This window comes from Chiloscyllium punctatum, chromosome 7, assembly GCF_047496795.1.
Source record: "Chiloscyllium punctatum isolate Juve2018m chromosome 7, sChiPun1.3, whole genome shotgun sequence".
NCBI lineage: Eukaryota > Metazoa > Chordata > Chondrichthyes > Orectolobiformes > Hemiscylliidae > Chiloscyllium > Chiloscyllium punctatum.
In genome coordinates, this window is record NC_092745.1 from 69,220,081 (window position 1) to 69,283,376 (window position 63,296).

The window sequence follows — 63,296 nt, forward strand, 5'->3', positions numbered from 1 at the left end:
AGTGGGGTGAAGGGAAGGGAAGGGACAGGACTCTCAGCAAGCCCACCCTCCTGCAAACAGCACCCCCACCTCTCCTGATACCATGTCCCCTAATATAATCTGCACAAGCGACCTTCATGTTTAATTGAATTGTCCACTTTTGTGAGACCTTATTGAACATTGAGAAAGTGAGGACTGCAGATACTGGAGATCAGATTCGAAGAGTGTGATGCTCAAAAAGCACAGCAGATCAGGCAGCATCCGAGGAGCAGGAGTATCGATGTTTCGGGCATAAGCCCTTCATCAGGAATGTGCAGTGGGGGAAGGGGCTGAGAGATAAATAGGAGAGGGGGTGGGGCTGGGGGGGGCAGATAGCTGGGCGGGCAATAGGTAGATGCAGTTGGGGGGGTGATGGTAATAGGTTGGTGGGGAGGATGGAGCAGATAGGTGGGAAGGAAGATGAACTAGTAGGATAGATCAAAAGGGTGGTGCTGAGTTGGAAGGTTGGATCTAGGATGAGGTGGAAAGGGGAGGTGATGAGGAAACTGGTGAAATCAACATTTAATGCTTATTGAACATGTCAAGCCTCCGACCAGAAAAAGTAAATTACTTCAAAATTAAAGCAAGGGAACAGGACTGTAAACTCAACTGGGCTATTTCCCACAGGAGCTTCCTGCTACCTCACTTCATTGAATCCCATCAGCCTAAGTCTCCAATCATGCACCTATTTATGTAGGTTTCCCTTAACTACACCTATTTTATTCAACTCAGCTACTCCTGATATTAGCAAGTGCTACATTCAAACCACTCTCTGGCTCCGATTCTAATACGACAAAAGAAATGTACGTAAAATATAACCAAGAGTTTGGCTTTGCTGGTGTGTCTTTGATGTTTTCATAAGTGTTTTTCTTCCTGGGACTGGAGTGTATTGGGTGATTACGTCAATCTTACAATATTTGCCAGCAGCAGTGTTTCATTTATTGCAGCCTCCCAACCCATAATTATAGGAGCATCCTGCTTGGAAGCAAAGCAATTGGGAAATAAAGGGGTGGTGGAGATGTAAATAAGGGACTTTTACTTAACTGTATTATGGTGCAAGTTGACCGTAAACGATGTTGCAATCTATTTTCTTGCACCGGTGATAGATTATATTTTGGTGAAAGAGAGATTGGGGTCAGCAGCCAAGGACAGTCTCCTAAATAAAACTGTCTCATTTCCCTTATTTCACAGTTAAGTCAGAAAGTATGTTGGCTCTGGCATAATTGTTATTAATTCACTTTTTTCTGTTTTTATGGATATTGATAATCTTTTAGTTTTTGTACCTATTTAAAAATAAATCTTAATTTCTAATCATGAATGCTGTAATAGAAGAGAACAATAGCAACATTAAATGCTGATAACACTCTAGCCTCCAAATAATAATCAATGAGCTATGTGAGTGGCATGGTGTCTCAGTGGCTCAGTGGTGAGCACTGCTGACTCACAACACCAGGGACCTGTGCTTGATTCCAGCCTCGAGTGTCTATCTGTGTGGAGCTTACACATTCTTCCTGTGTCTGTGTGGATTTCTTCTGGGTGCTCCAGTTTCCTCCCACAGTCCAAAGATATGCATGTTAGATAGATTGGCCATGCTAAATTACCTGTAGTGTCCAGAGACTTGCAGGTTAATTTGGTTAGCCATGGGAAGCGCATGGTTACAGGAATAGGGTAGTGAGTGGGTCTGGGTGTGATGCTCTTTGGAGGTCTGGTATACATTGATAGGCCGAATGGCCTGCTTCCACACAATAGGGATTTAATAATAAAATAATCCAGAGAAAGGGATTCAATTTGCTAAGGATCTTAATACAAACAGACTTACTTGATGTTGTGTTCTTGTGAGTTTGCATTTACTGAAGGTTGTGGTCCAAAACAGGATATTGCTATGAACCTTATCAGGGATGACAATCCATTTCACTTCTCACACTATATACAAAGTATTTGTTTGCAAAAATATTTAACCTTCCATCATCCTGCTAGATGCATATCTTAACTCATTAAATATTATGCAAATATCTATTAATAATTCAAATTTAAGAATTCATAGGACATTTAGCATTCATACATCCCATTCTACAAAACAAAACATTGTGTAGCACTTTATAAGAACAATTCCAATGTCTTCTTACTCCTCGTTTGATAATATTGCATTCCCAGAAAACAGAAACTTGCTGGACTGCATTTAAGACAAGCTTAACAAATTTCACTATCTCTCGATGCACTTTTTCATGTCAATTCATCAGACAGGCTATCCATTCTATAGTAGGCAAAATTAGTAGCACTACAGCAAATATAAATGCAATTCCTCCTCTTCTAATATTTAGATCCAACATCAAAATAGCTTTGTATTTAATTAGGCTTCAAAGTTAATGATCCACACATATGAAAAATGAATAATCTGATATTTAATAAATGATTATATTATCAGGTAGGGATATTCCACGCACAGAAACGTCATCATTAAAATACTAAGCTGTTGGTCGTACAACCTTGTCAGTTTCCTGCAGTCCTCTTATTGGTTAAACAACTGGCACCATTCCAACGTGCTTGTGTATAAAAGACACTGAGCCCAGCTGAAGCAGTCAGTGTGTACATGTAAGATTACTTTACCCAGGAGAAATTTAGCAAAGGATACTTAACAGCACCCAGAAAAAAATTAAAATGTGCCGAGGACTATCATCACTACCAAGCTGCTGCTTAGAGAGGTATGTTTCTTAAGCGATTTCTGTACAAATAAGATCTTGAATAGTGGAGAGGTATTGAGGTAAGCATTTACTTTGACTTAAATAATGCGTTCAATAGTTCAAAACTTGCTGATGGATGTGAATACTTCAGGATTTATATTTTGCTGGGTTAGTTTTTTTTGCAAGTGAAGGTGAATTATAGATCAGGGTTTTTTAACATGATTGTGATATAAAGATATTGAGCAGCATTGAGTCTACTACAGATTTTGATTCAAAATCATTCAGAGATTGAACATAGGCTGTCAAAGTTGAAAAGAAACATATTGTAAAACCTACTGTGCATTGAATTAACTGTGACAAATGTTCCTTTAATTGTCTTGGGCAATGGGAAAGTAACAATAGAAAGTAATGCTAAAATTCAATCCACTTTCATCAATCGAGAACTTGGGATCCATAAAAATGTTGAAAACCACACCAAACAATTGTTTGACTGAAACTTAAATTGGTTTTTCAGGCTGTAATTCCAACACAGCTTTGTGAAGATCACTGAAGACATCATTTCATATCATTGTAAAAAGAGTTTGCACTTCCTCCCAAGATCTTCTGAATTAAAGTCAGAAATGACCAGAGATGCCTGTGAGCATTTGAAACTGAAATGACCATCTGCTCTGGAGAAAAGACAGATTAATATAAAACATTATTCTGTCTCATTAATGCTGATAGAGCTATTATACATTTCCTGTGCTTTGTCATAAATCAAAATTGACACCTAGAGATGAACTCCTTTAAATATCAAAACCACTCTTGGATCCCCTGTCAGCAGCAACATGCTAACTATACTTTGCACCTTGCTCCTGTTGTAGTATAGCCAGAATGTACTGCAGTCCATCTGTGCTGGCAATTATATCAGAGAGTCACTACCTCAGTGAATCCAACTTAAAGCAATTAGCTAGTTAATAAAGAAAAGAAAACAGATGTCTTCAAAGAGCAAATTAAATGGATCATAAAGAGGAAATGACATCCTTCAGATAGTAAAAATAACAATAATGAGTTAGACATTGGCAAACTAATTATTTTAAAATGATGTAACCTATTTGTGCTAGTCACAACTGACTGGAAAGATTTTTCTTTCTGAGACAAGGAATATTTTCTATTTCCAGGGCAAAGGGGATTAAAACTCGGTTAGGAGTCTTTCTACAGGTGTCAGAGAAATCTTACAGTTCTGTTCAAGCAAAGAAGGAGAAAGCAGATTCCAGGTGAGTGCATTCTCACTGATCTAGAAGCAGAATAATTGACTATCATGACTACTTTGCCTCTACTGTGTCAAAAGCAGAATTAAGAAAGCTGTTTTATTGTTTCTCCAAACAGGCCCTCTTCAGAAGAAGCAAAGAAATGGAGACATTCACTGGATAAGATGCTTTCTCATAAATGTAAGTAGGTGTCTGTTTTTGTGCTGCCATAATAGGGGCTCAGAGGTTTTGCTTTGTTATTGTATTAAACTGACAACAGTTGGTATAAATCAATTAAAACGACAATATTCAAGTGCCCAAGGAGAGCTTTTTTGTTCTTCTAAATTATAGATGTAGCTTTATTTCATGAGTTTTAAGAATCTGAGCACAGACTTCAAATTTGCAAAGTAATTCGCCTCCAAAGTAAATGGCAAACTGAAGGTTGTAACAAAGAACAGTGTATCACAGTACCCCATTATATGGCTCAGTGGTTAGCACTGCTGCTCACAGCAGCTGAGACCTGGGTTCGATTCTAATCTTGGGTGATTCATTTTCCCCGTGTCTGTGTGGGTTTTCTCTTGGTGCTCCGGTTTCCTCCCACAATCCAAAGATGTGCCAATTAGGTGAATTGGCCATGCTAAATTGTCCATAGTGTACAGAGATGTGTAGGTTAGGCGCATTAGTCGGGGGAAATATAGGCTCGGGGAACAGGTCTGGGTGGGTTACTCTTCAGAGGGTCGGTGTGGACTTGTTGGGCTGAAGGGCCTGTTTCCATACTGAAATTCTGTAAATGTGGGAAATTCTTCCCTGATACAAAAGGGAGATTCAGTTCTTATCTGTGATCTCAAGTCAGTTATTCAACTATCTCCCACATTCCCTATACAGCAATAGCAACTCCTGCAGGAGCTTGTCCAGCTCATTTTGAATCTACAATCACTGAACATGTTGGCAACATATCCCAAAATTCAGTAGTCCTCTAAGGATGGAAACACCTCTTGCAAATTCGCCATAACACAGCAGGGTGCATATAATTCAGACTGCAGTAAACCATTGTCTAAGAAAGATGGTATGTGATGTGAATAGGAAGTGTAGAAATGACAGGAAATTGAATCCAACAACTAACTCTCTGAATCATAAATTTGCAACATTGTTGTAAGAAACCTGATGGGTTAGAGGTATCCACAGATCACTCATCAGAGCTTTTTGCATCGAGAAAGTTCCAAGCTTGGTGCTGCAGCTGATTCACCAGCCTGAGAAACTACAAATCTATCGACAACTTCCAAACAACCCTCTCGTGTTTTGTTTAATCTAGGCAAGTCCAAAGTGCTGTTGGAAGCATTCGGTGTTGATTCCATGCTTTCTGGCAAAATACTTGATGGAGGCTTTGGTCTCTGAACATGCCTGGCCAAAAAGCAATACATGAGGCAGTAGCTAACAATAAGAACTCTACAGAATCTTTAATCGCCATCATGAGAAATCTCTCTCAGATCATTATCACACACCAACAGGCCTTCTTTTCTCATGCTAAGGTTTAAATATTAAACACAAAATCTGTCATGAACTTTTGCAAGTTTTGAAAGCATATCTGTTTCACCTTTAAATTCAATAGAACCACTAAAATTATTCAGCAACTATAGATTTCTCCCCTTCCTTTGTCAGATGGTCTATCTGCCTTCAGAGCATTTCTCCGTTCCGAATATAGTGAGGAGAACATTGAGTTCTGGCTGGCCTGTGAGGACTACAGAAAAACCAAGTCTCCTGCAAAACGAGCTTCTAAAGCAAAGAAGATTTATTTGGAATTTATAGAGACAGATGCTCCAAAAGAGGTCAGTCCTGTCCTATGTAAATGTGAACCATATGGTTTAAAACATCTTGAAGGAAAGATCTAGTATGTTAGCAAGAGCAAACTTATGATTAAAGAGCCATTGTTGATTTTGTTTTTCTGCCTCTAACTCCTGAATAGGTTAATATTGATTATGAAACAAAAGACTTCACTAAGAGGAACCTTCAGAAACCCAGCCGCTCCAGCTTTGATGTGGCCCAGAAGAAGATTTATAACCTGATGGAGAAAGATTCCTATGCCAGGTTCCTGAGATCAGATGTATACCTAAACCTGATTAAACAAACAGGGAGAACCTCCAACCTGGCAGAAGTCAATAGGCAGTCCCAGACGTGAAATTGAAGGGAGTGCCTCTTGGAAAGATCTTAACAGAGTAACTGATGAAAGCTAAGGCCACAAATGGAAGGCATACGGCCAAGCGCGGATGGAAATTAGAGAGATATGACATTGTCAGACAGCACAGTTTAGATACAAAGGATTTTCCAAAGAATTGGACAGACACAGATGTATCTATGATATTTGTGAATGCATTGCATAAGAAAGTGAAGATGTGCACTGCAGTGAGAAGTGATGGGACATTATATTTTCACAGAAGTGTTTTTATGTTTATTGTATAAATTATTTATTGTATTCTATAATATTAATTAGACATTGTATGAAATACAGTTTGGAAAGTATCTGTGAGAGAAAAATTAGTACTGATGTTCCTTTAGAAAACTGGTGCTTGCTTTCTGTAGCAGTGTCAAGCTTTTCAAGTTGAAATATGTGAGACTAAAACAGCAAACAATTCCTCTAAGTTTGGAACAATTCTTTTATGCTCAATACTGCACTCCATAAAGCACGTGTTGCCGCACAAGACATGTTAACCAAATAATTTTAAAGGAAATATTTGAATATTTTTACAAGAGCCAAATTCAAAATGAACAATAAAGCATTAAAGTCAGAAGCATGTTAATACACATCATGAAGTTGTAAAAGAGTTAGGTTGAGGTTTTGATAGTGATTACTAATAGGCTGAATGTTACTGAATTCTCAAAATCTCAACATTGCCACATGTTCTCTTAACAACATTTACAATGTTGGTTAATTGCAATTACAATTTCCAACCAGACACTGGTCTGTTCTAATGCAGTTCAGACTCCAAACTGGCACAGAATATTTATAACTGTGTCACACTAAAGTTTTGTTGCTAATTTATTGTCTCACACTGTTTTGTACATAAATTATTTATATTCAATCTTCTCCACGTGGAATTACTAAGAGGAGGTGCAATAAAAAACTGTTGCACTATTAAAAGCCTTGTAGGTTTTTTCTTTTGATACGGGTAGTGGGTGCTGGGACAATGAAAGAGATTGTGCTCATAAAATGTCCAACACGCCAAATGTATAATGGTCAGCCTTGGCGCAGTTAGTAACAAACCTGAGTAAGAAGGCTGTGGTTCAAGCACCACTCAGTGACATCTTGTTTCATTCATTACATGGGGGCATCATTGACAGCACAGTATTCATTGGTCATCCCTAGTTGTCCTCAAGAAGATTTTGGTAAGTCACCTTCTTCATTTGCTGCACTCAATACAATGCAGATACACTTACGGCGCTGTTATGTAAGAATTGTCCCAGTGCAGATGGAGGCCATTGATCTGTTGTGTCTATGCCAGCTCTCCAAATGAGCATCTCCAGTGCCATTCTCCTCCTCCTCCACATAACCCTACAAATTTAGCTTTTTCAAATAACTATCCAATTACCTTTCGAATGCCTCAATTCAACCTGTCTCTAACACCCACTCAGTCAATGTGCTCCATGCTTTAACCACTCACTATATGAAAATGTTTTTCCTCACAGTACTTTTGCTTATGTAAGCCTTATCAATTCTTCCCAGGACTACATCAAACAATTTCAGAGATTATCCTTAAGAAATCTTTGCTGGTTCTTCTTAATTAACCTGGATTTGACCATGTAGCTATTAATTTTGTCCAGAATTATTATATTTGCAAGTTTCACAATCAATTTAACTAAACTGACTGGTTGGAATTGCTGGGCTTATCTATACACCATTTTCTTGATCAAGGTCATAAAGTTTGCAATTCTCTGATCCTCCAGCACCATCCTATTTCTCAGGATCACTGGAAAATTATTACCTGTGCTCCTGTAATTTCCATTTGCACTTCTTTTAATATCCTTGCGTGCATCTCACCGGATGCCCTGTCAGATTTAAGTACAGGTAGCCCATCCTCCTTATCAATGTTAAATCTTTCTGGTGACTAAATTAGCACCTTTTTCACTAGGAAAGGAATTCAGGAGTTTTGTCCAGTGACAGGCAAGGAACAATGACACAGTTTCAAGTCAAGATAATGTGCAAACTGAAGGGGAACCTGTAGGTTTCCATAACCTGCTGTTCTAATTCTTCTAGCTGTCTAGAGATGTGTCTGGTTCTGGAGCATAGGGTCTTCAGCTCCACACTTGGAATGTGGTCAGAATCCATGGCTTTTGTGGGTACTGTACCTGCAGCCTTTTCTTGATAGGAGTTGGTTAGACACTGGCATCTGAAATGCTCAGTATCTCCTAAGGATGCCGAAATAGACCATATATTTGACTTAAGTACATGCACTGTCTATAAGATTATACCTTAAATTCTTACCTGATTGTCCTATTAGGATAATATTAAATGTCCCAAACACCATGCGCAGAAGGCCAGTGGAGTTCTCTCAGTGTCACAACCAATATTTGTCCCCTCAATTCTCACCCCCAAAATAGATTTAGTTGCTTAACCAATGTTGTTCAGTGTTGTTCATGGCAAACTGCTGTGTTCAAACTGACTGCCAGACTTGTCTTGGAAAGTAACAATGGTTATACTTTCAAAAATAAATTTAAAGAGCTTTGGGACATCCTGAACTCTGTATGCCAATACTCCCTGTTATTTATTTCTGGTGGATCATGTTTCTTTTTTGTGTCCGATGTAATTCTGGGAAATGTCTTTACTAAAATAGCCTTTCTAAAAACAGCTCAAAAGCACAAGTATTCATTTCTAACGGCTGATCACAATTATATGAGTCACACTACTTTGGAAATAGAGAGGCACCAATTAATGCAGATTACCGAGAGTTAACATTGCCGAGTTTACATTAGAGATATCTTCAGCATAGGACAACTACATGCTTCACCCAGCTGACTCTCTCTTCCCTCTGCACATGTTGGTGCATTCCATTCACATACCTGCTCACCATGGAGCTCCCAATCTCCATCTTCATTAGTTAGCATGCTGTATACATTTCCTGTGGAGCTCTCACACTGGCCAACCCAGTGCTAACACAGTTTAGAGTCACCTCAGTCTCTCTGCGGTTGAATTGTTTGAGGTGACGGGCATAGTTGCAACACTCATGCCCCTCTTGGTGGACTCAGTAGCATGTAGCCCTTTCATGTAGAATCATTTGCATTCATACCTTGCCTCCACTAATTTGCTGGTCTTTGCCTTTCCAACACTGAGAAATAGTGCCATTCATCAAATGCTTTACATCCCTCAAATAAGTGGCATTCTGACTCCTATTGACCTCATGGAACCAACATCCCTCCACAACTGAACAGTATTCATATCTTTTCTCAAACTCCACAGTGAGTATACTCACTTCATCCCCAGAGGGCAGCATTCCAGCAGTAAACATCCATACCCAGGTGATTGTTTGCGAAACCTACTCTTAAACCAACTCATTGACATTGTACTGGCAACAACAGTATCTCCTAACTAGAACAGAATAACAGCGATAAAAAAAGCAACACCTATAATTATGTGTGAAACCTCTCATTTTTCCTTTCCTATTTTGCAACTCCTTTGTTCTCTTCACCTCTGTCGCCTTAACCAGAATTTTAAGAATACACCTTCACTAATAATTAATCTGTTTTTGCTAACTAGTGATTTATATAGCAAATTTGAAGTATAAATTTACAAGTATTTTATAGTTAACAGCAAACAAAGGGGATAAAGGAATCAGACATGGCTCAGTGGTAGCACTCTCACTTTTTAAGTTGGAGGAATTTAGGTTGATATGGCAACACAATACTGAGGGAGTGCTGCAGTGTTACTGGTGCAGTCCATCATATGGAAGCCTAGGCACCACCTGACCTGTTCTGGTAAAAGATCGCATTGCAATTTTAAAAAAAGCAGTAGTGTTCCTCCTGATTTTCTATATTTATCTCTCAAACAACTTACCTTGTAATTGTTATATTGCTGCTCGTGAGATTTTTTTCTGTGTCCAAATTGGTTGACGTGTTTCCCACATTATCATAGAATCCCTACGGTGTGAAGGCAAGCCATTCAGCCGACTGAATCCTATCGTTAGGAAAATGCCTTCCTTAGATGTGAAGCACTTTAATGTACCTTGGGGTAACTGCAACTTTGTTCTTCTTTTAATATAAACTGCAGTGAAGTGGTTGCTTTGAAATGCAATAATCACTTATAAAATTTGGCTCCTCCTGTCAGAGAAGCATCAAGTCCCATAGACCAGCAAACTTCAGACTGGATCCTGAACTGATTAAGTTCCTAATTGGGGAATTGTAGCATTGCAATTGGGTTCTGGACAGCGGGGGGATGAATTAAAGTGTTTGATGGTTATCTAGTGACCCCTGCTGGAAACAATGCATGGATATAGGGGACAATAGAATTGGACATGGTTTCTATGGAGGAATTCTCTTAGTTCAAAAAAGAAAATTGTCCACTTGGAAGGAACATTATAGGTTATGTATACCTGTGGAATTAATGCTCAAAGTGTCTCCTGGATTAGAGAGGAAAGAATTGATAGAACTATCACAGTGTTCTAAGAACATTAACAAAGAAGAGTACAATAATGGTACTGCTAACATGTTACCATGTGATAAATTCCTGAACCACATGAAACAGGAAGTCAGGGGAGCCTCCAATAGCAAGCTAGGGGCTTGGGTATGGTCAGTCAGCCATTCAGGGTAATTACAATCAGGGGATCTGTACCGTGACAGTCCAGGGAGTGGGCTACAGTCAGTCTGCGGTTCCACTGCAACCAGTTCAGGGCGTTGAAAGGAAAACACAGTTGGAGAGCTATACAGACATCAGTTGGGGACTCTGATCACACATCGCTCAGGCCTGTCTATTTAAGTCACTGAAGAGGATGCATCATGATCAGTGCTGGGGTCCAACCACTGAAAGAGATTAATCAGGGGTCAGTGCAGTGGGAGGGAAGCAGGGGATCTGAATTCTGGGGATAGTAGGCAGCAGGCTGGGATGCAGAAGGGATAAGAACTGGGAATGTGCCAGTGACACGTACCAAAGTGGAGAAATCAGACAAGTGGATGACACAGAGGGTTGGTGCATGGTTAACCTGGCAGGTTTGGGGCAATCACATTAACAGAAAAACTTGCTAGTCTGCACAGAGAACAAATGTTTCAAGAAGCTCAAGAAAATGACAGTGAGTAAATGATACACAGGGATAAATGGATCATTAGTGCCCTCTACTGATTTCGCACTGAAATATTGATAAACAATTTTTATTAGATAAAATTGGAGGAACTATTACACTGTTTTTGCAGCTATATCCGTCAGGGTCTTTAACAAAAAAAAAACTGTCAATAAAACAATTAATGTTTTGGAAAAAATATTTAATGAAATGAATACGCAATATGGTTTCTAAAAGTAAAGTGTTGCAGATGCTGAATTTCTGAAGTAAAAATGGAACGTATTTTGGACGTACTGCTGCTGCCTCTCCTTCAGCCACTGCCCGGACACCCCCTGTGATGTTTGATTTTGAAGGTGCTCCCTACACGGGTGTTCTCCTGCTTCTCATCAAGGACCTGGGATGGAGATGCTAGAATCACCAGTCCAGTGTGTAACGGGCAGATTGCTGAGGATCACAGGCACCTAGCGCAGTGCTGTGGAGTCCGTGGACTGTGTTTATCTTGGTTGTGGGCACACCCAGTTTAATTATTTGAAAGAAAAAGTGTTACTGTTCTTTTGGTTGCACTTCAGCCACTGCCACCACCACCTCTCCCCCCACCAACCCCCACCCCCAACCCCTCCATCCCCGCTCCTTCTCTTTGGGGTACCTTGTGCGAAGGGAAAGGTAGCCAAGTCGTACGTTCTCCTTTTTGGCCTGCTCTTGGGCCTGGCTGAGGTAGCCATCAACAGTCCTGACAGTGAACAGTGGAGGGGTCGTCAATCCTGACTGCCCGCCTCTCTCCTATGGCTAAGTTCAAATCAGCATTCCTTGGAGAGGGAGCACCTGGTTCACCAGCATTGAGTGAGAAGTGGACACCACAAACTGCATTATTTACCTCTCCAACCCCATTTTAATTTAGTCACCACCCTCCCCTGTTGTTGTTATTGCACTGCCCCCTGGTGGCTAGTCCTTGTTAATCATTTGATCTGTCAAACTGGTGATTTGATGGTAGGTGAAGATTAAAAGATTAAAAACAAAAACAAAAACAAAAAGTGCCAGAGGAACTCAGCAAGAATGGCAGGGTCTATAGAGAGAGAAACAGTGTCAATGTTTTGAGTCCAATAGGACTCTTCTTCAGAACAAAATTCCCCAACAATTCTTGTGTTTCTTACAATATAGTTTTTGTTGTCTCCGAATCACATTAGGTGTGGTTTGTAAAAGCCAAGTGTTGCCTCATTCTGATCCAAGGACCACAAGCACACAGCAACAGGCCATTGCATCCTAGAATCTTAAACGGACATATGGAATAGGAGAAGATGTAGACCATTCAACCCCTCAAACCTGCTCCATCATTCAATGAAATCATTGCTGTCCTGTTCGTGTTTCACTGTCACAACCACCCCGATAACTGTTGCTTCCCCTGCCTACACGAGCAAGTACCACCAATTTTCTATAAGGATCCTAGCAGGACAGAAGGCCTTATTGGCAACGCCTCTACTCCAGAAAGGAGGGAGACAGAAAGCAGCAAGCAATAGTTTCCTGCAAGCCAGCTAGTCTGTTGTTGGGAAATGCTAGAATTGATTAGAAAAGAGGTAGCAACAGACCTTTTAGAGAATCATGGGTGAATGTTTTCCTGAAATCTTCTAAGTATCAATTCTGGTGAAAGGGACGGGCTTCTGGAGTGAAACCTAGTGAGTTTTCACACATTACTCCCCACAACTCACATCATCAGCTATAGACAAGGCCCTTATGGTATCCCTCTTGACCTAGCTTCCCTCTCATCAGTTCTCACCAATGTCGAGATGTCCTGAGGTTCCAGATGCTGGCACCATGTTTAAAGCCCAGCTGTGCCCTGGCCAAGTCAGTAATGTTATCAAAGCCTACTGACTGAGCTACAGCGCTTACCTCATCACAAAGGAATGAGATGAAGCCGTGTGATTTGGCTGGGAGGAGATCTTGGTAATGGCCTTGACATATCTGCATGTGGATAATGAGAGATCTCACACAGAATCACCAAGGCTCCTTGGAAGAAGCTAATTGCAGAACAAGTCAATGCAGCTGTCACCTTATCTACCACTGGGATACAAAGGCCATCCACTCTTTCATGTCACAGGGGCAGAGCTGAGTATGCTGGCCATCAGCAAGAAGGTGCTAGAAAAACTGAATGGCCTGAAGGTGGATGAATCACCTGGACCAAATGGACTATACCTCAGAGTTCTAAGCTGGATAGTGAGGACTGCAAATGTTGGAGATCAGAGACAAAAAGCGTGGCGCTGGAAAAACACAGCCGGTCAGACAGCATCTGAGGAGCAGGAGAGTCAATGTTTCGAGCATAAGCTCTTCATCAGAAATGTGGGGTGGGGAGCACGAGGGGGCTGAGAGATAAATGGGAGGGGGATGAGCCTGGAGAAAGGTAGCTAAGAATGCGATAGACAGATGAAGATAGGGTTGATGATGATAGGTCGGAGCGGGTAGGTGAGAAGGAAGATGGACAGGAAGGACAGTTCAAGAGGGTAGTGCCAAGTTGGAGGATTGAATCTAGGATAAGGTCAGGGGAGGGGAGAAAAGGAAACTGGTGAAAGTGACATTGAACCCGTGCAGTTGGAGGGTCCCAAGGCAGAAGATGAGGCGTTCTTCATCCAGGCATCAGGTGGCTAGAAATTGTCCTTGCCAGAATGGAAGGGGGAGTTGAAGTGGTCAGGCACTGAGCGATGGAGTTGTTTCGTGCGCGAGTCCTACAGATGTTCTCTGAAACATTCCGCAAGTTGGTGTCCTGTCTCCCCAATGTAGAGGAGACCACATCGAGAGCAATTGATACAGTAGTTGTGGTGTTTGGATGTACAGGAAAATCTCTGCTGGATGTGAAACGATCCTTTGGGCCTCGGTTGGAGGTGAGGGGGTAGATGTGGGCGCAAGTTTTACACCTGCTGTGATTGTAACGGAAGGTGCCAGGAATGGAGAGTGGGTTGGCAGGGGGGACCTAATTAGGGAGTCATGGAGGGAATGGCCTCTGTGGAATGCCGATAGGAGTGGGAGGAAAATACCTCTATCCTTGATGTGGTTGAAGGGGTGGGGTTCAACAGCAGAGATGCGCTGGAGGGCATTGTTGATCATGTGGAAGGGGAAATTGTGGTCCTTGAAATAAGAGGCTATCTGGGATGTCCTGGAGTGGAATTGGTCCTCCTGAGAGCAGATATGGCAGAGGCGGAGGAATTGAGAGTGCTAGTGGTGGTGGTGGTGGTGGTGGGGAGTGGGGGTGGTATGCAACATCTTTGTATGTTACTTTGGTATTGGACCTTATTTCAATTAACGCAACATCAGTTGTATCACAACAAGACAGTAGGTGATTGTATGAATACCAAGATCCTGTCCTCCCACTCCCACATCACAAGTAAGGCAGCATTACAAATGTTGCAGAATATTACTTCATGATGATAGCAGACCCATCCCCTCTGCAGCCTGTGAGATATAGCATTATCTCTGTGCTTTGTGACTCAGTGTTGAGACTTTTAACATTGCCTCTGATCACTCCCGCTTTACAGAGGCACCTATGATCAATTTGTAAAGACCACTGACGTGATTGAGGTTGCTCGTGGCCAGGATTTGTAAGCCACACATTTAGACACTCCATTCATTCCACATGCAGGATGCTGTGATTGCAAATTATTTCAATCTCATTAGCAGAGTAAGCAGTCAGCATACACATCACTCACAACTGACATTTTAGTACGGCATACTCCACCATACGGTGAACCAAGGACCTGTTGACAAGGAGGGCCATGGAATACCTGTACACTGACCCCAATCAAATAAAGGCAGCACCAAGCAAATGACATGCAAATCAGTAGCAGACTGTAAATGTTGTAGCATTACTGAGACTTTGTCCTCCTCTACCCGCATCCCTAATTCAACATCGCCGAGAATCTCGCTTCGGCTGATCTCACCATATTTTCCGTTTGCACAGTTTAAAAATTAGGGGACTTCCATTTTAGACCAAAATGAGGAGGAATTCTTTCTCTCAGGGTTTTTAGTCATTAAAATTTTCTTCCACGGATAGGATAGGGTCATTGAATATAGTCAGGGCTGAGTTCAACAGATATTTCACTAACAAGCGAATCAAGGGTTGCAGGCAGGAAAATGGAGTTTAGGCTATAATCAGATTAGGCACGATCTCACTGAATGGCAGGGCTGACTTGACACGTCAAGTTGCCTCCTCCTTTTCCTATTAAAAGTTAAAGTGAGTTGAATCCCATCCCCCATTTCAATATAAATTAGATATGTTCCTATTCCAGAGAATGAGAAACGAGCTCACCATGACTTTAATTTCCTTACTCCGGAATGTGAAGGTCATTGGCAACTTGCTATCCTCATTGAGTACAATTAAATCTGCATAGGCCGCAGATCGCAAATTAGCAATTGAACCATAGGACTGTGGTTATGATTTTTTTCACATTATCATCTTGCCATGTTTAAATAAAAATTAGAAGGCGAACCATAATTAACAGCTGCAGAGAACATGCCCTTGAGGCGCTTTTTAGTTGCTGCCCCAAGGGGTGTTAAGATGTTACATGACCAAATTTTAAAAAGGCTAACTTAATTTCAGGCTGAGAAAGGAAACAGTTTGTACATCAAGAAGTACTCATGCTGTTTTCATCAATTTTGATAGATTTCAAAAGCACTACAGACTATCTCATGCCACAGCCGGCAGCTTTGGGACACAATTTAGTCCAACACAAAGTAAGAGAACTCAGATTTGTTTTCAGTTCTTATTCATGGGATTCCGCATTGATTTCTATTAATTATGCCTCATGACTATGAATGCCATTGTGCACTTTTGTCAGATTACCTCAGGCTTTGAAGGAAGTAATAAGAAGCTTTAATGTGAAATAAGAAAAGAATACGTTCACATGAACATAATTACTTCAAGATCATAATTTTATCTTGTGCTCATATCATATTCATGAAAATCAAAGTTTGGTGCTTCATTTAATCACTTGATTACAATCCCAAACCCATTTATTCATGGACAAATTTGAATTCTATCTAATAGTCCATATGGCTTTGTATAAATAGTTTATTAAAACTTATAACTCACACCATCCAAGAAAAAAATGTTTGTCAGAATTTTTGAAAATGGCTTGTGAGCAGGACCAAAACCAAATTAGTGCATTGAGCACTTCATAATGCCATCAGTCTCTAATTTGTTAAGCCCCCCAATCTTTAACATAAGTTAAAATGTCAAAACCAATTTTATTATCCAGTTTCCTTCAACGTTGAGAACATTTCAAAAGAACTTAATGGGCTTAATAATGCTTTGAGAAATGCAAGTTCTTCTTTATCCCTTGTGACAATGCAGTGGACTTTCAGAATATAGTTTAAAATGGGAACAGTATATCAAGGATCACTTAAATTACCAGATATTGGCAACCTCAATCTTGAAATGAGGTCCCAGAAGTGAGCAGACCGATGGCATAACTGTGTGGAACTCAGGAGGGGCGGGGAGTGAGGTTTAAAGGAGCACTAAGAGTGGAGAGGTCCCAGAAGTGGACAGTTCAGTGATGGAGTTACAAGGGAGTCTGGAGCAGTGGCATTAAAAATAAATAAGTTGCAAGCGTGGAGAGGTCTCAGAGGCGGACAAACTGGTGACAACAGTGACTTTAAAAAAAGACTAATGAATGTGGACAGGTCCCAGAAACAAACAGGCCAGTAGTGGAGCTCCTTCAAACAAATTAAGTGTGATATCACCAAAAATTGGCAATTGATGCGTATTTCTCACTTGTTGTTTCTGACTGGATATTGAATTAGTTTAAGACTCCAAGTATAACTTATAAACTTCATGGATAATTAATATTTTAGAATTTCAAAACTAAATTCCTTTGCTTGATAGAATAACGGGCTCTAGCTGTTTCTCTAATCCATATTCTATTTTGTTATGACTGAGAAACTCTTGCTCATGATTTGCACTTCCTGCATTCTGTGAGAAATCCTAGATACTCCCTGGTAGTCTGGGTGGCCATGGGTGCAGGAGATGTTTCCAACAGTTTTACCATGAGATCCAGGATTTGGAAATTGAGTGGCAGCTGGAGGCACAGCTGTGCATTCATGACATTGAGAGGTTCGTGAATAATACATTTCAGGGCATAATCAGTCTGCATATTAAGGAGGTGCATGCAGAAGGAGAATGGGTAAACACCAGTCAGAAGGAGGGGACCAGACAGGCTACAAGCGAGTCCAATAACTCTTTTCTAAACCATTTCTAGACTATGGTAATGGTTCCTCAGTGGAGGTCAGCCAAAACCACAGCCATGGTACTATCGACCTGGAGAATAAAATAGATGAGCTGAGGACACAGATAGCCAGGTGGGAGTACAAAATAATTTCTATAATGTTTTGAAGAGGTGACAAAGTTGATTGATGGGGGGAAGGGATGTAGATGTCATATACATTGACTTCAGTAAGGCGTTTGATAAGGCAGGCTGATGGAGAAGGTGAAGTCGCATGGGGTCCAGGGTGTTCTAGCTAGATGGATAGAGAACTGGTTGGGCAGCAGGAGACAGATAGTAGTGGAAGGGAGCTTCTCAAAATGGAGACCTGTGACCAGTGGTGTCCCACAGGAATCTGTGCTGGGTTCACTGTTGTTTGTGATAAACATAAATGGTTGCTTCATTTGCAAGTTTGCAGATGACACTAAGATTGCTGGAGTAGCAGATAGTGAATGGCACTGTTAGAGAATACAGCGGAATATAAACAGATTGCAGACTTGGGCAGAGAAATAGCAGATGAAGTTCAATCCGGACAAACTCAAGGTGATGCATTTTGGAAGATGCAATTCCACAGCAAACTGAACAGTTAATGGAAAACTCCTGGGGAAAATTGATGTACAGAGAGATATGGGTATTCAGGTCCATTGTTCACTGAAGGTGGCAATGTAGGTCAGTACAGTGGTCAAGACATATGGCATGTTTTGCTTTCCTTCATCAGATTGGGTATTGAGTACAAGAGTTGGCAGGTCATGTCATAATTGTATAAGACTTTAGTTCAGCCACATTTGAAATACTGCATACAGTTCTGGTTGCCACATTAACAAAATGACATAGATGCTGCCTGGTTTGGAGGGTGCTAGCTATAGGGAGAGGTTGAGTAGATTAGGATTATTTTCATTGGAAAGAAGGCAGTTGAGGGGGGATCTGATTGAAGCCTACAAAATCATGAGAGGTGTAGACAGGATGGATAGTAAGAAACTTTTTCCCCAGAGCAGAGGACTCAATTACTAGGGGTCACAAGTTCAAAGAGAGGGGAAAAATTTAGGGAAGATATGAGTGGAAAGTTCTTAAATAGAGGGTGGTGGGTGCCTGGAATGCATTACCAGTGGAGGTGGTTGGGTTTGGAATGATAGCATCATTTAAGATGTGTCTAGACAGATACACTAATGGGCAGGGAGCAAAGGGATGCAGATCCTTAGAAACTAGATGGCAGATAAAGGATATGGATCAGTACAGGTTTGGAGGGCCAAAGGGCCTGTTCTCGTGCTGTAATGTTCTTTGTCCTTTATGACCGAGACTTGACTGAAAGATGGGCAGCTCAACATTCTTGTGTACAGAATACTCAGATGATATAGGGGTATGGAAGAGAAGGGAGGGAGCTTGCAATATTGATCAAGGAATAAATTATAGCAGTGAGGTGAGATGGTATATTAGAATGATAATGAAATGAAGCCACATGGACAAAAAATTTTAAAAGGGGACCAAGTGTGTATTATAGACACCTAAACATTAAGGGAAAAATTGGGGATTAAATATGTCATCAAATTTCACAGAAGTGCAAGATTAGTAAGGCAGTAATATTAGGGGATCTTTAAACACCCAAATTTTAACTGGAATAGTTTTAGAATGTGAGGTAGGGAGGAAGCAATGTTCTTAAACTACATCAGAGAGAATGTTTTTAGCCTGTACACAGAAAGCCTAACAAATGAGGGAGCAGTTCTGGATCTAATATTCAGAAAAGAGTCCAAGTAGGTGGAAAGCACATTGGTTGGGAAGTATTTTGGAGATAGTTACCATGACTTAAGTTAAATTTAAGATAGTTATGCAAAAGGATAAGGAATGGTCAAGAATAAAACCAAAATTAAATGGTGACCTCCCCCCACTGAAAGGTTAATTTTATTAAGGTATGGTTTGGCAGGGCTCAATTTCCATTTGCTCAAAAGGTGTTTCATAACATATCAAAACTAGTCAATTAGGTAAATAAAAATTCTTTCCAAAGGGAGTTTTTATTTTTAATTTACTCATGGGACATGCTGGCTGGCCCAGTATTTATTGCTTATGCCTAATCCCCTTCAGGTGATAGTGAGTTGCCTTTTTGAACTGTTACAGTCCATGTGCTACAGTCGACCCACAATGCTAAAGCAGGGGTAAGGACTGGAGATGTGCTTGATAAAATGATACGATTTGGCTCAAGTCAACTAGAAGTAGCTACTTGCAGATAAAATTGTGTCACAGCAGTAGGTGCAATTTAGGGAGGAGATAACAAAAGCAATGCCAATCAATTCCTGTAAAGGCACAGGGTGAGAACAAGATCGGAGAACTCGGGAGAGCAATGACCATGAAGATTAGCATTAATAATTTTAAAGAAGTGTAACTTCTGACAGACACAGAGGACTCAATATGGCACAGATGCTAAAGAAATATAAAATACTTAAGAACTGTATGAAACCCTGGAGTACTCATACAGTTCGAGTCACATTAGAGAGGATGCAGAGGAGGCTTACCAGGAAGTTGTCTGTGTTAGAGGATCTAAATTGTCTGGGAAATTACATAGGCAGAGGTTTGTTTTCCTTACAGCAGCAAAGGTTGAAAGGGGGATACTGCTAGAGGTGCATAAGATTATGGACTACATACAGAAAGCATGGAAAAGGAGGCAATGACCAATGGGCACAGATTTAAGGGAAGAGGTAAGCAAAGAGGAGAGTGGAGGAAGACATTTTTAACAGAGGGTGGTGGGAGTCTGGAATTTACTGTCTGAAATGATGATTCAGTCAGAAACTCTCAAAATATTTAGGCAGTATTTAGATATTCACTGGTATTGTCACTGCATCCAGGGCTTTGTGACAAGAGCTGGAAAATGAACTCAGTGGAATCAGGCTTTTATTGACCAGCAGCCTCTTTCTGGTCTGTAAATATCTGAGTTGACTTCCAATTGCTTTGTTCTCAGAGGAACAGAATTTGCATAAATGTTTTACTGCATTCACTAACCCAATTATTACAGTCATAGAGATGTACAGCATGGAAACAGATCCTTCCACCAACTCATCCATGCTGACCAGATATCATAAATTAATCTAGTGCCATTTGTCAGCATGTAGCCCATATCCTTCCAAACCCTTCAGATTCATTTATCCATCCATATGCCTTTTAAATGTTGTAATTGTAACAGTCTTCACCACTTCTTCTGGCAGCTCATTCCATACACGCACCACCTTTTGCATGAAAACGTTGCCCCCTAGGTCCCTTTTAAATCTTTCCCCTCTCACCCTAAACTTATATCCTGTAGTTCTGGACTCCCCCACCTCCGGGAAAAGTCCTTGTCTAACTATCCTATCCATGCCCCTCAATTTTGTAAACCTCTATAAAGGTCACTCCTCAGCCACTGACGCTCCAGGAAAAACAGCCCCAGCCTGTTCAGCCTCTCCATGTAGCTCAAATCCTTCAACACTGGCAACATCCTTGTAAATCTTTTCTGAACCCTTTCAAGTTTCACAAAATCCTTCTGATAGGAGGGAGACCAAAAGAGCACACAGTATTCCAAAACTGCCCAAACCAACGTCCTGTACAGACGCAGCATGACCTCCCAATTCCTACACTCCATGCTCTAACCAATAAAGGAAAGCATACTAAACGCCTTCTTCACTTATTTATTAACCCGAGACTTCACTTTCAAAGAACTACGAACCTGCACTCCAAGATCTCCTTGTTCAACAACACTTCCCAGAATCTTACCTTTAAGTGTACAAGTCCTGCCCTAATTTACCTTCCCAAAATACAGCACCTCATATTTATCTAAATTAAACTCCATCTGCCACTCATCAGCCCATTCGTCCATCTGATCAAGATCCTGTTGTCCTGAGGTAACCTTCTTCGCTGTCCACTACACCTCAATTTTGGTGTCATCTGCAAACTTACTAACTATACCTCCTATGTTTACACCTAAATCATTTATGCAAATGATGAAAAGCAGTGGACCAAGCACCGATCCTTATGGCATTCCACTGGTCACAGGCCTCCTGTCCGAAAGGCAACCATCCACCGCAACCCTGTCTTCTACCTTCAAGCCACTTCTGTATCCAAATGGCTAGTTCTTCCTGTATCCCATGTGATCTAATCGTGCTAACCAGACTACCATGAGCAGCCTTGTCAAAAGCCTCACTGAAGTCCATATAGATCACATCCACCACTCTGTTCTAATCAATCCTCTCATCTTCAAGAAACTCAATTCAGTGAGACATTATTTCCCTCACACAAAGTGTTGCTGACTATCCCTAAACAGTCCTTGCATTTCCAAATACATGTACGTCCTGTCCCTCAGGATTCCTTCCAACATCTTGCCCACCATCAATGTCAGACTCACTGGTCTATAGTTCCCTGGCTTGTCCTTACCACCCTTCTTAAAAAGTGGCACACGTTAGCCAACCTCCAGTCTTTTGGCACCTCACCTATTTTGGCACCTATTGATGATACAACTATCTCAGCAAGAGGCCCAGCAATCACTTTCCTACCTTCCCACAGTTCTAGGGTACACCCGATCAGGTCCTGGGGATTTATCCACCCTTGTGTGTGTGGTTGCCTTTTACATTTTTTTTAACTATTGCTCGTTATTGTCTGATCAACCTCTAGAGAGTGATGTTATGACCTCCCTCTGGAGCAGGTGGAACTTGAACATGGCCTCCTTGTTTGTATGTTTGTTCTTTACCACAAGTGCCTTCTTTTCTATTATTGCTGTACTATATACTTCCCAGCATACACAGAACACCAATCAATCATTTACTGCCTTATCTCCCTTTCTTTGTGAAACTTTTCATTGGGCCTATGGAATTCCTAAGTTTTCTTTTACTGACCCTTTTTTAAAAAAAAAGTACACAGAGTAACAGAAATTATTTTGGCTTCAGGACAGTGATTCGGAGATGGAGTGTGACAGACAGTACTGCAATGTCAGAGGTTAAGTTTGGAGGGCAATTGGAAGGGCTGCACTTTGGGAGAGGGACAAATGGGGGGAAATGAGAACCGGCTTGAGAGCAAGCAGGCAATTGGAAAATGAGTGCAAATACACTTATTTGATCAGCATGAGACTCTCAGACTAAGTGGGTGGAAATGAAGGCCACCAAGTATTTACAAGTGAGTAAACAAAAAAGACAGTTAATATATAACAAGGTTAGGTTGGCATCAGGAAGGGAAATGAAAAGCCAAGCATCAACACACTGACCTACATGGAATGGCTTCTGCCAATCCTTTCCCCACTATTAATTTGCTCTTCTGAAATAATGGGGTATTTAACTGGGATTGTACACGGAGTTTTTATTCCCAGCAAAGCAGTACAAGGGTATGTGTTCACTTATTTGCACAATATTGTTAGGTATTTGTTGTGTCACTTGATATTGCAAGTCACTTTTGAGATCTAAGGCAGCAGGGGACTCAGGTATATTGTGTCAAACTGTTCTGTCGACCAGAGCGCTCAGTCACAGAAAAATAAAAGAAATCCTGGAGACTCTGAACTTTGTTTTGAGACAAACTCCAGTCTTTCCAAAGTCTGGGGTAAACCTGCCAGATGCTGAGCTTTATTGTGCCAGGTAGGGAGCAAATGAAGCTTTTAAGAGATTAACACTGAGAAATGTACTAACTATTTATTATGCTGAGCAGAATGTATGAATTAAGATTAGACATTCATGGCAGAGACAACTTTGGAAAACGTATGGGGATTGTACACTAATTTTGTTTCACCACTGTTATAAAACATCCCAAGATGCTTCCTAGCATTAAACATGCTGTATAAACAAAAGTTACGATTTCGGAGTAAACGTTTGACCACAGTGCAGCAAAGTATGGCTCTAGTTCAGATTTTGCAAAAACAACAATGAAAGACAGGAGAAAGTATTGTGAAGACTTTCAGGATGTTACCAGAATTGAAAAACTTATTCCATAAGAGTAAGTTGTGAAGGCAATTGCTTATGCTTCCCACTCTCAAAAGAAATTCACAGAGAGCCTTAAAAAAAAGCCTTAAAAATTACAAAAGGAACTGATGGTGAAAAACTACTTTCATCTGTGGGACAGTTCCAAAAATAGACCATAAAAATAACTAGCAAATAAATAATTTGTGTACTGTAACTTTTTTCAGCAGAGTAAATGGAGAACTTGCTTGCCACAAGCAATGATAAAAGCAGATAATGGGGATGATAATAGTATTTGCAAGGTGGCTCGTTGCATAGAAAAAAGAAAAAAAACGTGGGTGGGTGGCACAGAGAAAAAGTGCAATCTTTAATATTTCCTGCTGAGATTTGAAAGTGAATAAGAATTAATTCAGTTCTCAGAATAAAGGACACAAATAGCAAATCATTTTCTGGAATATACATCCTTTCTTTTACCATGGGTGAGAGTGTTTCAAAGCAAGTTGATAGCATCTTAACAATGATATAGTTATTAACTTCAGTGCAGCTCATTTAAAAATGTACATTATGCATTGTAAGAAATTATGTTTTCCTCAGTACTTTTTAATAAAGCTACATATAAAATAGTTCAAACAGTGACAAACATACTAGCTTAGACTCAAAAACAACGTAAAACGCTTAAGAATAATTGTCTTTTGTTAAGAAAAAAAGCTGACAGGGGAAGGATTACCAAGATCAGAGATCTACAAGGATTTGAAGTGAACTGTAGTTTAGGTTTCAAATTCTTTCACTCATGGCTTTCTCAAGTTCTGCCATTTGTTTATGTCCTTCAAATGTAGCCTTCTGTGTCACGACAGCCAACCGTTCATGATATTGTTCCAGATCAGCCAGCAGCTTGGAGTACAGATTCTGTTAGTAGATAAATCAAGAATACAATTCAAATTTAATCCAATTACTGTGCATCATCTTTCCCTTCAGAATATTCTTCTGTTACTCATTTCATTGCATTGCATTAGTTAGGGTCAGGAAGATGAGTGAGGTGGCATGTATTTTTCTCTCTATCACCACCACCACCACGAACACCTCCTCCTCAGCTGCTGCCGCAACCACCACACTCCCCCTCCCCCCACCACCACCTGAACCCAACCCACCCCACCCAAAACCTCAACACTTCTTTCACAAGATGAGGGTATTTTTGGTGGGGTCAGCATTAATGCCCATCCTCAATTGCCCTGGAGAAGGTGATGGCAACTATATTTTTTTCGAATGACTATAATTATGAAAGTAGGTACATCACAATGCTGTGAGGAAGTGCATTCCAAGATTTTGACCCAGAAACAGAGAAGGAATGATGACATAGTTCCAAGTCAGGATTTTGTGAGAAAATGAGGGGTTTTGCAGGTGACATTATTGCAGAGAATTTGCTGCTCTTTCTTCCATGTAATAGAGATCACAGATTAGGTAGCTTTAACTAAAGGAATTTTGGAGTTTCTGCAGTGAATGTTATAGATGGCACACATTACCACACTGAGTGGAGGGCATGAATGTTGAAGATAGTGGACGGGTAGAGCTTCTTGAATGTTATTGGAGCTGCATTCATCCAGGCAAGTAGGAGTATTTCATTAAGCTCCTACCGTGCCTGTAGATAGTGAACAGACTTTGAGGAGTCAGGCAATGATTTACTGCCACAAAATTCTTAGCTTCTGATCTACTTTTCTGTTCAGTTTTTATTAATCTAATCCAGTTCAGTTTCTGAATGGTAGTCTCCAAGAAGCTGTAATGAAGGTTGCTATCAGTAATGACAATGCCATTGAATGTCAAGGGAGATGGTTAGATTCTCTCTTGCTGGAGATGGTCACTGCCTAGCAGTTATGTGCCACAAAATGTTACTGGACATAACAGCCCAAATCGGAATGCTGCACTTGGACACAGACTGCTTCATTGTCTGATAAATAGCAAGTGATGCAATTCTCGACAAACATTCCCACTTCTGATGTCATGATGGAGGGAAGGCCAGCTTGATGAAGTGGCTGAAGATGGCTGGGCCCAGGACACCATTGAGGAACACCTTCAGAGATGACTTAGAACCAGGATGAATGACCTCCAACACAAACATCTCTCTTTGTATGAAGCATAACTCCAAGCAATAGAGAGTTTTTGCCCTTACTTGCATTGACTCCTGCTTATCTAGAACTCATTCATGCCACACTTAGTCAAATGTTGCCTTGATGTCACTTGTGTAGCAGAGAGACTTAGGAGCGAAATTCTGGAGCAGAAGGGCTCAGCACTGAAGATATAGATATCAATGAGGAAGCAATTGAAAGCCAATACTCAAACAACCAGAATTTGAACAATATATATTTGAGGATTAAGGCCAGTGAAGAGTCTATGTGGCACAAAAGCCTCTTTCTGGTCTGAAATGATTGTACACTAAACCACGTTTGTAAAATTGAAAGAAATACCATTTTAAAGAAATGTGTTCAAAATAAAAGTATGAATAACTCACTCCTGTTGAAAATGATGGGCCTCAATTTTTTTAGCGTAGCTCAATTTGTACTTTTAGTTCATAATTTGGTTCACAAATATTAGAGCTTCCAGCTAAAATTAAAAAAAACCAAAGTTTGACAGAGTTTATGTTTTGGATAATGTTGACAGCTTTCCTAATAAGAGTTAACTCTTGAAGATCATTTCAAGCAGATTAAATGATGCATTTAGAGAAAGTGCAAAACTTGACCTACTCTTGGGAAGTAAAGCAGGGCAGGTGACTGAGGTGTCAGTGGGGGAGCACTTTGGGGCCAGCGACCATAATTCTATTTGTTTTAAAATAGTGATGGAAAAGAATAGACCAGATCTAAAAGTTGAAGTTCTAAATTGGAGAAAGGCCAATGTTGACTGTATTAGGCAAGAACTTTCGAAAGCTGATTGGGGGCAGATGTTCGCAGGTAAAGGGATGGCTGGAAAGTGAGAAGCCTTCAGAAAGGAGATAATGAGAATCCAGAGAAAGTATATTCCTGTTAGGGTAAAAGGAAAAGCAGGTAGGTATAGGGAATGTGGGATGACTAAACAAATTGAGGGTTTGGTTCAGAAAAAGAAGGAAGCATTTGTCAGGTATAGATAGGATAGATTGAGTGAATCCTTAGAAAAGTATAAAGGCAGTAGGAGTATACTTAAGAGGGAAATCAGGAGGGCAAAACGGGGACATGAGATAGCTTTGGCAACTATAATTAAGGAGAATCCAAAGGGTTTTTACAAATATATTACGGACAAAATGGTAACTAGGGAGAGAATAGGGCCCCTCAAAGATCAGCAAGGCGGCCTTCGTGTGGAGCCACAGAAAATGGGGGAGATACTAAATGAATATTTTGCATCAGTATTTACTGTGGAAAAGGATATGGAAGATATAACCTGTAGGGAAATAGATGGTGACATCTTGCAAAATGTCCAGATTACAGAGGAGGAAGTCCTAGATCTCTAGAAACGGTTAAAAGTGGATAAATCCCCAGGACCTGATCAGGTGTACTCGAGAACTCTGTGGGAAGCTAGAGAAGTGAGAGCTGGGCCTCTTGCTGAGATATTTGTATCATCGATAGTCACAGGTGAGGTGCCGGAAGACTGGAGGTTGGCAAACATGGTGCCACTGTTTAAGAAGGACGGAAAAGACAAGCCAGGGAACTATAGACTAGTGAGCCTGACCTCAGTGTTGGGCAAGCTGTTGGAGGGAATCTTGAGGGACAGGATGTATTTGGAAAGGCAAGGACTGATTCGGGATAGTCAACATGGTTTTGTGCGCGGGAAATCATGTCTCACAAACTTGATTGAGGTTTTTGAAGAAGTAACAAAAGAGATTGATGAGGGCAGAGCAGTAGATGTGATCTATATGGACTTCAGTAAGACGTTCGACAAGGTTCCCCATAGGAGACTGATTAGCAAGGTTAGATCTCATGGACCACAAGGAGAACTAGCCATTTGGATACAGAACTGGCTCAAAAGGTAGAAGACAGAGGGTGGTGGTGGTGGAGGATTGTTTTTACGACTGGAGGCCTGTGACCAATGGAGTGCCACAAGGATTGGTGCTGGGCCCTCTACTTTTTGTCATTTACATAAATGATTTGGATGCGAGCATAAGAGGTATAGTTTGTAAGTTTGCAGATGACACCAAAATCGGAGGTGAAGTGGAGAGCGAAGAGGGTTACCTCAGATTACAACAGGACCTGGACCAGATGGGCCAATGGGCTGAGAAGTGGCAGATGGAGTTTAATTCAGATAAATGCAAGGTACTGCATTGTGGGAAAGCAAATCTTAGCAGGACTTATACACTTAATGGTAAGGTCCTAGGGAATGTTGCTGAACAAAGAGACCTTGGAGTGCAGGTTCATAGCTCCTTGAAAGTGAAGTTGCAGGTAGATAGGATAGTGAAGAAAGCGTTTGGTATGCTTTCCTTTATTGGTCAGAGTATTGAGTACAGGGGTTAGGAGGTCATGTTGCGGCTGTAAAGGACATTGGTTAGGCCACTGTTGGAATATTGTCTGCAATTCTGGTCTCCTTCCTACTGGAAAGATGTTGTGAAACTTGAAAGGGTTCAGAAAAGATTTACAAGGATGTTGCCGGGATTGGAGGATCTGAGCTACAGGGAGAGGCTCAACAGGCTGGGGCTGTTTTCCCTGGAATGTTGGAGGCTGAGGGGTGACCTAATAGAGGTTTACAAAATTATGAAGGGCATGGATAGGATAAATAGACAACATTGAAGAGGCATTTAGATGGGTACATGAATAGGAACGGTTTGGAGGGATATGGTCCTTGTGCTAGCAGGTGGGACTAGATTAGGTTGGGATATCTGGTCGGAATGAGCAGGTTAGACCGAAGGGTCTGTTTCCATGCTGTACATCTCTATGACTCTATCATTCTTCAAGATTACATTAAATCCAATGTACTTCTGACACCCCAAAGTAGGAAAGACAAAGACAACTCTAATCCCTATAATAGGGGCAGATATTTTGGGCAATATGCATTGCTTCCTTCCTGCATTATATAATATTGCCCTCAAATGGCCAATTGCCATTTCAATTCAGAAAGATTAAGCAAGTAAATCAATGTCTTCATATAATGCAAAGCACTGCTGATTCAGAGGTGTAAACATCTTTAAAACAGAAGCTTTATCTTTGTATGATGTTTACGGCTGGTTCATCACAGTGCTATGACATACCTGACATTCTGATTCATCTTTAGCACAGCTGTCTTGCAATGTTTGGCTTTTCGTCAGATATTGTTGACGTTCACTAGTAATTTGTGCAATCTTCTCAGACACCTCCTGGCTTCGCTGCTTAAACATATCAAACTCCCTATTAAAAGCAACAACAAAAGAATTGAATTCTACGTTACAGTATTTTTTCAAACAAAAAAATAAATATACATTCTTTAATTACCCAGAAGTTTGGTTTACAAGATGAACAGACAGAATATGCCCTCCCATTGGGATGAACAACAGCTACAATAAAGCTCCAACTCAAGTTTACAGATTGTGTTCTGGACAGCCAGGACTTCAGGTATCGACTGAAAGCACAAGACTGATGTCAAGTGCACCAAACACAAACAGGTACAGGTCAAAAAAATCAGTTTCCATACTTGAATAAAAAAAAATTCTCATTCTGACTAGACTCAAGAACCTTTCTATGTGAACAATGCATCAATATATTTGTGCAAATCGATAACCAAATGTTCAGTGACAAGTTAAAGATGAAAACTGACAGAATAAGAAGATGTCAAAGAGTTTTATTTTCTCAATTGCTGTATAGATTGATAAAGCATAATTTTCATTCTGAGTATTGTGACCATTCTGTCAAGATTAATTGAGTTTTGAAAACTATGGCCTAGAATTATCTCCAATCCCAATTCAAAAATCTAAAATACTCAGTCATTAAGTTGACATACGTGGCTACTGAATCAAGGTCGTGCTCCCTAGCTTCTTGTTTCTTATGCCTCTGCATCTGTAGCTTATCCTGTTTTTCAAGCTTTGAGCTCAGAATCCTTTTCAATCGAGTTTCTTCTGTCTGTATGTTTTTCAGTTCCATTTGCTTTCTCTCTAGTTCATTTTCTTCATTCCAAATCTGTAGAAGAGTCAAAGGAAAAATGTAGCCCTGTATATTAGTTGCTTTCACTTTGAGTGATGAAAGCGCAGAAACTTTATTAGCTCTAATTGAAGTGAACAAATTAGTAGACTGTTATAAGTTCTAAAAGTATATCAAAAAAGTAGCTTTCATATACAGTCTTAGGTTTAATGAAGAATTTTCACAAGGAAGCCCATGAATAAACAGTAACCTAGCAAGAGAGGAACCAGAAAGTACCTTGGCTCTTTGAGCCATTACGATCGGCAAATTCTCCTGGCAACCTCCAAGAGTATTATTTGAAGACAGCTCCATTTTTAAATGTGCAAAATCTCAATAAGATCTCAGAAAAATGGCCAATTGTGGGCTACACAGATTAGAAAATAATATGGAGGCTTTAGTGCAGGTCTAATGAAGATTCACTATCAGGTATGAATGAATCTTCAGTCAAGCCTGAAATATTCACACCTTTTCAATTAGAACAATGCCTATTAAAAGTAACATGATGGAAATATTTAAGATTATGAAACCATTGGCCAAACAGATAAAGCAAATGTTTCCAGTACTTATGGAGCCGAGAACAAAAACAAATACAACAAATTTAGAACAGTAGGCACAAGAAATACCTTCAGAATTGCCCTTACGTGCTTAAACTAAGCACTTACTTGAATCTGCTATTTGCTTCAACTACATCGAGGTAGCAAATACCACATTCTCAGGTGAAAGGCGTTTCTCCCAAACACCCTTTTGGACATAGTGGTGACAATTTAACATTAATAGGTCCCTGGTTTTCGACTCTGCTTCAAACAGAAATATATTCTCTAAATCTAACCCATAAATTCATTCATAAAACATTTTGAAAATCAGTCCGCAGACTACCCTTAAAGAGACAATCCCCCAGCCATTATTGTTCTCACCAATAGTTCCAATCTATCGGTTCTACTTTCATCCTTGCAATTTCTCCTGCACTTCTAGATCCATTCAATAGAGTCCAGAACTGTGCGTAATTGTACATAATAAAAACTTGTATACCTGTCTCTCAAAAAAACTTTATAATCACTCAAATCCAAAGCTCACCAACTTTAAACTGGAGAAAACCTGTCTACCTATACGCTCAACAGCACAATTTTTACACAATTTGAATACAATTGTAAAGTCATTCAGGATTAGCAAAAGCTTTTTAAAATATTATATTGCATAAATATTTTGCTAAACTTAGTGGAATATATTTACCTCAGTATTTGTGCTGCTTATAAGGTCAGAGCCAGTCTGGCATTGTTGCAGTAAACTGCAGTAAGTTTCCAGTTCTTTGTTTTGGAAATTGGTAAGACTTGCCAACTTGTCCTGAAGTTCCATTGTTCTATCATTTTTCTTTTGCTATCAAATACACACAAAACTGAATTACAATGTGCTAAATTAGCTACCTCTACACAAGACAGATCTGCTGGTAATGCCCTTGCCGAGTGTTTGCTGACATTATTCAGGACGCAGGAATAATGAAAACCTGCAGGACAAGAGATACAAAGGTGGACAACATATAATTCAGATTCCATTTTGTTCATCCTAAATAGTGCAACATATAAATTTAGACACTAAAAGAACTAAGCAATGATGGGGCACGGATAGGATAAATAGACAAAATCTTTTCCCTGGGGGTGGGAGAGTCCAGAAATTAGAGGGCATAGGTTTAGGGTGAGAGGGGAAAGATATAAAAGAGACCTAAGGGGCAACTTTTTCACACAGAGGGTGGTACGTGTATGGAATGAGCTGCCAGAGGAAGTGGTGGAATCTGGTACAATTGCAACATTTAAGAGGTATTTGGATGGGTATTTGAACAGGAAAGGTTTGGAGGGATAGAGGCCGGGTGCTGCCAGATGGGTCTAGATTGGATGGGCTATCTGGTTGGCATGGACCGAAGGGTAATTTTTCCATGCTGTACATCGCTATGACTCTATGTTACTACATGTCCAGGAATCATGACTTTAATCAAGTCGTAATCATCTGTAACTCTATTATTTTTATCTGCTAATAAAAAGGTACTCTTTGTATTGTTTTCCATTCCAGATATGTGCTAGTTAATAACTGTCAATGCCTTAATTTCAAATACTGAAAGCATAGAAATGGGCCTATTTGGAAACAAATACACATATTTCCAACCCAAAACATTGCCAAGATTATCAAAATGTAACCTAACTCTTCAGGAAAATTTTAAGTTTTGGTCTAATTCAAAAGCAAAGCTGCAAGTTGAAGAAGTATTTAATAAAAAGGGTAAAAAAACATACACACACCAATAGCACAAACCCTGTTTTAAAAGTGGGATGTTTCATCTCAAACACTATCATAATATTCTCATAAAGCATGCATTATCCTCGTTCAAAGACTGACAAAACATCCATGGGATTGATGGTGGGGGAGACACAAAAGAGAGTAGAAAGAAAGTTTACCATGGCTTCCTTTTTCTTTTCTACTGTGTCTCTCATTGACTGTATTTCACTGTTCAGTTGTTCTGGGCATTCCACAATCAAAGGTCTGAGCTTTGCTTGGAGTTCTTTTGCATTGGCTATGTCCAATTTTAGTTGACCCTATTATAAACAGATTAAAATTAGATTAGGGACAAGACAAAAAAAAACAGGATTTACAAGTCTTTTTGAATTACCAAAATGCTGATGCTATAACAATCCAGAATTCTGCCGATTTAATATTTGATTTAATATCTGCAAAAGGACACAAAGCATTTCAAATAAGAGGCAAGTACACCCTTACAATTTTTAATATACAAACCAAATGTAAAGCTAATTAATTAGACAATAATAAAGACTTCCAACTGTTAACACACAAGATAAACTTAAAAACTTGTCACATGTTTTCACATGCAAGTGCCTGTCCATTCTCCTTGTACACAAGTAACAAAACAAAAGAACGTATGAGGCAAAAAGCAGGTAACGATACGCTGATTACCCTTATATCTATGTTTGCAAAATGGTGGACTAATTAAGGAGATAATAGCAGCACATGTGGAAAATCATAATACAGTCAAGCAGATTTCGCATGGTTTCATGAAAGGGAAATTGTATCTGATTAACTTGTCAGAATTTTTCTCGGAAATCTCAACCAGAATAGATAGAAGGGAAACAGTAAATGTGTTATATTGGGACTTCCAGAAGTCATTTGACAAAGTACCGCACAAAAGGTTAAGTTATAAGATAAGAGCCATTGGAGGTCACAGTTAATACAGTGAAGGTGTTACATCTGAGTGCACACAGTATAAGGAATAAGGTTAATGAGCTTGTGGCACAAATTGAAATTGGCAGGTATGAAGTGGTGGGCATCACAAGGGGATCAGGACTGGGAGCTGAATATTCAAGGACATACATCTTATTGAAAAGATAAACAAGTGGGCAGAGGGGGTGGGGTTGTATTATTAGTAAGAAATTAAATTAAATCAATAATAAGAAACAAAGTAGGATCAAATGGTGTAGAATCTGTGTGGATAGAATTGAGGCACTGCAAAGGAAACAAAAAACAAAGTTAGAGTTATATATAGGCCTCCAAACAACAGTCAGGAACGGAGGCACAAGACACGCCAGGAGATAGAGATGATGTGTAGGAAAGGCAAAGTTACAGTGATCGTGTAGGATTGCAATATCCAGGTGGACTGGGAAAAACCGGTTGGTAGCGATTGCAAGAAAAGGAATTTGTGGAATGTCTACCAGCTTATGGTGGAACCCACTAGGGAACAGGCAATACTGGATTTGATATTGTACAATTAGATTAGATTAGATTAGATTACTTACAGTGTGGAAACAGGCCCTTCGGCCCAACAAGTCCACACCGACCCGCCGAAGCGTAACCCACCCAGACCCATTCCCCTACATTTACCCCTTCACCTAACACTACGGGCAATTTAGCATGGCCAATTCGCCTAACCTGCACATTTTTGGATTGTGGGAGGAAACCGGAGCACCCGGAGGAAACCCACACAGACATGGGGAGAATGTGCAAACTCCACACAGTCCTGACGGAGGCGTGAATTGAATCCAGGTCTCTGGCGCTATGAGGCAACAGTGTTAACCCCTGTGCCACCGTGCCGCCCACGAATTAGGTAGACTTGATAAGGGAGCTTAAAAGGTGAAGGAACCCTTAAAAGGCAGTAATCACAATATGATGGAATTTACTTTCCAATTTGAAAGAGAGAAGATAGAATCAGAGGTAATGGTATTATAGTTGAATAAAGGCAACGACAGAGGCATTAGCTGGTAGAATTGATAAAGAGAGGAGCCTAGTGGAAAACACAATGGAACAGCAGCAGGAGTTTCTGGGAGTAATTCAAGAGACACAAAGGAGATTCACCTCAAGGGAAAAGAAGCATAGTACAGTGAGGATGAGGCAACCATGGCTGACCAGGGAAGTCAGGGATAGCATAAAAGCAAAAGAGAAAGCATACAATGTGGCGAAGGGCAGTGGGAAACCAGAGGATTGGGAAGCTTACAACAACCAAAAGAGTGCCACAATAAAAAAAAATGAGGATGGAGAAGATTAAATAGGAGGGTAAGCTAGCCAGTAATATAAAGGAAGACTGTAAGAGTTTTTTTAGATACATAATGAGGAAAAGAGAGGCAAAAGTGGACATTGAGCTGCTACAAAATGACGTTGGAGAGATAGTAGTGGGGAACAAGGAAGTGGCTGAGGAATTGAATAATTACTTCACATCAGTCTTCAAGGTGGAAAACACAAGTAATATCCCAAAAATTCAAGAGAGAGTGAGGGGGCAGAGCTGAGTATGGTGGTCATCACCAAGGAGGAGAAGGTGTTAGAAAAGCTGAATGGCCTGAAGTTGGATAAATAACCTGGAACAGATGGATTACACCACAGAGATCTAAGCGAGATAGCTGAAGAGATAGTGGAGGCATTGGTAGTGATCTTTCAGAAATAGCTAAAATCATGTTCAGTCCTAGGGAACTAGAAAATTGCTAACTTAACACCCCTGTTTAAAAATTGAGCAAGGCAAATGATAGAAAATTACAGATCAATTAGCCTAACCTTGGTCGTAGGTAGGATTCTGGAATCCATTATGAAAGATGAGATTCCTGAATACTTGGAAGTGTATGGTAAAATAGGGCAAAGTCAGTACGATTTCATCAAGGGCAGATCATGCCTGACAAATCTGCTAGAATTCTTTGAGGACATAAAGAGCAGGTTAGACCAAGGAGAGCCAGTGGATGTTATCTACCTGGACATCAAGAAGGGCTTTGACAAGGTGCCGCACAGGAGAATACTGAGTAAGAGAAGGGCCCATGGTTTTGGAGGTAAGGTGCTAACATGGATAGAAGCTTGGCTGTTTGGCAGAAAGTGGGGATAAAAGGTTCTTTCTCAGGATGGCAGCCAGTGACAAGTGGTGTTCTGCAAGGGTCAGTGTTGGGACCGCAACTTTTCACTTTATATTTTAACGATCTCGATGAAGGAACTGAGGACATTCTGGGCAAGTTTGCAGATGATACAAAAATAGGTAGAAGGACAGGTAGCATTGAGGAGGTGGGGAAGCTGCAGAAGGATTTAGACAGGTTAGGAGAGTGGACAAAGAAGTGGCAGATGGAGTACAAGATTGGAAAGTGTGAGGTCATGTGAGAAAGAAGAGAGACATGCACTATTTTCTAAATGGGAAGAAAATTCAGAAGTTTGAAGTACAAAAAGACTTGGGAGTTTTCGTCCAGAATTCTCTCAAGGTAAACTTGCAGGTTGAGTTAGTAGTTAGGAAGGCAAATGCAATAATGGCTTTTATTTTCAGAGGATTTGAATATAAAAGCAGGGATATAATTCGGGGGCTCTGGTCAGACCATATTTGGAGTATTGTGCGCAGTTTTGGGCCCTATATCTCAGGAAGGAAGTACTGGCCCTAAAGCAAGCGTGTTCAGAGGAGTTTCACAATAATAATCCCAGCAATGAAAGGCTTAACATATGAGGAATGTTTGAGGACTCTGGGTCTATATGGCATGGAATTTAGAAGGATGAGGGGGGTAATGGGCAGCACGGTGGCTCAGTGGTTAGCACTGCAGCCTCAAAACGCCAGGGACCCGGGTTTGATTCTAGCCTCGGGTCACTGTCGGTGTGGAATTTGCACATTCCACGTGTCTGCGTGGGTTTCCTCCCACAATCCAAAGATTTGCAGATTAGGAGGATTGGCCATGCTAAATTACCCATAGTGTTGGGTGCATTAGTCAGGGGAAATGGAGAGAGGTAAGGGAATGGGTCTGAGTGGGTTACTACGGAGGATCGATGTGGACTTGCTGGGCTGAATGGCCTGTTTCCACACTGTAGGGATTCTAAGTAAAATCTAATTAAGATTACAGAAAAATTATGGGCCTGGACAGTGTGGATATTGTGAAGATGTTGCCATTAGGAGGAGAGACAAGGACCAAAAGACACTGCCTTAGTAAACTAAAGACCTTTTAGAATGGAGACTAGGAGAAAGTTCTTCAGCCAGAGAGTGGTGAATCTATGCAATTCAATGCCACAGAAGACTGTGGAGGCCAAGCCATTGAGTATATTTAAGATGGAGATAGATAGGTTCTTGATTATCAAGGGGATCAAGGGTTATGGAGAGAAACCGGGAGAATGGCATTGAGAAACTTTGCAGCCATGTCTGAATGACAGAGCAGATTCGATGAGCTGAACAGCCTAATTTCTGCTCCTATGTCTTGTGGTCTTATATATGAAGATAAATACCAAATTGGCTAATAGGCAGGAAACAGTAAATGGGGATAAGAGATTCTTTTCCAGGTTGGAAACCTATTGCCACCAGGGCTCCACAAGGGTCAGTGCTAGCACAGCTACTGTTTACAATAAGTATTAGTGACTTGGAGGAATGAAACAAGTGTACTATAACTAAATGTGCAGACAGCACAAAAATAGGTGGATACGCAACTTGTGGTAGGGATGCAAATATGTATACTACAATCCAATCTACTCTATAAGTCTACTCTTGATCATCAGTAAAGTGATGGAAGGTGTTATTTACAAGGCTATCAAGCACCTCCTACTCAGAAATAACCTGATACTCAGTTTGGTTCTGCCACAGACACTCAGCTCCTGACCTTATTACAGTTTTGGTTCAAACATGTGAAAAACAGCTAAATTCCAGAGGTGAAGTGACTGTGACAACCGTTGATGTCAAGGCTGCATTCAACCAAGAATGGCATCAAGGAGCCCTAGCAAAACTGGAATCAATGTATATTGGGGGAACTCTACGCTGTTGGAGTCACGCTTGACACAGGAAGATGCTGTGGTTGTTGGAGGTCAGTCATCTCGGCCCTAGGGCATCTTTGCAGGAATTCCTCAGGTAGTATCTTAAGCCCAACCACCTTCAGCTGCTTAATGACCTTCGCTCTCTTATAAAAGGTCAGAAGTGGGGTTGTTCATGATGATTGCATAATGTTCATCATCACTTGCAACTCCTCAGACACTGAGGTAGTCCATCTTCAAATGGACGATCGAGACAATATCCAGGCTTAGGCTAACGATTGGCAATTATCATTTGCACCAAACAAATGCCAGGAATGACCATTTCCAATAAGAGACAAGCCAACTAAAGCCACTTAACATTCAATGGTGCTACCATTACTGAATTCTCGACTATGAACATTGTTGGAGTTACAACTGACCAGAAACTAAACTGGACCAGGCACATAAATACAGTGGCTACAAAAGCAGGTCAGAGGTTAAGAATACTCCACTGGGAAACTCACCTCCCAACTCCCAAAACCTTTCCACCATCTAGAAGACACAATTCAGGAATGTGATGGAATACTCCAGACTTGTGTGGATTGGTGCAGCTTCAACACCATCTAGGACAATGCAGCCCATTTGATTTGCACTACATCCACAAGCATCCAGTCCCTCCACCACTTCACTCAGTAATAGCAATATGTACTGCAGAAATTCACCAAAGATTCTTAGATAACACATTCCATACCCATGACTACTTCTATCTAGAAGGACAAGGCAGCAGCTACATGAGAACATAACTATCCAAATTCCTGTTCAAGCCACTCACCATCCTAACTTTGAAATAAATCACTGCTCCTTTACTGACACGCCATCAAGTTGCCTTGCTAAGAGCATTGTGGGTGAATGCGTCACAACAGGGATCATCACTTTCTGAACAGCAATAAATACTGGACAGCCACATGTTCACGTCTCACAAGTGAATTAAATCAAAACTCCGTAGAGGTATTGATAGGTTAAGTAGGTGGGCAAAAATTTGGCAAATGGTGTATAATGTGGGGAAATGCAAAGTTGTTCATTTTGGAAGGGAGAACAAAGAATAGAATAGAGGAAATAAAGAAATACAGTAAAAATCTGCAACACAAGCACAATTGGGCGTATTTGTACACACAAAAAAAGAAAGCTAGCACACAGATCCACCAGGTGATCAGGGCAGCTAATGAAAAGTTGGCTCTTATTTCAAGAGGGCTGGAGTACAAGAATACAGTTGTCTTACTGTAACTGGATACAATGCTGTTAAGATCACATCTGGAGAACTGAGAGCAGCTTTGGTCTTCTTATTTAAGGAAGGATATTATTTCACCGGAGAGAGTTCAGAGAATGTTCACTAAGATGATCCCTGGTATGGAGGACTTATGAGCAAAGTTTAGGACTCTACTTATTGGAGGTTTGAAGGATAAAAAGTGATCGCACAGAAATGTACAGAATTCTTAAGGAGTTGACAGAGTGAATGCTAAGAGGAAGTTTTCCTTATGGGAGAGTCTAGGACCAGAGGACATTGTGTCATAATAAAAGGTCACAAATTTACACCTAAGATAAAGACGTATTTTTTTCTTTCAGATGGTTGCGTCTCTTTGAAACTTTTAGCCAGAGAGAGCTGTGTTTCTTTAAGGCTGAAAAAGATAATCGATCAGTTGGGGAATCAAGAGTTACAGAGAAAGGGCAGAACAGTGGATGTTAGGAATGTCAAATCAGTGTTAATCCTATTGAATGGCAGAGCAGGCTAGAAAGGGACCGAACAGCCTACTCTTGTTTCTATTCCTTGTCGTTTTATTGTGGTCATCAGTACCATCATAGCAGATATGTTGCCATTTTCTTTAAAGTGGTTGTTCAGCTTCTCCTACAGATAATGATTCACATTTGACTGGGAATACATTAAGTTACACAACAAGAAGGAGCAGAAATCAAAAGGTAGAATAAAATATTTGCAGGTATGGGAATGAGAAAACAAGGCAAGATCACAAGTGAGCATGATAGCATTTTGTGGGTCTTACAAATTGTTAACAATTTACTTGGAAAACTCCTTATAATCAGATTCCACATACCCACTTTGAAATATAGCTATTAAAGATATTAAAATATATTGGGTCAACACTAAAAACTAACTTACCAACATTTTATTTTGCTCTGCAATTTCAGTCTTCAGCTGTGTAGTTGCATCTTGAATGGAATTCTGAATGAAATACAGAAGTTATACAGTTCCAACTATGTAATTTGTGACAGAGCTGCTTCTATGACTTCACCGAGATAATCTGTACAGATCAAGTCTGACTTACAAATTTCACTGATCTAGCTAATTTTTCTGGAAATCCAACTTCAGTAGCTTCAGGTACATCAGTCCTTTGTATGACTTTGCAAGGCAGAGCAAGGACAAGGACCAAAAATTGTTTTAGGTACCAAATGAAGACTATTAAAGACAGAAGCTAATTGCCACAGTATCAGATAAAATACTCTCAATATGGACTTCTTCAAATATATTTCAAAAGTGGCTATGGTTAATAATGACATTTAGAGTTGTTCCAGTTATGAGAGCTGATGACGACCACACACCCCAGGGTTAAAGAAAATGGGAAACATTTTCTGCGAGCTACTCATGCATATATTTAAACAGTTAACTGTGGTCTGTAGTCATTTCAATTAATTGGCAGGAGGTCCACAGTCTTAACATTTAATGGAATAAATCTGAGTTTAGGCATTATAGGTCGATTACTTTGATTTGATTTGTACGGAAGGTACATCAAATCACAACTAAAGAGGTTTCCGAATGATCATTGTGCAACTATAGAGAAGAAGTGTTTGTATATAAAGCAAAAAGATCAAATGGGAAATCTGATCACTCTTTACTGCTTAAATATATCCAATTGGAGTGATTATTCAGAACAGAGTAGAAAATTCAGTATCGAGAACAGCCAGCAGTGGCTTTGAAAAATCATTACTCATTAGCAGTTCCTTTCAAGATCTAATGCTTTATTTGCTCTTATTTTGGTTTGTTATTGTTATTTTAATTGCATGTCACTTGATATGTCCTTTCTCTCCTTTTTTTTCCAAATTTATTTATTCAGAACGATAGAATCCTACACTGCCACACAGATACCATATGACCCATTGAGTTTGCAATAATCCTTCGAAGAGCATTCCACTCACTCAGCATCCCTAATCTAAGCCCATAACTCTGCATTTCCCATTGCCTATCTACCTAACCAGCACATCTTTGGACTATGGGAGCAAATGGGAGGAAACCATACAGACATAGAGAGATCGTCTGTATGGAGTTCGCACAGACACCCAAGGCTAACCATTGAGCCACCGTGCAGCTTTTATGTTATAAAGGAATTGTTAACTTTGTGCATAAAATTTAATTTTACTACTCAGATCCATTAAACTAGACAAATATTAAATAGATTGAACTGCACTGAAACAAGCTGTTTGGCAAAACTAGTCAAAACAGGTATTTATGCTCCACCTGACACTAAATACGAATGGAATGTTCAAGCAACAATCCCAAATCTATACAGCACCATGCATGGGGGAGGAATGAAGGTTTACTCAAGGATAGATTAATCAAGATGCCAATCAGTTCATGGAAATGGACTGTAATATTTATAGGTTTGTGGCAAGTCTGCTCATCAGATGCAATAAGTAGTATGCCCCTGGTATATTTGTGAAATTTATTTCAGGATACTTTTGTGATGTTCAACTACAACTTCTAAAAATTTTTAGATTTGATATAGCCTCCAATCAGACCTGAAATCCCCCTCACTCTCTGAAAATACACAACATATTTTCATATGCTCCCTCTCTTTAGATTTAGTTATGATCTCCCTGCTTGAAATTGATGTGTGAAAATTGGCTGTGTTTTACAGGATGGAGTAAATTCCCTTAAAAGTAATTCACTGATGGTGGAACACTTTAGGATTCAACTCTATTTATTCAATTATGTACATGTAAATAGGAAAAATTTGCTGTCTTTTATTTCAGAATATCATATCTTAGTGAACACAAACATACTCACTTGCTTGAGGCGATATTCACGGTTTATGACTTGTTGCAATTCAGTTATTTCTACGGACAGCACATCAATCTTTGCCTTTTGGTCAGGAGGTATGGTACTGCCAAAATTAAAAGACTTTTAATATAAAGTGGTTTTATATCACTTCTTGAATTTGTACATATAGCAGAGAAACCAAGTCCAGGGCACAAATTTCAGAAGTAATACTGAGGGTACCAAACCTATTCCACTATAGTTTTAAAAATAGATGACTCAACTGACAGCACTTCAGTTTGATAATATGCAGAATTAAGATACAAATTTACCAGTTAAAATATGATGTCATGAAAGTCTTGATTCAATTTTGTAAAGTCATGCTTGTTGAGCTAATTAATACAATCCTCATCATAATATGAATTAGCTTACATTACAAGATAACCACAATAGTAAGACTGAATATTTATAAGTTGGGAGATTTTCTTAGAAAAGGAAAATAAAAAGTAGTGTAATGCAAACACTTAAATTACAAACAGGATAAAGGGCCTTGAGCCCGTTCCATCTTTTAATAAAATAATGGTTGTTTGGGTTTTAGGCTCAAATTCACTTTTCTGATATCCCAAAATGTTTTAATTACCTTGATGTGATCTCACCATATCCCTTCAGAACTACAGTAGAAAGAATTCCTACTTCTATATTCTATTCCTCTCACAACAGAACATTCAATTTGTCATCCTGGGCAGTTATGACTGCTTCCCAACTTTGTGACATTCCTGTACCAGGACATCCAGATCTATCTGTACTTCAGGAGTTTTGTTTTTTGAAGCAATATTTTATTTACGAAATGTGAGTTTCACTGGCTGGGTCAGCATTTTATTACCTATCCTAGTTGCCACTGAATAGGTGATGGTCAACTGCCTTCTTGAACCAGTGCAATCCATCTGATGGAGGTACATCCACAATGCCTTTAGGGAAAACTTCAAGGATTTTGACCTAACACAACAGCAGTACAGTTCCAAGTCAGGATGGTGACTGGCTTGGAGTCAGAGTTGCAGCGTCACAGAGACAGACCCTTTGAACCCAAACTGGCCCATGCAGACCAAAATGGAGAAAGTGAGGACTGCAGATGCTGGAGATCACAGTCGAGAGTGGGGTGCTGGAAAAGCATAGTAAGTCAGACAGGAGAATCGATGTTTCAGGCAAGAGTCCTTCACCTAAATGTCCATCAACACTAACGCCATTTCCCTGCACTTGGCTCATATCTTTCTAATCCTTTTGTAATCCATGTATTTATCCAAATGCCTTTTTAATGTTGTTAATGTACCCACTTCTGCTGGCAGCTCATTCCATATGCATACCACCCTCTCTGTAAAAATGTTGCCCCTCGGGTTCCCTTTTATTCTTTCCCCTCTAACCTTAAACTGGTGCTCTCAAGTCCTTGATTTCCCCAACTCGGAGAAAAAGGTTGAGTGCATTCACCCCATCCACACCTCTCATGACCTTATACACTTCTAAAAGTGTTCCTCTCAGTCTCCTACGCTCTAAAGAAACAAGTCCTAGCTTGTCCAACCTCTCCATATAGCTCATACTCTTGAGTCCTGGCAACATGCTTGTAAATTTCTTCTCCACTCTTTCCAGTTTAATAACATCCTTCCAGTCACAAGGTGACAAAAACTAAACACAATACTCCAAGTGTGGACTCACCAAAGTCCTGTACAACTGCAACATAACTTCCCAACTTCTATACTCAATGCCCTGATGAATGAAGGCCAGTATGCCAAAAACTCCTGTGACTCCACTTTCAGAGAACCATACACCTAAACTCCAAGATCCCTCTGTTCCACTACACTCCTTAACGCCCTATCATTCACCATGAAACTCCTACCTTGATCTGACTTTCCAACACGCAAGACTTATCTGTATTAAACACCATTTGCCATTTATCGGCCCACTTCCCCGACTGATCAAGGTCCTGCAGCAATTTCTGACAACCTTCCTCACTGTCCACAATACCATCTATTTTAGTGTCGTCAGCAAACTTACTAATCATGCCTTGTACATTTTCATCCAAATCATTGATATAGATAACAAACAGCAATGGGCCTAGCACTGATCCCTGAGGCACACCACTAGTCACAGGCCCCCAGTCCAACAAGCATCCTTCCACTATTACGAGCGGTTTCCTATCATCAAGCCAATTGTGTATCCGATTTGCCAGCTCCCACTGGATTCCATGTGATCTAACTTCCCAGAGAAGCCTACATATGGAACTTTATCAAAGGCCTTACTGAAATCCATATAGATTACATCCATCACCTTGTCCTTCCTGGTCACTTCATTAAAGAACTCTAACAAATTTGACAGGCATGATCTCCCACACACAAAGCCATGCTGACTATTCATAATCAAACCCTGTCTTTCCAAATGTCTACATATCTTAACTGTCAGAATTTTCTCAAGTAACTTACCCACCACAGATGTTAGGTTTACTGGTCTATAGTTCCCAGGTTTTTCTTGGCAGCCCTTCTTGAGTAAGGGTACATTCGTTATCTTCCAGTCTTCTGGGACCTCGCTGGTGGCTAACGATGATGCAGAAATATCAGCCAGAGCCCCCACAATTTCTTCTCTCGCATGCTGCAATGTTCTTGGGTATATCTGGTCAGGACCAGAAGATTTATCCACTTTCATATATTCTAATACATCCAGCAGCTCCTCTACTCTGATATGGATTGTCCCCAAGATATTCCCACTAACTTCCCCAAGTTCCTAAGTCTTCATGTCTTTCTACACAGTAAACACAGAGGAGAAATAGTCATTGAGGACCTCACTCATCTCCTGAATTCAAACATACATGTCCACTTTGGTCCTTGAAGGGTCTTATTCTTCATCTAGTTATTTTTGTTCCTTTAATATATTTAAAGAACCTTTTTGGATTCACCCTAATCTTCTCAGCCAAGGCTATCTCATGCTCACTTTTCACCCTCCTGATTTCTTTCTTCAATAAAATCCTATATCCCCTGTATACCTCCAGGAATTCCCTTGATCCCAGCTGTCTGCACCTGAGCCTTACTTCCTCCTTTTTTCTGATCAAAGTCTCAATATTTCTTGTCATCCAGGATTCCCTATTCCTGTCAACCTTGACTATCACCCTCACAGGATTATATAGACTTTGAACTTTAGCTATCTTACTTTTAAAGGCCTCCCACATGTCAGAGATCCCTTTGCCTGCAAACAAATCACTCCAATGCAAGCTCCTGTCTAATTCCATCAAAATTGCCCTAATTTAGGGCTTGAACCTGTGGACCAGTTTGGTCCCTCTCCATAGTTATTTTAAAAATTAATAGAACTATTATCACTGGTCCCAAAGTGCCCTCTCACTGTCATCTCCATCACCTGTCCTGCCCTATTTCTCAAGAGAATGTCAAGTTTTGTCCCTTCCAGAGTAGGGCCCTCTATATATTGCTTGAGGAAACTTTCCTGAACGCACTTAAATTCCATTCCGTCTTATCCCTTCACACTCTGGCAGTCCCAGTTTATGTTAGGAAAATTAAAATCCCCTACTGGAAGGGCATTCCTGATGGTTCCCATGTATTTACTGCCTTTGCCCTCCCAAATGTCAGTAGTTGTGAGTTTAGAATGCCATTATGGAACTTCTGCAGTGCACCTTGTAGATGACACACACTGCTACAGTGTATCGGTGCTGGAGACAGCGAATGTGGAGAAAGTGAGAGGGAATATATAACAAAGCAGATGCTTAGCCCTAAATGGTCTCAAAATTCTAGCAGTGTCGCAATTAGCTGTACTCATCCAGGCAAGTGGGGAGTACTCCAAACTTCTAGCTTATAGATGGCAGATAGGCTTTGGGAAGTTAAGTCATGAGTTCCTCGCTGCAAGATGCTAGTCGTCTTGCAGTCACAATATTCATATTGGAAAATAGGAACAGGAGTGAGCCAGTCGGCCAATCAAGGTACTTCGGGCAATCTACGAGATCATGGCTGATCAGAGGCCTAACTCCATATATCCGCTTTTCGCGCTTATCCCTTTGTACCTTAGCATAACAAAAAATTATTGACCTCAGATTTTTTTTTTAAAAAAATCACTCTTCCACTGTTGAAAGAGAGTTCCAAATCTCAACTACCCTGTGTGTATAGATGTGGTTTCTAATATCACTAATTTTGGCCTTAATGTTTAGACTATGCCCCTAGTTCTAGAATCCCCAACCAATGAAAATAGCGTATCTTATCTATTCAGCCTTTCTCTCTTAATATCTTGAAAACTTAAATCAGATGTCTGCCTAACCGTCTAAATTCTAAAGAAAATGTTGTCTCTTGTCCAGTGCAATTTCAGGTCAATGGTACCTCTCAGAAAGTCGATTTTGAGGGATTCAACAATGGTAACACTGCTGAATATCAAGGGGTGATGTCCAGATTCTCCTTTTGGAGATGGTTACTGATTTACATGTGCGGCATGAATGCTACTTGCCATTTGAAAATGCAACCTGGATTATTGTCCAGGTCTTCCTTCATGTGGACTTGGACTACTTCAGCATCTAACAATCACACGTGGCAATGAATGTTGTGCAATTATCAGTGAACATCTCTGATGTTATGATGGAAAGATGGTCACTGATGAAGCAGCTGAAAGTGGTTAGGGCCGAGGAAACTACCCTGATGAACTTTTGCAGAATGCCCTGAGGTTGAGGTAATGGTCTTCCAATACACATCTTCCTTTGTTCTAGGTACAACTCCAAACATTACTCCCATTTCAATAATAGGCCTTTTATACTTCCTGCCATTTGTCAATTTCATATTTTTGATGTAAATAGTTAAGGACCAACACCAATTCCTGTGCAAGTTCCAATCATTAAATTGTGCCAACCTGAAAATGACCCATTTGTGCCTTCGCTTGGTTTCCTGTTAGCTAACCAATCCTCCCTATACGATGAACTCTTATTTGCATTGTAAACTTGATATGGCACCTTATCAAATTCCTTCTGAAAAAGGTAAATACATTACATCCATATTGCTGATTACTTTCTCAAAGAGTATCAACAAATTAGCCAAACACAATTACTCTTGACAAAATCACATTGATTCTGCCAAGTGTCCCACTATGAACATCCTTAAATTCTGCATTTTTCCTATGACAGACATGAAATTGATTTGCCTATAGTTTTCTGTCTTCTGTTGCCATTTCTTGATTAAAGTAGTCACAGTCACAATTTCCCAATTTGATCTAGAGAATCTTGAAGTATTAATTATCTTATCGATTACCTTTAAGACTTTAGGATGAAGTTCATCAGAACATGGGGATTTATTAGTTTTTAGTTCCAATAATTTTCTCAGTGCCCTTTCCTCAATGACTACAATTCTTTTAAGCTCCTCCCTTTCACCTTTTGATACATATTTATTTCTGGAGTGTTATTTTTAAATCCTCTACAGTGAAGACAGATGCAAAATATCTAGTAAACTCAACTACCATTTTGTTATTATCTATGGATGGACTATCATTAGAGGAGACATTGGTTTAACTGGGCTTGTATTCACTCGAGTTTAAAAGAATGCAAGGGGATCTGACTGAAACATGAAAATTTAACAAGGTTAAACAAACTTGAAGCAGTAATGATGATTCCCCTATTTAGGGTCACAGTGTGGGCTAGGTCATTTAGGACTGAGATGAGGAATAATTTGTTCAGAGGATGGTCAACCTGTGAAATTTCTACCTCAGGTTAGGTCACTAAGTATATTTAAGAAAGGGATTGATAATATTTTAGATACTAGAACGTATCAAGGGGTTAGAAGGAAATGGAAATATGGTGTTGAAACAGAAGATTAGCCATGATAGTATTGAATGGCTTAGTAGGTTCAAAGAGCTGAATGGCCTATTCCTGATCTTAGTTTTGGTGTTTTAGGAACAAAATTTTCTGCTGACATCAACAGTGCAATGATAAATTCCAACAGTATAGGTTCAGCTGTGTTTTTTTTTTAAAAGCACTGATGATTTTTAAAAATTAAATACTCACATTTCCCTTCTCTTCAATATACTCTTTTGTTAACTTTTAATGTTTGTGTGTTTATGTTTAACACTACTTAAACTTAATGCACCTATCTTACTGCTCCAGTACATGCTCAAGGATGTCAGCAGATGCAGCCTTTTACAAATCTCTAAGCTCACTAAGTGACAGATGTTCATTTTACCTACTCTTTGCTTTTTTCAATGTTTTTGTGTGGTTTTCTCTCATTCTTCAATACCACCGCACTATTACTCTTCTGGTTTTTAAAAATATTCTGTCCAGTCTTCTGACCTGCCATTAAATCTTTGTAGCATTGCACACTTTCTTTTCAAATATCACCCTCCACTTTCCATGGATAATGCATTTTCCCCCAAAGTCTTTCTTTCTCAGTAATAAAAAGGAGAACACTGCTAAAAAGTATGGTATTTCTGTCAAGGGACATTTAAGGTCAGCCATATTTTATACAAACGTAGAATGGTTACAGCACAGAAGGCCATTTGATCCATCATTTCTGTAATGCTTCTCCAAAGGAGCAAATCACCCATTGCCACAGTCATGACTTTTCGCTACACATTGCTCCTTCTCAGAAATCAATCCAATGCCCTCTAGAATGCCTCAATTGAACCTGCTTCCACCACATGCCCAGGCAGTGCATCGCCGGTGCTAAACACTTCCATATTGAAGATTTTCCTCAGGTCACTGTAACCTTTCATCTGTTTCCTATTGATCCTATTACCAATGGGAATAGTTTCTCCTCATCTGCTCTGTCCAAACTGATCACGATTTGAAATACTTCTGTCAAGTCTACTCTGTTCTTCAAGGAAGACTCTCAAATTGCTCAAAGATTCTCACTCTTGGAATCATTTGCATGAATCTCTTCTGTGCCGTCTGTAACTCGTCACCTTCTCTCTAAGTGTGGTCCCAGAACTGGACTGAATACTCCATTTGAAGCTGAATCAATATTTTATATAAATCTAACCCAAATTCCTTACTTTTGTAACCAACAGTTTACCAATAAAACCTGGGATAAAGAATGATTTATTACCCACTGTCTCAATTTATCCTGTCATTTTTAATGATTTATGCAAATATATAATGTCTCTCTGCTCCTGCACGCCATTTAGAATTGTAACTTTTATTTTGAATTATATCTTTGCCTTATTTCTAATAAATAAATTATTAAAAGCTAATTTATCCCATGATATTTATACAGTATTTCTTCCTAATCATACAGGAAGTGCACTTTGTTTGATCCATGAAATACCCTAGGCCAGCACCTTAAAATGCTGATAAATTTCCCAGAGATTATCATATACATAATATAGAAAAATTTCACTATTTATTGTTCTGATTACATACTCTAGTCATGAAGATATAATTTATCATGAAATAGCAATATGTGGGATTTGCAGACATGAAATGAACCGCTATCAAGCACCATCAAGACTTACGTAATGTACATGCCAATCCGCAAGTCAATCAAGCAGAATCTGATTATATGCATCAACCGGTTTAAATGTGTTGGGATCCACTTACTTAAGTCTTTCAATTTTGTATTTCATTTCTTCATTCGATGAAACCATCTGTTGCATCAGCTCCAGATTCAATTTCTTTGGGAAACAAATACATTGGTAAACATTTCTACTCATCTTACAATTTCACAATTTGCTATAGAAATTGTTTTCCTCAAGAAATACAAACAGAATAACCACAGAGTCCAATACCAGGACAACACCAACTGCATATACGTAAAAAAATGAAATAAAAAGCTGCAAATATTCAGAAGATCAGAGAAGATCTGTGAAGAAAGAAGCAGATTTTACATTTTAGATTGACAACCTTTCAGCAGACTGGGAAATTATGGGATGCACAACTTTTAAACAAGTACAGAAGTAGGAAAATTCCATACGAATGCTTCGGATTTTACCTTGTTTTCAAGTGAGTTTTCTTCATCAGGACGCTTGACTTAACCTACACCAATTCTTCCATTCACCCCATCTCTTCACTCTCAGGGACAATTTATTCTTCCACAGATTCTGCCTGACTTGTTAAGCATTCTAAGATTTTTTTGCCCTTATATTAATACCAGCATCATTATTTTGTTATTTTATTTTCAGCGTCAGTATTTGGCTTCGTAGTGAAATAAAGCTTCACATAATATAACGTAGAACACATATATTGCTTTGGTTTCAGATGAAAACCATTATGCAGAGCCTGAAAACAAACTTACTTGCACAAATATACAATTGATAAAACCTAAAAATGTTTAAAGAAGGATTGGTGATTGGACTTTTACTGTTTTCGATCCACTTAGCCTACAGGATGAAAGAAACGTAAATTGGTCAAACGTCAGCTAACACTGACAAAGTAAATCCTTGAAAGATGGAAATCATGGTTTTCTGGACTTAGATTATTCATGCAAGGTAAGGACTTGACAAAATCGTGCATTATAAATATTGTCATAAAATACCTGTAATAATTATTTTAAATGTGTCGCTTTTTATTCATTCAGGGGTTATGGGCTTCACCAGTTGCCCTCAAAAGATGGTGGTGAGCGCTTTCTTGAATCTATGCAGTCCATTTAATGTAGGTACACCTTCACTGCCATTAGGAGGAAGTTCCTGATGAAGGGCTTATGCCCAAAAAATTGATTCTCTTGGTCCTCGGATGCTGCCTGACCTGCTGTGCCAGCACCATACTCTTGACTCTGATCTCAAGCATCTGCAGTCCTCATTTTCTTCCAGGATTTTGACCAGCAATGCTGAACGAATGGTGATATATTTCCAAGTTAGGATGGTAAGTATTTTGGAGGGAAACATGCAGGTGGTGTGCGTATGTATTTGTTGCCTTTGCACTTCTAGATGGTAATGTCATGAATTTTGAACATGCTAAGAAACCATGGTGAATTTGTGCAGAGTGTCTCATATACACTGCTGTTTCTGTATGTTCATGGTGGTGCCAATCATATAGGCTGCTTTGTTCTGGAATGGCGTCAAGCTTCTCAAGTGTTGTTGGAGCTGAATTCACCCACGCAAGTGGATGTATTTTATTACACTTCAGGCTTGTGCCTTGTAGATATTGGACAGGCTTTTGGGAGTCAGGAGGGGAGTCATTCGCTGCAGAATTCATGGCTCTGACCTGCTCTTGGAGCCACAATATCTGTATTTTTGGTCCAATTAAGTTTCTGATTGAAAGTAACACTCAGGTTGTTGCAACATTAAATGCAGCTTATTGTTATAGATTTCCATGAACTATAGTCTCCCATGGAGTCATGAAGAAAGCGTTGTTTGGTGAAAATCGAAGACAGGAAAACAAAACTGTAAAGAATTCATTCTCAAATTCTCACCTGGAATGATATGCCATCTGACCTCCAACACCTACTATCAGGAATTAAGTAAATTTGATGTCCAATATACATCAAGACAAAAAACCTAAATGAAAAAAATCCACACAATAATTCCAAGCTAACTTAATCTTTCCTTATTTTATGGTACAGAACCAACCAGCCTAATCATTAACGCACATTGACAAAAAATGATAACCTTGTAATCACAATCAATACTTACAAAACTTTTTTGTTGGTTCAGGTAAGTTTCCAGGGTTCTTTTTCTGAACTGAAGAAAGTTGATTATGCCACTCATGATGACAATGGTGCATTTTGATTCTACGTTTAAATTTTTAAAAAATGGTGAATTAGACCAGCAAATGAGAGAAGAAAAAAGTCCTGTTTATGATTCCTGCAAAATTCAAGTGCACCACTTCAAAGATTAAGCACTTTGAAGTAGTTTTGGATATATAGTTATAAACAACAAATGCAGCAAGTTATTTAATATTTGTGCAACTGAATAAAACACACTTTTCCTGTCAAATTTCAAAAGTATATTTTGTTTGCTTCAACATCAATTTAACTTGATAACAGCAAAGTATGTTTTACTTCAGTTAATGAAAATTGGAATCAAAATTACCTACTGTCTCGCGATTCACTATTGCATTTATGAGAACTTGCATTTATCTGCATTACATTTAAGAATCTAGAACTTCAATTAAGTTGAAAAAGTTGAAAACTTACTAGGATTCAAGAGGTCACTCATCTCGAAATAAGGAATTGCACATAGTGATTTTAAATTATGCCTGTAACATACAAAAACAATTTAAACGCAACAATCACTTTAGATGGTGTTACAGAATTTCTCAAATGAAAATCAAATACACACATAACAGCACCTATAAGATCATAAGATACAGGAGCAGATATAGGCTTTTTCTCAGTCCCATTCTCTTACTTTCTCCCCAAAAACCCTTGATCCCCTTATTAATCAAGAACCTATCTACCTCTGTTGTAAATACTCTCAAAGACTTGGCTTTGACAGTCAGTTGAGACTAATCACTCTTTGGCTGAAGAAATTCCTCCTCATTTCAGTTGTAAAGGATCATCCCTTCATTTGTAGGCTATGCCTTTGGGTCCTAGTCTCTTCTCCTTGTGGAAACATCTTCTCCATGTTGACTCTATCCAGGCCTCTCAGTATTCTGTAAGTTTCAATGAGATCTCCTTCATCTTTTTAAACTTCATAGAGTACAGACCCACAGTCCTATGGGTCTGGAGTCATATGTAGGCCAAACTAGGCAAAGTTGGCCAAATTCCTTCTCTAAAAGACATTGGTGGGCCAGATGAATTTTTATGACAATGAACAGTAGTTACATAGTGATCATTAGGCTAACTTTTAAATTCCAGTTTTTGTTTGAAGCTGCCACAGTGCAATTCAAATCCATATCCTCAGAATATTACCATGAAGCTCTGATTAACAGCCCAGTGACATAACTACCAGACCAGCACCTCAGCTTGTACAGTAAAGACAAAAACATTAAGAGTGGTGTCCTACTGCTTTTGGCCAAGTCTGAGTTATGTCAAGTTTGAAACTTTCTTACTACAAAGCCAATGAGATTTTTTTTTTGCATATTTTACCAAACTTGCCACATTATTTACCTAACACATCCCTATGTTGTCTCCCCTGTCACCTTTCTATCCCACCTAATTCCACACTATTTCTGGAACAACCTGCCACTTAGCAAACATCTGGCAAAAGACTGGAGCCGCTTTCATCAGTGCCATTTTCAAAGCATCACAGTAGACCCAAAAGAATAGTGGCATTACGAAGCTGCCCTACTTGAGCAAGGACATGTGGATAAGATAACAGAGAAGAGTACGACACTGTTACTCTGACAGGGATCTGGTGGTCCTCTTACATGCGGTACTGCTTCCAGAAGATCACCAGCACCAAACCAGCCTGATCAGAGGTCGCCACTCAGGTCAGTAATACAGGATGTAGAGGTCTGGCCAGCAATACACAGAAAAAGGTCAGTGACCCTCTCTACCCTCAACATCTCTTTGCAATTACATAGACCTCCCAAAACTCATATTCAACCACCCACTCTCACTAGTTAGCCTGCAACACCTTCCCTCAACCCACTCATCAGTTAGCCTGAATAGGACTAATGCTGCATGTCCTCTCGGCTGCCCTCTCAGTCCTTCATAACATCTCACCACTTTTGCCCCTCATGCAGGACCCTATAGAGGGGAGAATACAGCGGCCAGACACTCCCGGAAATTGGGACAGGTACAGAATTGATGTAGCATACTGTTGCACAGCAAGATGTCTGTCCCCAGGCTGTGGGCTGCTTAGCAGCAAGGCAAGCCACCTTCCGACAGCAGTACAAGGCAAAGCAAGGTAGGGATGCTGCGAGCAAGCAGTTAGGCACTAAGTGAGCAAACACTAAGACAGCAAACAAGCATTCCGAAGATGCAACCTGGTACAGTTTGTGAGTTGCATGCCTGCCCGCACTACAGCTTTTCAATGCTAGTATGACTTTCAATCTAAGTCTGTGCTTCCAAAGTATACTTCCAGTGCACAGTGGAAATGCCATTACAGTTATGGCGGGCTAGCTGGTTTTGAACACTAACGTCCACGGTGGAGTAGTGTATTCATTTGGTGCCCTTGGATCATGCCCTGAGACACTGTTGCTGTCCAATGTCTAACATAGAAACCATTCAGAGCAAGTGGTGAGCTGAATGCACCATGCACACGATCCAGTTTTGTTATCATGTTTTCCTAATATCTAGTTTGTTTGGCAAGATAGGAGTTTGAATATTAATTACGTGAGTTGTTGCATTCAGGTGTTTTAACAATTAACAAGCATCAATTGCTACCTCATCATCACCGAGCAAGAATCCTCACCACACTGTTTGTGAAAAGCATAAGAGATGGAACAAATTGATCTTGACATCAGTGGACCTTGCTGCAGTTATTGGCTGATTCTGCCAAACAACTCATCCATCACAGTCCACATTGCTCACACCCCTGCACAATTCCATCCTCAGACCAACAAATCTTTTACACTAGATAGCATAAATCTAATAGAGAGGAACTTTATGAAACACAGATTTATTTGTAATGTAATCATCTGAGATCAAATGAAATTTCCTGAAATTGGATCAAGCAAACAGAAAACTTCCATCTGAAAGAGAGAATGTTAAAAACACCACCCAGGTAATTCACTGTTCATTAATCCTATTTCAAGAACAAATGAAATAATGGGACCCATATTTTAAAAAAAAAGGCTAGAGATAAAAGCAATAACTGCTTATCCATTTCAGATGTTTTAAGGTCATGGCGTTTAAAACCCTTATCTCCTTAAAATATTACAACATTAGAATTATTTATGATCTATAAATATTGCTGAAAACAGTTATGTTAAAGAAATCAAAACAATGCATGAGACGTATAGTCTAAAGTCAAACTGGGAATATTTTAACTGGACATTACTTTTATTGTATTTTTAAAGGCATTTTTACTGCCCGACAGTCACAGAATCTTAGAAATATGTGGCGCTGATTCCAAGTCTGTAATCCTCAAGCATCCAAAAATCTATACAAAAGTCAATGTTCAATTTTTGGCTTTCATTAAAAGTAATTCTAAATGCAAGATCCTTGACATCTTGCATGTTGAAATTAATTTATGATAAGTGCATTAGAGATTGCACCAAAACTTTGAGACGCATTGCACAACTTCTACTCATCATTAATTCAACATGACCACTAATCTCATGAAGATTTATTAATATTGGAATGAAGATTTTCCAGTATTCTTCAAAGCAGATTGCAAGTTGAATAATAAAGAATATCTTAATGTTAATGTATTCAATCTCTTTGACAAGTGCTCATACTGAATAAATCTTAGTTAGAGAAATTGACAATCCCCATCTATGTAACTAACAGAGCTCCAAAACCATCATCTTTGATTTTCATGCATCCCAGATATCTTATTCTATAAGATTTCTGATACTTACATGCAAACATAAAGGTTCAGAAGTGGGATAAAACCTTCAGAAAGTTGAGGGTATGGGATATTTTCATCTCCAGGCATCTATGTGTACAAGAAGCGTATTTACAACTTTAGAAGTGCTTAAAAATATACATTCCACTTTCATAAAAACACTTTTCAGACTTTGGCCAAAAGAAAGTTATATGCAAAAAGAAAACGTTTCATAATGTTGAAGTCAAGAAATTTGGGACACTTAGCAAGAATAAATAGGTTACAGACAGAAACAATATTTCACGACACGTAATGTATTCTGACTTTAATGTAGATATTATCCTGCTAGCTCTAAATACTAAAAAAAACAAATGTAACATACTATCATGCAAGCTCCCTTAGTTGACCATGCAAGGAACTGTTAGAAATTGATTGACTTAATAAAATTTGAGAGTCAATTCATTCGTACACCAGGATCAACTGTAAATCGGTCAGAGGAATAATAATAATATCTGATTTCTCTATGGGAGTAAGGCCAAGAATTTCAATTGAGAGGCTAATTAATATATTCAAATCCATTGTTTACTCTGCCAGATACTTAACAAAGCCCTATTCATGTATACTTATCTATGTTCACTAGTTACATTGGGAAACCAGATTACAACTAATCCTAATCGGCACATTACAACTGAATGAATGCAGAATGGGAAAACAGTACATACACGTTTGCATTTTCTTTAGTAAGAAATGGGATGAATACGAACCATGTAAAAGCAATCTGGACGTGCATCAAAAACGATCTGTAGACATCTCATATACAGTCTCTGTACAGTTTCTGGCTGTTGAAAAATGTTCAAAATGTCAGTGTACCAGAATAGTTAAGCTCAAATACTTAATTTTCAATGCAGGAAAAGTATGAGCATTGTTGTGATAATTATCTGAGAAACTGGGTAATATTACCCCCTAGATATTTTAACTTGGGTCTGTAAATTGCTTGTGAAACTTTGCGTTTCAGATAAATGCTTACAGTTGTCTTCTTTCATTTTGGTTCTAGAACAAATTCATAAAATATTTTCTGGTAAGATGGTGGCAGAGTAGGACACCCCACTTGGAGCTCATCCACTCCACGCATTCTTTTTCTTTTTTCCCTTCTTCTTTTCCTTCCTTCTCTCAATGGCCTGGCGTGGGTACTGTAGCAGCCCAGTGCACAGCGTGCAGCAGCCAGAGGTCAGACCACATGGAGGACCCGTGTGCTGGTCTGCTGTGGACAGCCCTTCGAGAAGGTTTATAACTTTGCTTCTGGTTTTTCCTGACCAATGGTTATACTGTGTATAGCTATAATGCAACTTTTTTTTTCATTTCTCTATTCTGTAACTAAGGATTGTACCTAGGCACTCTGTACTCAAGATGGAGCCATGTGTTATAGAGTCATACAGCATGGAAACAGACCCTTTGGTCCAACCAGTCCATGCCGAACATAATCCCAAACTAAACTAGTCCCACCTGCCTGCTCCTGACCCATTGCATTCCAAACATTTGTTATTCATGTACTTATCTAAATGAGTTTTAAATGTTGTAATTGTACCCACATCCTCATTTCCTTCAGAAGTTCATTCTATACGTGAACCACCCCTCTATGTAAAAAGAATTTGCCCCATGTGCTTTTTAAATCTGTCTCTCCTGACCTTAAAAATATTCCCACAGTCTTGAAATCTCCAATCCTAGGACAAAAACACCAACCATTAACCGCATCTATACTCTTCATGATTTTATAAACTTCTATAAGGTCACCTCTCAACCCTCCTACGCTTCAGCGAAAGAAGTCCCAGCCTATCTTTATAACTCAAACCTTCCATACCTAGCAACATCCTAATAAAAAGCACTGTTTTTGAAATGTAGACAAAAAGTAATCAATATTTCAGAAGCAACATTTTGTACATCTGAAATATTTTATGTGATCAATTGCATTCAGCTTTGAAATTCTTGTACTTGCATTCAGAGCTTGATAGTCTCATCTCTTCACATAGAACTCTTGTCATGTTACAAGCCTGACTGATCTCTCTGCTTCTTTGATTATCAGCTCTTCCTTCCTCTATAACAGTTCAAAGAAAGTTAACTCAACTAGTTCCTGGGACAAAGGGTTGTGTATGAAGAAACTGTGGGCAGGCTGAGCCTATATCCATTGGAGTTCGAAGAATGAGAGGAGGTCTTATTGATCCATTTGAGATTTTGTTACACTAACTAATCTTGTAACTGAAGAAGTTGTACCTAGGTACCTTTGTATCTAAGTGGTGACTTATAAACTTTTCACTGTACTCATTTGAGTGCATGTAGCAATTAAACTAATTCAATTCAAAAACGTTTAGCAGCTGGCACATAATATTTATGTACTAGATATAGTCCTATAATAGTAGTTTTTATATTTTAAAAATGCAGTTTTAATCTATGTGCAAGACCAACCCCAATCTATAATCTACACTATGAATGTAGAAAAGTTCTTTGGCACCAATTATTTTTTTCAATTAAACTATATCGTGTTTGTTTAGTATTTCAACAACAAACCACTCATTTCACGTTCAAACTTGTAGCTTCTATCAGGATAGCTACCTTATTTTTGTTATGATCTGACTTCTCAAACTCAATTTCCCATCTAGAAATACCTCAAAATGGTAAGTAATGAAAAGTACAGTACAGTACAGAACAGAAGAGTCCCTTCAGCCCATCATGCCTGTACTGCCACACATTTACCACTACCTACACAAGTCATACTTTCCCACACCAGGCTCATAACTTGAATGTTATGACACTTCAAGTGTGCATTCAAGTACTTTCTAAAAAGTTGAGGTTTCCTACCTGAACAACCACCCAAACAATGCATTCCAGACCTTCACCACCCTCTTGGTGAAAATGCTTTGCCTCAAATTCCCTCTAAATCTCCTGCTTTTCACTTTAACAACGTGCCCCTTGTTATTGACCCTTCAATTAAGGGCAACAGCTGCTCTCTAGCCACGCTGCCCATGCCCCCTCAATCAACCAGCTCCTCTTCAACCTCTGCTCAAAAGAAAGCAATCAGAACTTATCCAGCCTCTTTTCATAGCTGGATGTTCCATCCCAGGAAACATCCTGGTGAATCTCCTTTACACTGGAGGGAATGCAATTTCATCCTTCCTATAGGGTGGTGAACAGGACTGCATACAGTACTCCAGCTGTGGCCTAACTAAAGTACCGTGAGTTCCAATATGATCTCCCTGCTCTTATATTCTATATTAGGACCAATAAAGGCAAGTGCTCCACTTTCTTAACTACCTTATTAACCTGTTCTGCCACTTTTGGGGGTCTGCGGACAAACACCCCAAGATCCTTTGGTTCCTCTGAGCTTTCTAATGTCTCGCCATTATTGAGTACTCCTTTGTCTTGTTCTTTCTTCCAAAGTTTAATACCTCACATTTACCAGGGTTAAATTCCATCTGCAACAATTAAACCCTCAAATCATTACCTAAGATATCTATGAAATGCTACTTACATCAATTCAAACATAAATGTATAAACATCTTAAGAAAAAAAAGTCATTTAACTATGTCACCTAATCTTAGCTAGGAGTCATACATGTGAAGAGTACATTCTCCTATAACTAGCATTAGAAGATTATAAATAGTCTTACATCAATGGGTCTCTATATCAATTAAACATTTGGCCTCACAAAGGACATAACTCCATAGCAAAATATAATTTGCATCACACTAATACAGTTGCCCTTATAGAGCAATGCATCCTCCAGTGCAAACAACAAAAAAAAAAGTAGTAAAACGCTTACTTTCGATAGGTCAGTTTTCGAGAAGTTGTTGGCTTCTGATCCATTTAAAATGTGCTTGCGACAATAACTCACAATATAATCCAATTTGCAAATCGGATATGGAAGTCTGTTCTCCCCCTCCATTTGGGCTAACAAGAAAACAGCTATACTTTAGAAAATCAATGTCTTTGATATGAAACATTTGTACTGTAGCCAAGCAAGATATCATAATTGCTCTGAAATTTACTAAGATACCAACACAAATTTAATTTTGTTCCTCATTCTTTTGAGCATAGATCATTACCTTAAAACAAAAACATAGCAACAGCTCAGAGGCAAACTGAAGGAATACAACATTCAGCACATCAGAGGTGAGCTTCACATGCCCAAGATTTTTGAGAGCTTATGTGAGGGCTTCTGAATTTTAACTATTGATCTTTGATTGTCTGGACTTCCATAACTCTGCCAGGGAAGGATGAAACTTTGCTAAAGTAGAAGAGAAAACACTAAAAGTGCCACTGAAAGTTAAGGTAGCATTCTCCCTACTTTTTCAGCAACTATGGATTAGTTCCTTGAGGTTTCACTCAGAGTAATGGGCTTGAACGGTTTCTTCCTTGATAATGGGGGGGGGGGGGGGGGAGCGGAGTGGGGGGGGGGAACGAGGGGGGCAGGGGAGTGGGGAGGGAGAGTGGGGAGGGGGAGTGGGAATGGGAGGGAGGAGGGGGGAATGGGGGGGGGAGGGGGGAATGGGGGGGAATGGGGGGGGAGGGGGGAATGGGGGGGGGAGGGGGGGGGAGGGGGGAGGGGGGGGGAGGGGGGGGGAGGGGGGAGGGGGGGGGAGGGGGGGGGAGGGGGGGAGGGGGGGGAGGGGGGGAGGGGGGGGGAGGGGGGGAGGGGGGGGGAGGGGGGGAGAGGGGGGGAGAGGGGGGGAGGGGGGAATGGGGGGGAGGGGGGAATGGGGGGGGAGGGGGGGGGAGGGGGGGAGAGGGGGGGAGAGGGGGGGAGAGGGGGGGAGGGGGGAATGGGGGGGAGGGGGGAATGGGGGGGGAGGAGGAGAGGGGGAATGGGGGGGAGGGGGGAATGGGGGGGAGGGGGGAATGGGGGGGGGAGGAGGAGAGGGGGAATGGGGGGGAGGGGGGAATGGGGGGGAGGGGGGAATGGGGGGGGAGGGGGGAATGGGGGGGGAGGGGGGAATGGGGGGGGAGGGGGGAATGGGGGGGGAGGGGGGAATGGGGGGGGAGGGGGGGGGGGGGGGGGAGGGGGGGAGGGGGGGGGAGGGGGGGGGGGGGGGGAGGGGGGGAGGGGGGGGGAGGGGGGGAATGGGGGGAGGGGGGAATGGGGGGGGGAGGGGAGAGGGGGAATGGGGGGGGAGGGGAGAGGGGGAATGGGGGGGGGAGGGGAGAGGGGGAATGGGGAGGGGAGGGGGGAATGGGGAGGGGAGGGGAGAGGGGGAATGGGGGGGGGAGGGGAGAGGGGGAATGGGGGAGGGGAGAGGGGGAATGGGGGGGGGGGAGGGGAGAGGGGGAATGGGGAGGGGAGGGGGGAATGGGGAGGGGAGGGGAGAGGGGGAATGGGGAGGGGAGGGGAGAGGGGGGAATGGGGGGGGGAGGGGAGAGGGGGAATGGGGGGGGGAGGGGAGAGGGGGAATGGGGGGGGGAGGGGAGAGGGGGAATGGGGGGGGGGAGGGGAGAGGGGGAATGGGGGGGGGGAGGGGAGAGGGGGAATGGGGGGGGGAGGGGAGAGGGGGAATGGGGGGGGGGGAGGGGAGAGGGGGAATGGGGGGGGGGGAGGGGAGAGGGGGAATGGGGGGGGGGGGAGGGGGAGGGGAGGGGGAATGGGGGGGGGAGGGGAGAGGGGGAATGGGGGGAGGAGGGGAGAGGGGGAATGGGGGGAGGAGGGGAGAGGGGGAATGGGGGGAGGAGAGGAGAGGGGGAATGGGGGGAGGAGAGGGGGAATGGGGGGAGGAGCCACAGCGGTTTATAATCAGACAAGGGTTGGAGATGCACCAAGTGGGGGCCCCTAAGGACAATCCAAGCGCCAAAAGAGCATCTTCCCTTACCACACACATACACACTCCCCTCTCAACTTTTTTTTTGTTTGAAAGAAAGAAGACATTTGCAAACGTAGAGATTTCGCGGCTGAAGAAAGGAGGGTGCAAAACCAAACGAGGAAAGGTAACCAGCCGCAGGGATGGCAGGGGAACCGGCGGCATCGCCACAATCAACAGGAGTTCATTCACATTCAAAGGACAACTTCTCCACTGTCCTAAATTAAATAAAACCTCCACATAAATAGTGACTGAGAGACACACACACAGCTGGAGGCAAGGAATAAACAGGACATACCATCCACAATCCCCAAGTTTTAATCTTTAATGAATTACTCCGCTCCAACCACCGTTTCCGCTCAAAACTTTTGATTTGGCGCCGTCAGCGTCAACTGCCGACGTGGTGACATCGTCACGCATGCGCGGTCCGTGCCTTGGGTCTCCTGTCTTGTTGGGAGACAGTGACAAGTTAGAAATCACATCAGGTTATAGTCCAACAGGCTTATTTGGAAGCACTGGCTTTCTAAGCGCTGCTCCTTCATCAGGTGGTTGTGGAGCATAATCATAAGACACATACTTTATAGCAGTAGGATTGCAGTGCCATGGAATTTAATATTAAACGAATTTAGCTTGAGTCTTTCATGTTTTAGAACGTTAGAAATCACACACCACCAGGTTATAGTCCAACAGGTTTAACTGGAAGCACACTAGCTTTCGGAGCGCCACTCCTTCATCAGGTGATAGTGGAGGGCTCAATCCCAACACACAGGATTTATAGCAAAAATTTACAGTGTGATGTTACTGAAATTATACATTGAAAAATACCTTGATTGTCTATTGAGTCTTTCATCTGTTCGAATACCACGATAGTTTCACTTCTTTCATGTGTAAATCACAAAACCTTTTTTTAAAAGTTGCATTCTCAGGTTAAATGAGACAATGGGCGTTAGCTAGACAATATGTTGAAGGTGTTAGCCCTCTGTGTTCTTTGTCTATGCTATGATATTTAGATTGATGCTAATCTAAAAAGTGAGAAAACAGAGTTTTACATGAATTCATGAAGTTTTTGAGCAAAGTACAATGTAACTCTGCAAGTACAAATTCACCCCACAAAATATGTGTGCATGTCTGGAGTGGGGGGTTGTGAGTGTCTGTGAGAGAGTGTATATGTGTGTGCATGAGTGTAGAGTGGTCTAAGTCTCTGATAGGATGGCTGCGAGTCAGTTACATCACACTGTAAATTTTTGCTATAAATTCTGTGCCTTAGAATTGTGTCCTCCACTGTCACCTGATGAAGGAGCAGCGCTCCGAAAGCTAGTGTGCTTCCAATTAAACTGTTAGACTATAACCTGGTGTTGTGTGATTTTTAACTTTGTACACCCCAGTCCAACACTGGCATCTCCAAATCTTTTAGAACGATCATGTTAGCTTCGGTTGCTTCATGTGTAAATCCCAGAACTTTTTAAAAGTTACATTCTCAAGATATCTTTTAAAAATAGGTGTCTTCTCAACTCAGATAATGCATTGAAGGTGTGAGGTTAAAGTCTGTGTCCCAGTGTTAGGTCAGATTGATTCTATTTCTAAAGTGGGATTTACAGAATTTTACATGGATTTGTGCACTTTTTGAACTAAATACAATGTAAATCTGCAAGTACAAATTCACCCCAAATCTTAGATGTGTATGTGTGTGGAGGTGTGAGTGACTGTGAGAGAGTGTAATGGGGTATAACTCTGTGAGATGGTATGTGTGTGGATGTGTATGTGTGAGCTTATGAGAGAGAGCTTGTGTATGAGAGAGGGTCTGCATGAGTGTGTGGGTCTGTGGGACATACACTGCAGGCAAGGATCCCCTAAGGCATGGTACATTGGCGAGACTGTGCAGACACTATGACAACAGATGAATGGACACCACGCAATGATCACCAGGCAGGAGTGCTCCCTCCCAGTCAGATAACACAGCGGTCCAGGACATTCGGGTAACCATCCTCCAAGGTGGACTCCGGGAGAAGCAACAATGCAAAGTAAAGAGCAGAGGCCAATAGCCAAGTTCGGTGCCCATGGGGATGGCCTCAACTGGGACCTTGGATTCATGTCACACTACAGGTGACCCCATTGCAGTATACACTCTCTCTCACACACGCACGCACACACCTGCAGACCCACACACGCACGCAGATCCTCTCTCATACAAAAGCTCTCTCTCATATGCTCACACATAACCACCGCACACTGATAACCACACACTCACCCTCTCACAGACTTATACCTCTTTACACTCACAGACACACACTCTTTCACAGACACTCACACCCCCACACACACATCCACATGCATGCATTCACTCAGTCTCCTCTGCACACACACACATAAGCTTCATGATTTGGAGATGCCAGTGTTGGACTGGGGTGTACAAAGTTAAAAATCACACGACACTAGGTTATAATCCAACAAGTTTTAAACAGCAATTAAACCTGTTGGACTATAACCTAGTGTTGTGTGATTTTTAACTTTGTACACATAAGCTTGTGAGGTAAATTTGTACTTGCAGAATTACATTTTATTTTGCTCAAAAACTGCATAAATCCATGTAAGATTCTGTAAATCCCACTTTACAAATACAATCAGCCTGACCTAACATTGGGACAAAGACAGACTTTAACTTCACACCTTCCATGCATTATCTGAGTTGAGATGACACCAATTGTTAAAAGCGATCTTGACAACCACCTGATGAAGGAGCAGCTCCCAAAACGAGTGCTTCCAAATAAATCTGTTGGACAATAACCAAAAAAGTGTGATTTTTAACTTTATCTTGAGAATGTAACTTTAAAAAAGTTCTGGGATTTACGTATGAAGGAACCAAAACTAACATGATAATTCTAAAAGATGAAAAAATTCTGCTAAATTTGTTTAATGTTAAAAATCACACAACACCAGGTCCATGCCTCTACAATCCTGTGTCTTATGATTCTGCTCCATAACCACCTGATGAAGAAGCAGCGCTTCCAAATAAACCTATTAGACTATAACCTGGTGTTGTATGATTTTTAACTTTGTCCACCTCAGTCCAACACCTACACCTCCAAATCGGGAGGAAGTGAGGACTGCAGATCAGAGTGGAAGAGTGTGATGGTGGAAAGCTTCTGCTCCTCGGATGTTTCCTGACCGGCTGTGCTTTTCCAGAACCACACTCTTCAACTCCACTGTGCTACCTTCACTTAGAGTCATAGAGTCATAGAGATGTACAGCATGGAAACAGACCCTTCGGTCCAACCCGTCCATGCCGACCAGATATCCCAACCCAATCTAGTCCCACCTGCCAGCACCCGGCCCATATCCCTCCAAACCCTTCTATTTCATATACCCATCCAAATGCCTCTTAAATGTTGCAATTGTACCAGCCTTCACCACATCCTCTGGCAGTTCATTCCATACACGTACCACCC

The 63,296-nt window shown here is 40.5% G+C and overlaps 2 protein-coding genes across 3 annotated transcripts; one reads left to right on the plus strand and one right to left on the minus strand.

The window, feature by feature from the left end:
• Positions 1–2,614: 2,614 nt before the first annotated feature.
• LOC140479777 (regulator of G-protein signaling 5-like) lies at positions 2,615–7,029 on the plus strand. The gene is made up of 5 exons (XM_072573922.1): positions 2,615–2,720; positions 3,860–3,955; positions 4,068–4,129; positions 5,588–5,754; positions 5,892–7,029. Exons 1-5 carry the CDS (start codon positions 2,677–2,679, stop codon positions 6,102–6,104), a joined length of 582 nt encoding a protein of 193 aa, XP_072430023.1. The 5' UTR covers positions 2,615–2,676; the 3' UTR covers positions 6,105–7,029.
• A 16,739-nt stretch (positions 7,030–23,768) lies between these two features.
• Positions 23,769–60,297, minus strand: nuf2 (UF2 component of NDC80 kinetochore complex). Of its 2 annotated transcripts, none has more exons than XM_072573924.1 (14): positions 60,149–60,297; positions 57,825–57,952; positions 54,775–54,849; positions 54,045–54,121; positions 50,770–50,831; positions 50,267–50,364; positions 48,237–48,310; positions 40,715–40,811; positions 38,813–38,875; positions 31,866–32,003; positions 30,655–30,798; positions 29,249–29,424; positions 28,524–28,659; positions 23,769–24,229 (listed from the first exon to the last, which is right to left on the minus strand). In XM_072573924.1, exons 2-14 carry the CDS (start codon positions 57,945–57,947, stop codon positions 24,098–24,100), a joined length of 1,395 nt encoding a protein of 464 aa, XP_072430025.1. In that variant the 5' UTR covers positions 57,948–57,952; positions 60,149–60,297; the 3' UTR covers positions 23,769–24,097. The 2 variants fall into 2 exon arrangements, with proteins under 2 accessions (XP_072430025.1, XP_072430026.1); XM_072573925.1 differs by lacking the exon at positions 60,149–60,297 and adding an exon at positions 59,863–59,961.
• Between the last annotated feature and the right edge of the window lie 2,999 nt (positions 60,298–63,296).

Excerpts from the sequence above, each read along its gene's own strand:
- LOC140479777 (XM_072573922.1), top strand. The coding sequence starts at position 2,677 with ATGTGCCGAGGACTATCATCACTACCAAGCTGCTGCTTAGAGAG. Across the intron at positions 4,130-5,587 it reads TAAGATGCTTTCTCATAAAT|ATGGTCTATCTGCCTTCAGA; the intron begins GTAAGTAGGTGT and ends TTCCTTTGTCAG. Across the intron at positions 5,755-5,891 it reads AGACAGATGCTCCAAAAGAG|GTTAATATTGATTATGAAAC; the intron begins GTCAGTCCTGTC and ends ACTCCTGAATAG.
- nuf2 (XM_072573924.1), bottom strand. The coding sequence starts at position 57,947 with ATGGAGGGGGAGAACAGACTTCCATATCCGATTTGCAAATTGGATTAT. Across the intron at positions 50,832-54,044 it reads CTGAACCTTTATGTTTGCAT|GCATAATTTAAAATCACTAT; the intron begins GTAAGTATCAGA and ends TGTATGTTACAG. Across the intron at positions 24,230-28,523 it reads AAGATGAATCAGAATGTCAG|AATCTGTACTCCAAGCTGCT; the intron begins GTATGTCATAGC and ends ATCTACTAACAG.